The following is a 72,089-nucleotide window of genomic DNA, read 5'->3' on the forward strand; positions in this document are numbered from 1 at the left end:
TTTTTCAGAGTTCCTCTTCATCTTCTAAACTCCTATGGACCATCCATATCGAGTGGATCCATCTTTTGGTGTTAAAGAACTAGCTCCTACTTGCTCCAGTCATGAGATCTTAAGATTTAGAGTGATTTTGGCATGGTTTAAAAGTCCTAACACTTCCACTTGGCATGCAAAATATTTTCATATTGTTACTTATGGGAGACATGATAAAATTACAAATCTATGGGACCCAATGCATAATATTCAAAATAATGACAAAAAGTTATATGGAAGCACATGGTTGTAGATAGAGACAACCTGAAAGTATGAGAGGACTTGAAACTGATGGGAACCCGAAAGCATGAGAGGATTTGAAAGTGATGGGAACCAAAAGGGAGTTCTAGTCAAAACCCAAGAATGGCAAGATGATTTTACAAAAGGCACCGTGCGTGTTGACAAAGACAAAAGAGCTATGTGAAAAATGTTGTCGTGGGTACGAAAACCATGATCGGGTATATGGATAGCTTGAAGAATGTTTTTACTTTGCAGGGAAAACTAAGTGGTCTCAAGACATATGATTGGCACAAAATGATACAAGTAACATTATTTCCACATGAATTGAAAACATTTTTAAACTCTTGTTTCAAATTTAATGATACATTATTGTTACTATAATAAGTCCTTCCAATTGCTTTGTGAGGATGCAGTACTAAAGATGCGTCCAATGCTTGTATGCTGGAGGGTCTATTGTGCATGTCTAATTTCCCTTTTCATTGCAAAAGTGAGTTCCAATGCCTATCTGATGGATATATGCAAGGGGATATCATCAAAAGAGAAAGAAATCATCCAATCAAGAATGAGAATTCTAGCCATTGAGTTGTATGTCTAATTGAAAAGGCATTTCCAACAAATGCTATGGACATCCAATTGCATCTAATTATGGACTGGGCCGATGAAGTTGTCATATGTGGAAAATTTGCATAGCCGGTGGATGTTTTTCCAGGAATTGTTTATGAAGGTGTTGAACAGTAAAGAGCTAGACCAGAGGGTAGGATGGATGACTGGCAATGTTTTACAGTGCGGAGTTTCGTGTCTAACTCAATCTAGACATGCCTCAACTTTTGGATGATAGCAATGATCCTTCAATGATCCGACAAGGGGAGGGAAAGAAAAAGAAAAAGAAATTCTCCTTGCAACTCAAATTTGAGACTTTTGGTCTTTACAATTATGGAGAAATGGATCAAACAATATTAAAAAGAAAGAGCTACAAGCGAGGAAGACAAAAAAGTGTGGTGAAGGACTAATAGAGGTAATATCATCCCTCAGAGTTATCAATAATGCTTGGTAAATGCACTCTGGACTATTTAGAAGATGCTCTCAAAGATGCCACTCGAAGAGGGGAGATTGCGACAGATAGAGAGGATGAATTTGCATGGGGTCATGATCTACAATTATATAATCATATTGCTTTTATTTACATTTGTTTATAACCTTTATGTATATGCAAATGAAAAATTCATCACCTCTACAGTACCATTTAGTAATGTGGGCATACGATAGTCATGTCAGAGTAGAGAAAATCAATGTAAAGCGCAACATATTTAATCAAGGAGTCATGACCAACTTTTCCCAAGACAGTAGAGCTAGTGTGAAGGATACAAACCTCCTTGCAGGAGAAATGGATTGTGTTGGAATCTTATAAGACATTTGGTAAGTGAATTTTAAAAAATTCAAAGTGCTTGTATTTGATGCGAAATGGTTCAAAGTCATTTATAAAGGTGCTCAATCTACAATCAAGAAGGATCCAAGTGCCTTTTTTGCCTTTGACTCAATAAAATTTGGGATGACATTGACACATTTGTTCTACCCACGTAAGCATTTTTCTTATATTGGTGTCTTGCCCTTGGATTTCATCAAAGCTTGCTTGAACATATCATGAAATTTTCCTCAATTATATATATCTTAGGTGGTTTTCCAACCCGATCGAGTGGATGACCAGTGGTGGCTTGTGATTCAAGTTGCTCTTCAAAACTGACATATATTTCAATATGTGGAAGTGGAGCATGAAATGGAAGATCAACAAATAAATGTATTAGAAGCTATCGCTTCCAATATGCCATTTACAAGAGCTTTGAAAAGTGAAATAGTTGGAGTTCCTTAGGGGGTTTCTCAGACATGATTTAGGAGAGCTCAAATTTACATGCTGTAGATGTGTGATGCTTGGCCATAGATGATCGAGAGAGAACTTGCTCCTCTAAATCATGACTCGTATCTCATTTTGAGCAAACTTTCCATCTAGAAGGGGAATATCCAATGTAAAGGGACTTCTATTCTGGTACTGAATAGAGAATTCAGCTGGGTGGGCTTCAATTCTTTCTTCCTATCCCTATAACTCCATCTTGCTCTAAAGAAAAATTTGGGGTCTTAAATGCTAGATGGAAGCTCACTGATAGTAGGGACTGGTGGAAGAATATGTTTACTAGGGTTTGGAATAAGAAAATCCATGAGAAGATGTGCACCCTCCAATGGTTGATTCTTCAAAAGGCTGCTTGGACATATTCCAAGAGCCTATCCACTAGCAAGAGAGATGAAAATTGCAAGAGATGCCCTAGCCATAAGGAGGACATCTTCCTTGATTTGTAGCTTTCTCAAATGCCAGGAGAGTTTGGAAGATAGTTCATTTCAGTGTGTGGAACTTATTAACTATAAGATGCCATCAACGTTAAACATGATATGTGGAATCAACTCATTTCTCGTGCTCTGGTTCATTTAGGTCACTAGAAACGATTTCCAATGGATGGACAAGAAGCAGAGAGATTGGATGAAACTTACTTGAACTTCAACGAAGCTTGTGACCGGCTTGAGAGGGAATTGAGTGCTGATGGATGTGACCCTTGACAACTTTGATGATTTGGGCTTCAACCCTGCTCCTCCAACAAAATCTGCTACTATTACATCAAAACCTCTGCTACTACTTGACTTGGTAGCTTTGCTTTTTAGGAAGTATGAACTCTCAAGAACAGGAAGCTCCTAAACATAATTTTGTTCAAGTTTTCTATGAATTTTTTTATGTAATGCTCACGTTCTATCTTCTCACTGGGAGGATTATGACAAGAAAGACATTGTATAAATCTAATGACATAATATAAAACTATCTTTTTGGGAAAAAACAACAAGGAAATTGACGATCTTCCATCACCCAAAAAGTACTCGGCTTCAACATAAAAACCGACTCGACAAAGTCTAAACCAAATCATGCTCAATCTCATGAGGAAGATTGCACTAAGGCTTCAATTAATTAAAGAATGGAGGGCAACATTGATAGGTTATATTTGGTTGTGAAAACATTTGTATTCAAATTCATTATTGCAACTTGCAGGGTGAAACTCCACACTATTCAAAATTGTTACTGGTTAAGGTGCTTGCATCATCGACGTTCTATTTTTTCTAGAAGCATTATTGACCTAATAATGATGCTTATTGGAGTTTTATTGATGCTAATTTGAACTAATATTGATGTATGGACTTAGAAGAAAAAACTAAGGAAAAAGCATCGATAGTCAATGTCGATACTCGTGTGAATGGCAGTAGTGGATAAGGCTAGGTATCATGTGAATGGAATTTTTTGCTTCACCAGCGACGGTAAGAATTTTCATTGTCATCACCATCAGATACAAGCATCCAAATCCATGGCTAGAGCTAGGGAAATCCATCATTGGGGTCCGAATCTATATCTAGAATGCCAATGGATTATTCCATTGTGCACATAGGTAGGGATTTCACTGTTTCATCCTCCGACAATGCCATAGTCGTTGCTATCGGAGGCCCATCAAGACCGTCTAGCAAAGGGGAATCTATAAAATGGAATAGTTGCCAAGCTTGGAGTGTGATTCGCAAGATAAGAAGATCAAGTACTCAGATGCGAGTGTTCTTGCTGCCATTGTAAACTATAATCTATAGGAGTTTCCAGATTTGAATTTCTTTGTACCAGACACCCATGAGAGAACATGATGTGGCTTGGATGTTCGATGCTAAGAAGGAGAAATCGTCAAGAAAGTATAGAGACTTTATGAGGTTCTCTCTTAGTTTGGATCAATCCGCAAATATATTGTGGTGGACTAATTTAATTGGCATTCAGGTAAGAATACAAAACACATCAAGAAGGGTGGCATTTTTTCTAGAAAGCTTCCCAACCCGAGTTGTTTGATGCTCCACTCAGGAAAATAAAGTAACAGATTGAGGTCATACAATTCGGTGCCTTTGACAGCACCTCCCAAAAGGACTCTTATATATACCCTTAGTACTACATTGCAAAATGGTGAACGATTATCTATGGAGTCTTTGTTGTGCACACGATACCTAAATCAGATGTTTGCTATGGATCTAAATCTTTGTTTCTAATAATTTGAGCCACACTAATGAGGACAGGAACGATTTTAGATCTACTTGCCTTCGTATTTAAAGGAAGTAGCTTCTACAATAGCGCAGCTTCTACAATAGAGAAAACATAGGTCTTGATAGAGTAGAGTCAATGCAATAATAATGACGGAGGCAACGAGATCACTATGAATGAGCTTAGCAACTACACGATCAATCCAATGCAACTTTCAGCATGATGAGAGAACAATCATCTGGAAGCAGCCAAAGACCAACAATAAATTTGAGTAGCCAGAGTTGATTCCTCCCTTCTCTTGCCCTCCCTTTGTCAGGGCTTGTTTGCAGCTCTATACATTGGGTTGTAGACCTCAATGTCTTCCCAAAGTCGAATGCTTTCCTTTTTTCCTATGAATATGCTGGATTTGCAACTGGGCAGAAAGCTTGTCATATGGCAAGGTCGATGGAGAAAATGACAAAGGTTTCTAGAAGAGGCATTTGCCATCATGGCAGCAATCCCGCGAGGGCCTTGGATGGAATATTGTATGGTATACAAGCTTCAAGGTGTGCCAATCCCTGCATACCCATGGTGAGTTCCAACACACCGTCACTTGCTTCATGTAGCCCTTCCAGTCCATTGCCATTTAGCCATTGTTGCCTTGCTTGGTGCATGGATGCTCAAAAGTAGTCTGGATTGCATAGCGTATACTTCTATCATATTAATCGTAGCCTTTTTGGTTAGAGCAAAGCACAAGCACCTCTAAGAGCCAAACACGTATCTTCATGCTAAGATTGGAAAGATTTGCATAATGGACGTGGAAAGCTTGATGACACTTTGAAGCTCATCAATCATTCGGGGCTCTTTTGCATCTTTCAGCTTATCTAGAGATCATTGAACTTTGTCAAATACATTGTGATACATGGTGTGGTGAAGTTGTATTATTTCACCACTCCTATAGAGCTCCACACACCATAACTACATGATCTCTCCCACAACCAGTAGACTACCAAATTGCAGAGTCACACACAATAGTCACAAAGTAGCTCTCGCAAGTAACAGACTACCAGACTATAGAGGGAGGAAGCCTGCTGCATTATTACCGTGCCAAGATGTTACCAAAGCCAAATCTTACATCCTTTAGCCCCACCATTGGCCAACTTACATAGTGTCCACTTCTTTCCCTTGACTCTGTCGATTTATTTTCTAATCCAGGTTTTGATTTGTGTGAGAGATGTAGTAAGTCAACATAGTATGGAAACAGCAGTGGAAATGGAGGTGAGATTTTTGAATATCTTGTTAAACCTATTTAGTTGCTATAGCTCCCAAAAATCGTGTTTCTAAGGTTGCAAGTTCCTTTTACGGGCTAACAGATGTATTTGATTATCCTTGTTGCATTGAAGCCATTTCACGCGTTATTGACTTGTATTAGGGTGCTGTTAGTCTCCCTTCTACTAGGAGATAGTCGAATCTGTAGATGCATATTTGTCTATTGTTTGAAAAAGAAAATGCAATTGTATGGAGCTTGAGTGAGTTACTTTAGGAAATGGCATAGCATTTGGTGAGTTGAGAAGGAAGTGGCAGGGCAACCTCCTACAATCTATGGGTAGTTCATGAAGCTACACAGAACCTCTTAGGGTGGAGAAGCTACCCTTGCATTGCAAAAAAGGAACAACATGAAGATAGGGGATCCGACGAAAGAAAAATCATGGTCAAGGGGAGTGAGCAGAATAGACTACCTTTGGACTCTAAAAGCAAGCAAAAGGGCAAGGGAGATATAATCTAGGGTAGTGGGGCATGAGTTGAGTAGCCATTTTAGCACATGATGTTGCTTTGCACTCTCCAACAATGGACCTCAATTTTGTTTGCGAGTCTACCTCCCCGCCACATCATCTCGAGTCGTTTATCGTGCCATGTCATCGATTCTCTGCCTTGCCACATCTTTCGTTTGTCCCTCCACATAATCTGTCTTGCATCAATGCGCTGTGCCATGTCATCAATCAGTTGCGTTGTCGGGAAGTCGAGCTGCTAGCATAGCAGTACGCTTCAGAACCTCCACGTGTTGGTACCTACGTGGTGTGGGAATGCAAGTTTGGCTCGCTCTTGCTTGCTTGGAAATACTCACCTTTTTAAACTCCCAAAGTGCTCAACATACTTGTGACAAGATGCTAGAAAGAAACCCTTCAAGTGTGATTTATATATTTAATCCTTGTTATGAGAAAAAGATCCTACAAATATGTCTATATATAAAACAAATGGAGCAAATGCCAAATTGATATAAAAAAAGAATCATTAAAATCTCAAGAGCCTCCACCTTGTGTTTTATTTTTTCAAGGAGACTTCCCCATAAAAGGATAGCCAAATCTGGTGCACCCACCCACACACCCCCCTTCCTACCCCTTGGTAGGTTCATATTTTGTCAACCCGGCCCCAAAAGCCACCCTTTTGGGAGAATATTCTCACTTGGAAAAAAATTCAACGATCTAAGATCTTCTTACTATTATTTTTGGATTTCAATCACTTGGAAGGTACAAGGGATTGAGGTAACATTGATGTTATACATGGCACTCTCACATATCTTTAGGGAGTGGGTTGATTATATCCTCTCACAATACAACATCCCGCACAACTGTTGAGCCTTGTCACAAGGTTGAAGCCTCTATTAATTAATGCAAAAAAATGTCATGTGTCCAATGCGAATCGATCATTGGAGTCTTTTGCACCTTTTGGTTCACATGCATAAATTAGGACAGTGCTTCTGAATGTAAGTGCAATGTAAGGTACAATGGGCTAGACCTACAACACTGACTATTGTGGCGATACTGTAACGGTTGTTGAGAAATGTTCTTCAAGCCTTGTACATGAGCCTTCAGATGCTGAGAGTATACCCTTCTAGAGATAAATGAAAACTTATCATTAGTTGGATGGAAAAGCTCCACTTTGGATGTGCTAGCCCTACCGTCAAAATTGAGTTGCAACATAACACTCTGTCTCAAAGCCAAATGACGAGTGAGCAAAATTTTGAACAGCGAGCCATGGGGAATGTGTGCAATGGCTCCTAGAGGCTAGAAAGGGTAATGCATTGCATGTCTAAGCAAGAGCGTTCCCATGGCCAAGTACGAGTCCATACGTCAACCAATAGGTTCCTCGTCTAGGATGCGTGCTACATTTCGCTCGGGTAAATTGCACATTCGACAAATGGGTACACCAAGGGACTACGTTGGGATCGTCAATCCTCAAAATCTCGATACATGAATGGATACGATCGATTCTGCAGACTATCAGATCGTGTCCATGGTGAATTCACTCTCAAACTCCACTGCCCACCTCCGCACAAAATAGGATGATGGATAGAATGTCGATGGAATTGGATCGTTCACCAGTAGGATGGAAATCCAGGATGTGAATGGCAGAAATCTTACACGAAATTGGTTGCTTGCTATGGCACTCAACGGTCCTGCCACTGCCATGTTGAAGCCTTGCATGCCGGCATTAAATGCTCGGCATCCTCACGAGGTTCGTGTGTCTCGAATTTCACTGTACACGGTCGTCGGATTATTCATCCGTTCTCAGGCACAAGCATTAGCAATTTGCGAATAACAACAACGATATCTCCGCCTGTGCAGTAGCTTTCGATCGAGGTAGCTTTTGACTGTCCGGCCAACCTCTGCCAATTCGCGAATGCTGCACTCCAACAAGCATCTAGAGAATTTGCCTTTTGACTTGCGGCCTTGCTTCCACAAGTGCCCCTTCTGCTTTTCCACCTCCTCCCCTCCATTTTCCGTGAACTCCTCGAGGAGGTCGAAAGTGTGGTGTCCTTTTCTCTCCGTTGCTTCTCTGTGATCCGCTATAGGGGTGTATGACTTGAGCTCCTCTTCGACTATGTCTTCCGAACCTTTGCTCCCGAAACGGGGGAAGGATTGGGAGCTTTTCAGGAAATGCTCTTTCGATTTTCACGAAAGGGAAGGAAACATTCTTTCCCCTGAATTGTGCGTGGAGCCAAACAAGGAGCTGATCGTCGTAGAGGAAGGGGGCTGGAGGAGGACATGGATTTTGAAATGGGGTCGACGGAAACTCGTCGACCCATTTATGTTGATTTTGAGAAGGTCCCATTTCTCCTGAGCTACTCTTGGTTTGCTGCTTGTTTTGTCTTCAAAACGGATCACAGAAATTGTTTGGTCCTTGATTGTTGGTATACTCGCTAGCGCAACTGCACTGAAATTGCGTAATTGTTTGATTATCATAGTTGGTGCACAAATGAAACCAGCGGCATGCGAATCACCCATACGTATTGTTGTTTGGGTTGTAAATGGCGCTAGGCCTCACGATTATGAGCGCGCGCAGCTGGCTGCTAGTATTTGTCCAAGGTCGATGTGTAGTATGCTTCTGCCGGTGCTGGTCTATAGTCAAAATCCTATTATTAGCCTCTCAAACCCTCTTCTGTGGTTGCAGGGGTCTAGAGCCAAGACTCATTTCGCTATCAGCGGCCCTGGGTCTTACTTTTGGAGTCTTTCCTGTTTGTGGTAAGAAATCATAGCAGGAATCCACCCTCTGCCTTGCTTTAAAAATAAAGAATTGTTTTGGGCAGGACGCTTTGGGAAAACAATGGTCGCGCTACATTCGTGTGATTGACCATTGCCTCTCAGAAGGATATGTCAAATTTGTCGCTTTGGCCTCCTTATGAAACGACAAAGTTGTGTGAATGCTATGTACACCCTTGGTGCCCTGTTTCTGGATGTGAAAGTATTCAATTTAACCAACGTGGCATTGCGGAGACATTGAAATGATTCTCGACTAGCTGTTTTGCAAAATGTACCTTCCTCAGAATGTGATGGGCAGCTTGAGAAAGCCCCCCCATGGTCGCAGTGAGAGTCAATGCGGTACGTTTTATCTGACATGAGGTATAAGAACTAAGTTGAGCTAAGAACCACAGCAATACAGAAATGCCGAAGGAATACTTGTAGGTTCTAGGCGTCACATGCGTCCACTCATCCATTCTAGGGTTCATGTTGACCTAGGTTGCTGTTCACTTGCATTGAGTTTTAGATATAGGCCCATTTTGCGAGCCCCCATCTGTCAGGGGCAGTAAGGTGCCTTGGGCTCAAAACAAGGGCCCTCTTGGCCCACAAAACTAGGGCATGAGCCCTCATTTCAAGGCAAGGGCCCAGCCCCTAGGTCTGCCCTATATAAGGCCTGGTTGGCTGCCTCCAAGCAGCCCAACCAGCCTCTCTCCTGGCTGACCCATGTGCTGGTCTGTCCCGCCTCTGCTGCACCCTTTCTTGGCTCACTGATCTGCCCACACGTGTACGCCTCAGCTTCGTACTGTTTCGTACTACTGCTGATGTCATCCGTGACCTGCTCCAGCAAGACATTCCTCCATGGATCTGCTCTTGACAGCCAGGTTCTTTTCTTTGGCTTGCTTTGAACAGTGCTGCCCACATGACAGTCTTGCTGCTGTCCATGTGACAACCACTTCTCTCTTTCCTCTCTGGGCATATCTTGCCCTAGGTCTCCCTCCCCCACGCTCTCCTCATATGGGGGCTTACATAAGGGGAGGTGACCTTTGCAACCCTAATAGCCTAAACCTTTCCCAATGGAAGGTAGTTCTCTTAATGCCTCAGTGGCTTTCAGCTGCTTCTCAAACTTAGCCCATTCAAGGATAGGCTCTCTCCACCACATTAAAGCATCCTTCTGCAGCTGCAATGTGACAAGAGCAAGCTTCTCTTGATCGGTCTTGTCTTGATGGGCAAAGTACAACTCAAAATGGTGAATCCAATTAAGGATTTTATCAGTCCCCCCTTGCTCCATCATATTTAGGGAATTCAATTCTCTCTCGTGGTTGGAACTTCACTCTTGTGAAGGAGTACTCATATCTTCATCTCCAAAATTTAGAACTCTCTTAGTCCCTAGTTTTGTCATTATGGACTGCTCATATTGCTAGCCTTTGTCATGGCTGAATCTGCCCTTCACCTCTGGAGTGCCGACAGAAACTTAGTACGAAGACTTTGTATAAATGGATGCCCAAGTATGTGTGAATTTGTTTGTGTGGGAGCATGTGTTTATACTATGGTCTACACCCACTATTGGGCGTTGATGACGTCTGCGGGGATGTCATAGTAGCTAGTCCTTGCTATGTGATGGAGTTTGTGGTTTTCAACCTTATGAGTGACTGTCATGAGATTGAAACTGCACTAAGTTGTGTTTTTAGAGGAATGTTCTAGTGTCTATCAATGACAAAATAGTAATTTCTCTTGTCATAATAGGGGCAGGCCGGATTCTTTCTCCATGAGATTATACCACTCTTGGAACCGTTGGAAAGACAATTCTTTTTGGGCCAACAAATATGCCCAAGTGAGCCTACTGAAATCATCAATCAGCAACATGAATGAAGTAAAGTGCTCTCCTTAGAGTTAGGATCGGTAGAGGGCCAAAGAGATCCGTGTGTATCATCTTTACGGGTTTCGAAGCCCGCCTTTCAGCTTGCTTTCAAAAGGCTTCTCTATGCTGTTTCCTGCAATTACATGAACTGCAATGCCTTTGCTTGCTGCATATCTAGCAAACCAACAACCATTTGCTCCCGGGCAGCTGGCTGTAATGCACCCAGGTTAAGGTGACCATACTTGAAATGCCACAGGTCACCTCGAGGGGCTTTAGTGATGGAAGAGAGCACGAGAGGCTTGTAGAGGCCATTATCGTGCCATCACACACAACTTGGCTGGTTGTTTATCCCTGGCAAACCCTCGGCATCCCTCTACTTCGAAATGAAAAGCGTTTTATCAAGTGGATCTGGCTGTGCAACTCCCACGAGGACGAAGTTTGCCAATTCGTAGGCTGTAGAACTGACTTCATCATCACTTTCCACATGCCATAGTTGTTGCCATCCAACTGCCGGTCCAGTGGAAAGGTGTGCAAGACGGGGGATCTTGACCTGCTTCTCAAGCCATCTCTCGTAGGCCTGACATATCCAAGAAGAAGGTGGCTGTGAAAAGAAGAGGAGATGGAAAAAAACTGAGAGAAGAGAGGAGGCTCAGAGAAGAAGAAGGGAATGGAAGAGAGGAAGTGGCTGCTCCATTGCTTGTGCGTTCAACTCCGTCGATGCAAGAGCTTGCAGTCCTTGCCTCTTGTTCCGTCTCACAAAGTCGCCTTCAGCTCCCAAGCACGCCTTGCCTTGCTACCCATCTTCCCACACCTCTCAGCAACAAAATCTGTCAGTCCCAACTGGATCTTTACACGATATTGTTCAAGACACGGGCAATGGTTTCATCCATACTTGATGCAGTAAGGCTGTCTGTTGCGTGGGATGTGGACGGGAACAATATCCCCACATTAGCCTGAAACGCCCGTGAACTGTCCATGCCTCAAACGCCTGCAAGCAACACTCTCCACCAGTCCCTTGATGACCTCCAAACAACAGGCAATTCCCTTTGTGCTGGTCGCTTGCTTCTGCAGCTTTTTTGGTCCCAGGTTCTACTCGTATTTTTGCTCTGATACCATGTGAAAGTGCAGCGGATTTGTGAACAGCAAATTGAGAGCAGAAACAAACAGGAATATGTGATGGAGGCAGAGACACTTCAACACTCAAGATCTGGAAAAAACTCTGCAATAATGCTGAGAAAAACCCTGGTACAAGATGCTGAAAGAGGGCAGGGGAGGGTCCTCTAAATAGGGCCCCAACCCTATAGTCGGCTCTTATGCAGCCCAACCCAGACTCGTCCTGGCTGGCTCTTGGCCTGATTGTGGGTCAAACGGACCCCTCAAGTACCCCAAAACATCCAGAACGTGGCTGTCAATTGGTCGAGCTCATGCGTGGTATCCTAGTGAGGTAGTTGCCCTGGTAGTACAGGTCCATCTCCCTCTTGTATACACTGATCTATCCTCTCGTTGGCTGGGCACACCCACAAAGCAGCCCTCACTCCTATTGTACGTACACCAGGAGATGTCAAACTCTAACAACCTTTTGGTTTAGTCACTGGAGCTGCCATGGGGCTATGCTCACCATCCGAGTATTATCTTCCCTTGAGGGCAAACATGACACGTCCCAGCACTTCTGAAACCTCTGATCTGCAAACAAACACAAGAACACACACAACGTGAGAAACTGAGCAGGCTGCTCACCACCCAACCGTGACATCTATGGGATGTGATCCCGAATCAGGAGATGTCCCCTCCGAGCCACGAGCTGAGCTACTGGCATGAACTCCCAACCAGATCCAAACCAGCCAGGTGGCGCTGTGTGCAGATACATTAGGTCCTTGAGACGAGGGAATTTTATCACACTGAATACAAAATTGGGTGTCCTTATCCACAAAAGAAAGGGTATGCTCCGTCCATCCAATCCGAATATTGTGGGTTTTAAACCACTCTATTCCGATTAACAAATCCACATGCTCCAAGTGCATAACATAGCACGTAAGAGCCCCTGTGTATTCTTGAATCCGGATAGGAAGCGCTTTAATCTTGCGATCCCAAAACTGCTTCCCAACTGGAAGCTGCACCACATAGGTGTGATCGCTAGGTATCGTGGACAGCCCCATCTTCTGCACAAATTTGTAATTAACAAAGTTGTGAGAGCTGCCCGGGTCAAAGAGAATGTGAACCCTATGGTCCCTAACTTCTCCATAAACTCAGAAAAGATCATGGGAACCAAATAACGAAGTATTGAAAGTGCAATTACAAGAAAGTGGGTAGGTAATGACATTTACAGAAATACCTGTCATCGAAACTTGGTTCGCTTCCTTGGCTTTGGTACCTGGACCCACGTGGAGCTTCGGTCCGAGTGCTAACTTTTGATTCTTGCGCTTTGGACATTCATTCTTGGTGTGGCCCCGCTCCTCGCAGTAGAAGCAACGTCCTTCCTTCTTAAGCTTCAAGGTACGAAGGAAACGGGCTCGACCATTCTTTGCCTGAGTCAAGTGTTTCTTGGAGGCGTTATCTATAGACTTCGTCTCCCCGGTACCAGTCGTAGACTGAAAGAACTTCCGTTTGTTCTTCCACTCGTGTCGGAAACTGTAGTTGCCTTTGCACCGGCCATGGTATCATCATAAATACGCGCGTAATTCATGGCCTCTTGCAACGTTGTTCTTGATTTGCAACTTGTACGAATCTGGCAAACCATCCACAAAGAAACCTAACAAGGTCACTGGATCCATCTTTGTGGCCCTGGTCTGCAGATCTCGAAACCTTTGAAGATAAACTTCAAACGACAAGTTCAGCTTAGACATATCGAGGGCTTTAAGCTTGCCAACGATATCATAGTCGTCCTCCTTCTTCAGGAACTCCTTCCTGAAGATCCCTTCGAAATCTATCCATGTTACCGGCTTAGGTTGGAGTTCCTTCCACCATAACAAAGCCTTTCCTGACATGAAACCGGCTGCAAGCTGTATTTTCTTTTCATCTGGGTACGGGTGGAACTGGAAGTGTACCTGCCACTTGTGCAACCAAGTGTCAACAACCTCCTTGGTTCGAGACTTTTGATCTTCGGGAAAAGGGTCTGGAGTTATGTTTGGACCTAGCACTGAAGCCATGGCATCCACATGCGTGAGTGCCTGCACAGTGCTAGTCAGAAGGGTGAGAGTCGTCTGAATCCCTTGGAGTTGCTGTGTCAACCCCGTTTGATTCGCATTAACCTGCTCGAATTTTCCATCCAGAGTAGTGGCAAATTCACTGAAGGCTTTCTTCGTAATCAGATCGTCGTAAAGACCCTGGTCTTCCTCAGCAGGGTAATCCAAATCCTGATCTCCCATGGCAAACTCAGGATTTACAGAATCAGCCATGTCTGAAATCTGATCTGAAAAGAGTAGTAAACTGAGAGAAATAACTGGGGGAATCGAAGCTGGAAGGAGAGTGGAGCAGAGAAAAACCGTCCCAAGAAGAGGTGACGAAAGAAGAGGAGCTGGTCGAAAGAAGATGCTGGAAACTGACGATGAGCGGGCGTAGATGATCCCGGAGTCTCTCCTTGCTGGTTTCGCTGCAGGCTGCAGTGTACGGAAGTCTGCTGCAGACCGTACTGTACGGAAATCCCCTCCCCCCCCCCCCCGACGCGCGCAGGCTGTACGGAATTTGACGCAGGCTTGTATGAAAGCTGACGCAGTCTGTACCGAATCTGACGCAGGCTGTACGATAGCCTGACGCAGGCTATGGCCGTTCCTAGATGGCGCAATCAAGGAGATGTGCAAGGAGATCTTCTTGCGCACTCTAGCTGAGGCTATGGCTGAGCTTAGGACCCTGCCAGACTATATAGGAGATGGTGCAGCTAATCTAGGAAGCTATGCTTCCCAGAAAAGCTCACCCTCCCCAACTTGGAGGGTGGTGCTTTTTTTGAAAAAAGCAGCTCCTCCCACAGTGTGGCCGCACCCTGCTCCAGCCCCTGGCGCACCTCCCTGCCTGGCCAAATTCCCTTCCAACCATGGCGCACCTCTCAGTCCCTCGCACCTGCGTCACCTACCTCTAATGCAGCCCTGACCAGCAACGGAAACTCCTCGCCTGCCACTCAGCTCTTCTTACGCCTCTCCTACTTGCATCTCCACTCTCTCCTAGCTACGCCTCAACCCTCTCACTATTCCCTTCAGCAATTCCGAAAACATGACTCTCCTTCTCCTACCTTTTCCCTACATCCTGACCACCCCCGATAACCCATGAACCAACAAGATCTTGCAGCAATAGATTTTGAAATTAGGGCATACCTGGAGGAAGTAATCGTCCAAAGTTTTCGCATAAGAAGTTCCTACCTCAGGAGTTGGCTCTGATACCAACTGACACGTCCCAGCACTCCTGAAACCTCTGATCTGCAAACAAACACAAGAACACACACAACGTGAGAAACTGAGCAGACTGCTCACCACCCAACCATGACATCTACGGGATGTGATCTCGAATCAGGAGATGTCCCCTCCGAGCCACGAGCTAAGCTACTGGCACGAACTCCCAACCAGATCCAAACCAGCCTGGTGTCCCATACCACCAGGTGGCGCTGTAAAGTCTGGGATCTGCTACTGGGCCTTGGGCTACGCTAAGATGCAGGCGCGCGTTCGCGACTCAATCCAGGATCAGACCTAGCACCTGGGAATGAAACTTGCTCCCGTCGGCTCTCAGAGAACTGAACCTCTGGGCCCCTTATATAGACTCGGGCCCCAAGCGCCAAAAATAGTGAAGACCTCTAACTGGTTCGTACCCTTGCCACTCAACCCGAGAATCAAGCCTGCCTAGCTCTAAGCCTCCCCAGGCTACCTGAGCTAGTCTTGTGTACCCAGTACACGTCAGATACCAATCCGTGCACACGACAAAACAATAGGTTTCAAGCTAGCTTTGATTTGGTAGGAGACCACTTATAGGATGTCACTATCTGTTGGTGCAAGGTTTATATACTCAGCTCAGCGTGACAAAGACTACACATCACATGCTCCAATAAAGTTAAGGTTATTTGGGCCTAGACTTCGTCCTTATCATTCCTTGGTACCATGGCTTCATAGTAAGTGACATGGAGACCAAGCATAACTTGCCACTCGAGGTTCCTAGGCTTGCTGGGGAGTACAAGGTTATTCCATTGTCTTTAGTCTAGAGAAATACATGGAAAAGGACCAGCGTATCTTGGTTACATGCATGGTAGTTGGTGTGCTTGAACTCTAAACCTGACTGTAAGATGAATCTTGCTTCAAAAAGGAACATCACTTTACCAATAGTGCCGATATGTAGTAAAGGGGGTAGGGGCAGATTGAGAAGGGGGATAGAAGAAAGGGAGAGAGGATGAGGGGAAGCAGGAAGGAGAAGGGGTTGGAGAGAGAGGAAGAGGTGGTAAGGAGGAGGAGGAGGAGAGAGAGAGACAGAGAGAGAGAGAGAGAGAGAGAGAGAGGCTGGAAAGAGGAGGGAGAGTAGATAGGATTAGATGTCACATCAAAAGTGTACAATCAGTGGTGGATGGAGACTTATATAGTCCCTCCACATTTCCCACCAAAAGGGCCACTAAAGTAGCTCTCCCCCCCCCTTCATTACAGCCATCCCAAACCATAGAATTTCGCCCTCAAAATTACATGTGCTGGCTGCTACGCAAGGGTGCTGGGACATCAAGGTGATGCTGGCAAAAGATAGGGGTACTCTTGGACAATACTCTCTGGCTGCCATGACTGTTCATCCTCTGCAAGCCCTTTCCATCTTATGAGGTACTCAATGTATACCTTGTTGCAGAGTACTTGATCTTTGAAAACCATAATGCACTTGGGGAAGTGACCCTCCTCATCCATAGGTGGCAACTCAGGTAGGACATGCACATGTTGTCCCACATGTAGTTTCAGCAAGGATACATGGAAAACATCATGAATCTTGGAGATACTGGGTAGCTCCAATTGATACACTACCTTTCCAACCTTGCAGATGATCTTGTAAGGACCGTAATACCTATGAGCAAGCTTTGTATTGGTATTTCCTTTTAGCGAGGCATAACAGTTCTTATGGAGACACAATTGCACATAATCCCCCTCTTTGAAAGACAGATATCTCCTATGTTGATCTGCACACTTCTTCTGCTTGGCTTGGGCATTCTGCATATTCCTTTTAGCCAACTGTAGAAGGGCATCCATCATTTCCAAATCTTGCTGATTTTTCACGGCCATGTCTGCAATTGAAGAGGGCATTGCAACCTTGCATCCGTACATTGCCTCAAATGGGCTGATGCCAATAGAAAGATGCTTGGTACTATTGTAGCAAAATTCAGCAGGTGCCTACCATCTATCCCAAGACTTTTGAGTATCATGACAAAAGTGCCTCAAGTATTCGTCCACCCACTTGTTCACCCTTTTCGACTGTCCATCAGTCTCAGGATGGTATGCTGTGCTAGGTGTGAACAAAGTACCCATTGCTGTAAATATCTCCTGCCAAAAGTGACTCATAAATTTTGCATCTCTATGACTGACAGTTTCTTGAGGAAAGCCATCCTTTAGTGCTAGCCTTTGTCATGGTTGAGTCTGCCCTTCACCTCCAGATTGCCGGGAGAAACTGAGTACGAAGACTTTGTATAAATGGATGCTCAAGTATGTGTGGGTGTGTGGATTTGTATGTGCGAGAGCATGTGTTTATACTATGGTCTACACCCACTATTGGGCGCTGATGACGTCAATAGGGATGTCATAGTAGCTAGTCCCTGCTATGCGTGATGGAGTTTATGGTTTTTAACCTTATGAGTGACTATCATGAGCAAGTTGTGTTTTTAGAGGATGAGGTTGGGCATGTTCCTAGGCTCATCTAGAAATGTGATGCTTAAACACATGTTCAATGAATTGCCAAGCAACCTGTGATGCTGAATAATGGGTCTTCGTGGGTATGAAGTGGGCCTGTTTTGTCATTCTATCCACCGCAACATAGATGTTGTCCCATCCCCTCTTAATAGAAGGCAATCCTATGATGAAATCCATTGCTAAATATAAAAGGCTTACTCAAGCATGAGAGACACATGAGATTTACCTAACTATAGTACACTACTTTATTTATACATGGTTGCCAAAATCGGCATACAAAACTGTTCAGAGACCACTCCCTTAACTACGACATGCGGGAGACGGAGCTATGCTGCGGAAATAGGACACCCAAACCTTGCACATATGCTGGTTGGAAGCACTGCTGGAGGTTGGAGCTGAGTCTTGAAGTGAGGAATACTGAGTGAGTGAAAGGGGGGCTGAAGGCCCCTTATATAGGGCTGTAAACCAGCCAACCCTAGGACAGCACAACTGATTGGCTGGTCGGTTCTGACCGACTAGGCTGCTGGCCCTTGCCTATAAAACCAGGCCCTTTCGGGCCATTTCAAGCAAGCTAGACAGCCAGTTGTCATTGCCACCTGGGCTTGACGTTGGTGCATGTGACATTCCCCTCTTCTGAACTTGTTGCTAGGTGGATACCTCGCAGCACTTTGCCTTGGCGACCCGAACTGCTCCGCCATGGCTTGTGACTTTGGGAATTGGGAACGGACCCCCGTAGCTCCTACCTGACTCGTCCCTAGACTAGGGCTCACAACGGGGTCACGGCGTATGACAAATGGGTCAGATTGTGTGTCACCATGCTCCTTAGTGTAGGGGTGCACGTGACATTCCCTCCTGTTTAAATTCTTGATGATGATAGCTGTTGAGGGACTGAGTGAATCTGCGAAGCAAATGTGATCATGTTGACCACCAACTGTTGCTCGAAACTTGAATGTCCTTCCAAAAAACTGAGGAATAACAGTTTGGCACTGGGACTGATCTGGTACTGCTCCAAAAGGTTGAGGAACGAATGTTCTATTATGATAACATGGTGGCTCAATAAAAACTCATGAGAACCGGTACTGCTGTGAAGACTACTACTAAGGCTAGGCATCCCACCCTGCAACTATTGCGAACTCCTGATCCTTGGGTGGTATGGCACTTTGATAGGCTCCTGGACATAGGATTTGCCTATGAACTAGTACTAGATCACCTAGTACTACACACCAACACACTCTTTGGCTATGATATCTCCAACACCCCCCTTACGAGCAAAGAGTGTGAGACCCAACACGCAAGAGTAGACCGATCCCCCCTCCACCGCAATACTACAAAGAGCAAGTCCAACTATCCAACACCTCCCGTGTGATAGTGACTTCTCAGTCAGCTTGCAACCGGCAAGGGCAAACCGTCACTCATCACCCCCCCCCCCCGCCCCCCCTCCCCTTACTTTGAACGAGGTGGTCAATACCATCAAACCAAAGTAAAAAACCATATAATCATTTTTGGGGGTACAGCCTAGGGCAAAGTACCTCTTATTGACTCCAAATACATTCACTTTAGAGGGATAACTCAAGGTTGATAACCTTTATTTGACTTAACACAAGCACACATAGAACTAAGCATCATCTTCCTCCTCAGAGAGGAATATATCATGGCAACACAGCAGACGAAGCTTCTTGCTCAGGTCCAGTAGATGTAGCATAAATATTCTTGAGCTTGTCTAGGTTCTTCTTGGCACTTCTACTTCTTGGCTGAAGTAGTGAGGTCAAGTTGATGAAGTAGTTTGTTAGCCAACCTCACACTAATAAATGCCATTGCTTTGTCATTCTGCTCATCCCTAGCTAAGAGTGGTGCTGATGAGTCTTCACCACGAGGACGAGGCTCCATAGTATCAATCTGAGCTAACAAAACTAGCAGGCTGAAATGGATAACCAGCAAATGAAGAGGCTGGTCTAGGGCTCTGAAATGGATTAGCAGCCTTCACAAATGCAAGGCAGTTGAAGAAAGGCTTGAATAAGCGTGCCCAACAATTAGTTGATGACCTTGGAGGCTCCACGTATGCAAGAGGACAGAAATAGAGGCCTATTGGTGCTCCAAATGTGAACCTGAATCAGAAAGCAGTAGGTATATGTCCCGAAATGCAGAAATAAACCTGGAGGTGAGCACTTGTGGGCGTGATAACTGCCCAAGGTGCTGCAGCAGGTCCGAAACCCTCAAGAAGGGAGCTGGAGGGGCGCCAAATGCAATAAGATATATTGAAATTTGTGAAGCGCTTCTGCAAACCAGCTGCAAGCTATACCAAGAGGCTGTAGTAAAGGTATGGGTGGACCAAAATGCACCAGCAGATCACCAGGCCAAGAATCGGCACTAGATGAAATAGAGGCTAGGAACAGCCCCGAAGACTACTCTATTGAAGGCAGTTCTGCAGCAGCAACCGTAGAACACCTTGAAAATGCAAGCAAGAGCTCCAAAACTGGTCGAAAATGCCTCCAAATAGGTCAAAAATATGCAACCAATGCGCGTGGATGGCCTGCTCTACTGCACCAGCCTGGAAACCCTTAAAATGGGAATGAAGATGCTTTGAAACGGCTCAAATTTCCACACGTGCTGCTCCTAACATACCCGAACAAAGGTGGCTCTGAAGGGCAGGCAATGGAGAGGATAGGCATGCAGAAAGGAGAGCAAACAGGCTGCCAAACAGAGGCGGAATGGGCAGCAAAGATGGCAGCTGTGCAGAAACCCTAAATGGGTAGAAAGCAGCTGAAAGGAGACAGAAACGGGGCTGAATTTGAAGCGGAAATGTGCAGGGCTAAGGCGACTGCAGGAAGAAAGGTTTGAGCAAAATTAGGGTTAGGTCTACGATGACGTGGCAGCTATGGCAGGGCGAACCTAGCTTTGATATCGTGTTAGAAACATGGTGAGAGAGTGAGGGAGAGAAGGTTAGGGCGTGATGAAATGATACATGAATGAAAACATAATGAAAGGCTATCTTATTCATAATCATGAGAAGTGCAAGCTGTATATAGGCTACTCACTCACACACTAGCACCTAGTGCATATGGGATAAGTTCCATAATGACACGTGGCACTCACACATGAACTAGTACTAGATCACCTAGTACTACACACCAACATACTCTTTGGCTATGACATCTCCAACAAGATACATCGACATAGAAATGCTAGTGCTACTCCAGGAATTGCTGGGGTGATGAGAAAGCCATTGAAGCTAGGCAACCAAAATTGAAAACCTGGGAACTCCATAATACTCACATGCACTCCTGGAAAGTGTGGAACTACTGTTTGCATGATTGCAATGAGGGAAAGCTAGAATGAACTTGCCTCCTCTGTTGGCGTGATAACTGCTGAGGGTAAAAATTTTGCCATCCTTCTAGAATCTAGAACTGTCGATGGAAATGTCTCCCAAAGAACTTGCGTGATACCGGGAGCTGTGGAAACTATAGTTGTCTCTCTAAGAAACTCCAAGATAGATGGAACTGTGGCTGTCTCTCCAAGGAGCTGAGCGGTGAGTGGCACTGCAAAGTACCCCTCCAAGGAGGAGACTGTACTGGATGCTCTCTGAAGGAATAGAGGAATTGCTGTGTGGCGAGGGAGAGAGAGTGAGAAAAAAGGAGAGAGAGAGCACACCGACACACAAGCAGGATGGACACAAGAGTGTGGGGATAAGAAGTATGTGTGTGTACCTCCCCTAGCACACAGTCAACCTTTTATATGAAAGGATAAGGTTACAACACTAAGTACACCGTACTTAGTGTACTTAACAAATAAAAGTACTAATTGTACTTAAGTGTACTAACTGTACTTGGGTGGCCATAGTGCCTTTACCCCAACAACCTCCCACTTAAAGGCAATATGCCCTCAAGTAAAAATAAATGAGGCTCAACCTATACCCATCAACTGTCGGCAATGTGCAAACCGCTCTGCAGGCAAGCCTTTTGTCAATAAATCTGCTGGATTATCATTTGTGTGAATCTTGACAAGCCGAATCAGCTTATCATCTATTACCTCCCTGATGAAGTGATACTTCACATCAATGTGCTTAGTCTTTGCATGAAAGACAGGATTGTGTGCCAACTGAATAGCACTCTGACTGTCACAATGCAACAATGGAATATCTCCTGTAATGCCCAAGTCTCCCACTAGCCGAGATAACCATAAGGCCTCCTTGCATGCCTCTGTGGCTGCAATATATTCAGCTTCCGTGGTAGACAAGGCTATGCACTGCTGCATCCTTGACATCCATGACACGGCACCTCCAGTGAATGTATAAACATAACCGGTAGTAGACTTCCGGTTATCTGGATGACCAGCAAAATCTGAATCCACATAACCATGCACCTTTGCATCTCGCTTGCCAAAGCATATGCACAACTCCTGTGTGCCCTTCAGGTATCTCATGATACCTTTCACTGCATTCCAATGCTTCTTGCCTGGATTTGCCATATATCTGCTAACCACTCCCACTGCAAACGCAATATCAGGTCTGGTAGCAACCATGGCATAGATGAGATTGCCACAAGCTGAAGCATACAGAATCTTGGCCATTTCAGCCCTATCATCATCTGAGTGTGGGCTGTCCATTGCACTGAGTTTCACATATGGAGGCAATGGAGAACTAAGGGTCTTCCCCCCCTCCATATGAAACCTGTGCAATACTTTGCCAATATATTCGGTCTGAGACAAATACAACAAACGCTGTCCCCTGTCTCTCCGTATCCGCATTCCGAGTATGTGATTTGCATCACCAAGGTCCTTCATATCAAAGGCCTCATGCAATCTTTTCTTAAGGTCATCAAGCTCCTCACGAGCTTTACCAGCAATAAGCATGTCATCCACATATAAAATGAGAATGATTAAGCTGCCATTTGCAGCCCTTTTGGTATATAAGGAGTGATCGTCATCACTTCTCCTGAAACCTTGGGACTTCATGAAGGTATCAAATTTCTTATACCATTCCCTTGGTGCCTGTTTCAGCCCGTAAAGGCTCTTCTTAAGCTTGCATACAAGTGACTCCTTCCCCTTGACTGCAAATCCTTCTGGCTGCTGCATGTAGATCTCCTCATGAAGATCACCGTGAAGAAAGGCGGTCTTCACATCCATTTGGCATAATTCCAAATTCTCACATGCAACCAAAGCAAGTACAATCCTGAGTGTGGTCATCTTAACCACTGGAGAAAAGATCTCATCAAAATCGACGCCATACTCCTGCTTAAAGCCCTTGGCAACCAACCTGGCTTTATACCTTGGGCTTAGCTCCAAGTGTGACTTTCAATCTATACACCCACTTGCATGGCAGTACTTTCATGCCCTAAGGCAACTGCACCAATTCCCAAGTACCATTTTTATGGAGACTGTCCATTTCAGACTTCATGGCTAGTTCCCATAGCCTTTTATCATGCATTTGCACGGCTTCCTTGTAACAGGAAGGTTCTCCACAGTCTGTAAGCATAATAAAATCTGCTCCTGGAACAAATCTGTCTGGCGGTTTTATTTGTCGAGTGGATCTTCGGACCCATTGGTCTTGCTGTCCAACTTGCTGCTCACCTAAAACAGGTGGCTGTTCCAGTAAATCAGGCTGCAGAATTATGCTTGGGAGGTCTTCCAAAGGTGGCATGTCCCGTAGTACATCTTTTGCCACTGCGGGCTGTCCATTTGGACCTGCTGCAGCATCATGTATTGGCTGATTACGCTGCTGTTGTGGCTGATTTGCAGCCTGCCTGAATTGTACAGGATGTCCCGAGTCATCAACGTCAACCTCTGTAGCATCAGAAGGCTTATCTACTGCCTTAAACATACATGACTCATCAAATAAGACATCATTGCTGCGAATTAGCTTTTTATTCACAGGATCCCATAGGCGGTAACCCATCTCACCACTGTCACCATATCCAAGAAAAATGCATTTAAGAGACTTAGGATCAAGCTTGCTGCGATCTTCTCTGCGTATATGCACATACGCAGTGCAGCCAAAGACCCTCAAGTGCTTATAGGAAGGAGGTTTTCCTGTCCAAAGCTCCTCTGGTACTCTGCCATCTAGTCTTTTATTTGGTGACCTATTGATGAGGTGTACTGCTGTTTTTACAGCCTCAGCCCAAAATCCATGAGGTAAAGCAGCATGTGACATCATAGAGCGGGACTTTTCCTGTATGGTTCTATTCATACGCTCTGCAGTGCCGTTTTGCGCTGGACTGTAAGGAGCAGTGAGTTCTCTTTTAATACCTCTAGCATCACAAAATGCATTGAATGCATTAGACATATACTCCCCACCGTTATCTGACCGCAAAGCCTTTAGTGTTCTGCCTGTTTGGTTCTCAACCATAGCAAGCCATTTCTGGAACACTGGAAAGACATCACTCTTCAATCGAAGAGGATACACCCACACCTTCCTTCTGGAATCATCTATAAATGTGACAAAGTACCGTGCACCTCCAAGTGAAGGACTAGGCATCTCACACACGTCTGTATGCACAAGCTCAAGTTGAGCATCTTTATGTCCTAATCTCCTTTTATGAGGACACTGTAACTGTCTATCATATATGCAGTGCTCACAAAACTTTAAATCAGAAAATTTAAGAGACAGTAAGTGGCCAAGGCGAGCCTGCTCATATGTCCCATCCGGCTATGCCACATAGAAATATTCGGCAGCTCGGTGGCATGAATATCAGCATGATTACATACTTTAGCATGAAGAGTATACATTGTGTCAACCTTAGAGCCTCTGGCAACAACCAGGGCACCTTTGGTGACCTTCCAGAAACCATGACCAAAGCTGGTCACAAAACCTTCGTCATCCAACATGCCAGTAGAAATCAGATTTTTCTTGACTTCGGGTACATGCCTGACATTGTGAAGCATAAGCTGAGTACCATCAGCAAATACAAGCCTGACATCTCCAACACCGACAATACTGCATGCATGATTATCCCCTAGAAAAACGACTCCATTACTGCCTGCTGCATACCTTACAAACAATTCTCTGTAAGGTGTAACATGGAATGAGGCACCTGAGTCAATGATCCAAGAGTGCATGTCTGCAAAATCTCCTGCATGGAGAGAATGAGCATCCAAAGTAGAGAGAAATAGAACCTCTCCCTCACTGTCATAACCGTGTGTAGAATGAAGCTCTTCAATCTTCACACTGCTCTTGCCATTGCTTACTGGTACAATTGCCTTTGCATCTGACGCATCAGTGTTTTTGGCTTTGTCTCTCTTATCATTTTTCAGTTTAAAGCACTGCTTTTTGGTATGTCCCTTTTTGCCACAGTAGTAGCACTCAACATCTTTGTTGGAGCGGGACTTGCTCCTCCCTTTTCCCCTTTCCTGGGATTTGCCTCTTTGCTGACTTCTCCCCCTTGCATTTAAGGCATTGTTAGGCTTTACTGCATCTTGAGCTTTCAGCTTCTGCTCTTCTTGCAAAATCAGCCCTGTGATATCTGAAAAACTTATGAAAGTGTTTGCATTTGTTACAGCGGTGGTGAATGTATCCCAACTTTTCCCAACTTTTAGGAAGAGAGATCAAGAGTGCCATACCCTTGGTTTCCTCATCCACCACATACTTTTGATTTGCAAGTTGAGTGACAATTGAATTAAACTCATTGAGATGTGCATCCATGGAGGTCCCTTCCTTCATCTTCAGATTGAAGAACTTGCGCAACCAATATATCTTTGTGGCTACACTTTGCCGCTCATATGTGTCCTGTAGCTTTTTCCACACACCCCAGGCTGTTTTTTCACCATCCACATTCCAAACAACACTCTCATGGAGTGACAATTCAATTATGGACTTTGCTGACAGATCAGCTAGTGCCCAAGCATCATCAGATGTGCCAGTGGGCTTCACACCTTTGTGTATAATAGGAGCATGATACTGCCTGAGAATTAGCACATTCAGGACCATCTTTTTCCACATCGGGTAGTTAGCAGCACCCTGCAACTTTTTAATATTGAGAAGAGAAGATTCCGAGGATGAAGCCATTACAATCAGCAAGAAATATAACCCACACTTGGGTGCCTGACTCCCTGCAAAAAACCAAGTGCACACAGGCACTTGAACTGTGCTCAAAAAATTTAATTCCTGCAGCGGAACAACAGGAACTGCACGTGCAAATATTTCTCCCAATTAAACAGAAAATTATAACTGTTTACTGCTTGCTGCAGTATCCGAACAGCAACTGTGTTTGCATCATTAAATGCACTGTTGTACAATCAGCAATACTCTGATATTAAAGCAGCATCTGCCCTGCAATTACAGTGAAAAAACAGCAGTGTATTTTGCACTCTGTACTTCTGTACAATGACTGTAATCAGCCCCACAGTTGACACAGAATAGTACCTGACTGTACCAAAAAGTACAGAATCAGTAAATGGCTGTTTGACTGTTCAAACCTGTCAACTTCAAGCTTCAAGATACCATTAAAATTGTATAACACAGTTTAGAGTAGGATTTAGGCAAAAGCCCCTTGACTGGAGGCAAAATTCTCAGAATTTTGAGTGCATTTACTGCTTCACTGACCACTGTAAGGCATTTAAATTGCTTCCCCCAGCACTGATATGCATCCAATTGCAAAACCCCCAATTTGACTGGCACATTCAGTGCTCAAGTCTACAATGTAGTACTCAATGTAGCTTCTGCTGTCCCGTGGATCAACAAATGCATACGAATCCTGCAAGAATCAACTCCAAATAGGAGGATAAACGCAGTAGTCAACCTTTTATATGAAAGGATAAGGTTACAACACTAAGTACACCGTACTTAGTGTACTAACTGTACTTAATTGTACTAACTGTACTTGGGTGGCCATAGTGCCTTTACCCCAACATGCTGGGCACCTCTCTAATGACTCAACTGAATGGGATGCTACTTGAAAGAACTGTGAGATGTGCAGAACTGCCGAGTACCTCTCGTCTACCATGAATGACTGGTATGCCTCTCGTCTACCAGAACTGTTGAGTACCTCTCGTCTATCATGAATGACTGGTATGCCTCTCGAAAGAACTGAGAGATGGCTTGGGTAGCTTCGTCTCGAATGGAATACTAGGACTAAGCATGTTCCCCTGAGGTACTGTGGAAGTACTAATGCTATTGAGCACACCTTTGATGAATCGACCGAACTGCTGTCATCACCAAGGCAACTGTCGGTGTCGACACTGGTCACTGCTACTGCTGGTGGCTCGCAATCTGATGGAGAGGACAATGTATGGCTAACCTCCTGGAGTGCAAGACACAATAATGGGACAGCCTCGTCAACCTCTCTGCTGACTGATATTGCAACTGCTGTTTCCCTAATACTGCAACTGCTGCTTCCCTAATACTGCAACTGCTGCTTCCCTGAAGTGCTGAGGAAGGGGAGTTGAGGAGGGAATTGCATGACTATCCTCACCAATTGCCGAGGAATCATGAACCTCCGTACTGGTGATAGCTATACCTGCGACTCCAGTTATGAGGGTACTCCCTCCTGCTAGGCCTGACACTAGTCTAGCAAACTCCTGAGACACCCTCTCTTGCTGAGCATCACGGCCAGTGGGACTGGAATCTGAGCCCCCTCGTCTTGAACACTCCTGATGAGAAGGTGAAATGTGAGTCATGCTGACTAAAACTGATGTGGTTGACTGAGTTGCAAGGGCAGAAGCCCTATAGGAACTGACTGGAGCTAATGAAGAGGTCTAATGGGTGGAAGACCCATTACACCTATCTGTTGCATTTGGGGTATCCCCTTGTGTGGAATCCTCAAGACTACTCCTTCGGGTGATGGACCCAAGACTCAAGAGGCTCATCTATGGCAAATGCTGATGGGTCTGAGATATCTCCAAGGGTGGAAGACCCCCCTTATAGTTGTGAAAACCATGTGTTCCCCTGCTAAAGCTGATCCAGCTGACTAAGTTATCTGGGAGACCCAGAGGAACTAACTGGACATGATAAAGCTATTGGATGAGTAAAAGACCCATCCAACGTAAGTGCATGAACTGATCGATCCTCTCGGGTGGAATCTCCAAGAGAATAGGCTGCGGAAGCTGGATGACCCCTGTGGGTGGTAGACCCAAGAGTCTCATCATCTGGGTGTGCAGAATGAGCTAAGCTCGACCCAAGAATGGAAGACCTGTGAGAGCACGCTGTGGAAATGGCTGCACTACCCCCAAGGCTGCTGGAGGCTGGGAGCTGAGTCCTGAACTGAGGAACACTGAGTGAGTGAAAGGGGGGGCTGCATGCCCCTTATATAGGGCTGGAAACCAGCCAACCCAACCGATTGGCTGGTCAGTTTTGGCCGACCAGGCTGGTGGCCCTTGCCTATAAAACCAGGCCCCTTTGGGCCATTTCAGGCAAGCTAGACAGCCAGTTGTCACTGCCACCTAGGCTTGACCCTAGTGCATGTGACATAGTGACATCCGCATGTCCCGCCATGGGAGAGGAGTGCATTTTTGCAAAACCAAGTGTTTATATCGTGAGTCTGGCACTAAATAAATCCTGTCCTTGCTGGTACCAGAACAGCCCATTATGCAATTTGAATTTCGGATGACCCTTGCTAGAAGACTTTTGCAAATCTGAAAATATGGGAGCTACCTTAGAATTCCGCATATACTATTCTTGAACACCATGAATCCACTTCTGGTGTATTGTAGAGATAGCAGACGAATTACAAGCCCACATCCTGGACAAGGCATTTGCAACCACATTTAACTTCCCCTTTCTGTACTCAATGTCAAAATCATAGGATTGAAATGAGGGCAACCACCTCTTTTGCTTGTATAACAAATTTGGCTGAGTGAGGAAGAATCTGAGTGTTGTGTGATTTGATTTCACCTTAATTTTGCTCTAGAGTCCCCTATAGATAGTGGTGCCATTTCTTGAAAGCATGCAAGATAGCCAACATAAACTTAGTATGAAGACTTTGTATAAATGGATGCTCAAGTATGTGTGGGTGTGTGGATTTGTATGTGAGAGCATATGTTTATACTATGGTCTACACCCACTACTGGGTGCTGATGACGTCAGTGGGGATGTAATAGTAGCTAGTCCCTGCTATGCGTGATGGAGTTTATGGTTTTCAACCTTATGAGTGACTATCATGAGATTGTAACTTTCCATTTTGTTATTGTTGGGAAGTTTGTTGTGCATTTTGTTGGTCGAAGTTTCCCCTTTGGCCTTTCAGGCTGTGGACAGACATCGAGTTATAGAGCGTGTGCCTAGATTTATGCCAGAGGGGCAGTGTGTGGATTTTTTCCTGCTTTGAGGTCACGTGTGCAGTTTGAGATCTGTGTTGATGCAATGTCGACCTGAGAGGCTAGACACTGACTTGTGGCACTGCCAAGCCCTGTGAAGCAAGCTGGATGCCTTGTGGAATGCCTGGACAGCTTTGCAGTGGACACAAACAGTGGGGAGATGGCTTAGCCTTGCCCTGGCAGTTGGGAGCTCGTGTGTGTACTTGGGAATTGGATGCAAGTTGAGGCCAAGCATTGGCTCAGACAGTGGAGTTGCCATAAACACAGTACAAGGGCGAGCCCTTGTTGTAAGGCAGATTCCATTTTTGAAGAATTAAATAAATACTGAAAGGGGCGCCAAAGCATTTGGGGCCAGTGGGTGTCTTGAGTCTGATTACTGAGTAGGGTTACTCTAGCTTCCCTTAAAGTGTTCTCAAGAATTTTTTATCAGTGGCATTTAACTAATGGAAGTGACTGGAAATGATGCAATGTGGCTCTGAATGGTGTGAATGCTAAGTTAGTTACAGTTTACTGCCCTGTACTTAACTGAAGGCCGGTTTCACTATTACCTTAGCAACGTGTTGGAGATGCTCCTCCTTGCTCTTGCTGTATATAAGTATGTCATCAAAAAACATCAAAACAAACTTGAAAACATAGGGGCCAAGAATCTGATTCATCAAGTATTGAAAAGTTGCAGGAGCATTAGTGAGTCCAAAGGACGTCATCTTGTATTGATAGTGCCCTCTCTCAGTCCTAAAGGCATTCTTAAACTCATCTCCTTGATCCTTATTTCGTGGTACCCCGACCTAAGGTCAATCTTGGAAAAGTACCTGGACCCTTTGAGTTCATCAAGCAAATCATCAACCCTTGGGATTGGAAATCTGTTTTTGACAGTACTCTTTCTTCAACTCCCTATAATCAATGCATAGCCTGAAAGTACTATCTTTCTTCTTGACCAATAAAACTGGACATGCAAAAGGTGATTGACTAGAGGTAATGAATCCCTTGTCCAAAAGCTCCTGGATCTGCCTGGCCATCTCCTCTTTTTCCCACTTTGGACAACCTATATGGAGCCTTCTTGAAAGGTCTAGTATCAAAAACTCTATCTCTAATGTACGAAGCTCTATTCCATACGTGGATACAACTCACGGGCGATGGCAGTCGATTTTTCCACCCAGCCAAATTCTCAAGGATAGTAAATCGTCAGATACATATATTCCTTCGTTATTTTCCTTGATACTTATCCATGAGACCCTCAATTCCCTAGATAGTTCTCCTTGCCAAATGTCATCATTATAGCCTCTCCACTTGGTGCACCTTTTTTTTACCCCTCTCTTGGGGCACATTAAAAACCACTTGCCCCTTGGCATTATTGCACATTTAGGTGCACCTAGGCCTTAGCACTCAGAACTATCTAGTCAATGCCATTCCGCCCTCACCTAGGACCTTGGCAATTACTTCTCTTGACCATTTCAATTACGCACATTAACTATTACAAAAGTTGGTCATCCAAGAGAAAATGCCCACCGATCTATCCGAGGTCATGCTATCCCGGCTAGAGCATAACATTTCTTCCCTCTTCAAGCATCAACGTCCTCGATGATGAAATCTGGGAACGCTCTCCGTAACTGGTATACGGATTCCCAGGTAGCTTCCGATAGAGGCTGACCATGCCATGCAACCAACACCGTGGGTATCTTCCGATTTCGTATTTGCATTGTTCCTCGGTCCAGGATTCTTGTTGGCTGGCGCCTTGCAATATCCTCTGTCTCCTGAAACAAAACCACACCTTCGATTAGTGAGTCACCTGTATGCAAAAATTTCTTTAAGCGTGAAACATGAAAAACCGGGTGCACCTTACACCCCTGTGGCAATTCTAATTTATAGGCTACACTGCCTATCCTCTTTAGAATTAACCACGGTCCACAGTATCGAGGTGATAACTTAGCACACTCTACTGAAGTCAACGACTTCGAGTGCGAAGGAACTCTGAGAAAAACTTTTTCTCCTTCTTTAAATACTCTTATAGACCGATTTTCATCCGCATATACCTTGGCCCTATCCATAGCCTGGCGGATATTAGCTCTCGCAAGTGCTAGCATCTCCCGCATCTGAACTACAAAGTTCGCGGCACTAGGCACTTTCTGAGGTACTCCAACTATAGTTGGATTGGCTGGTCTATAACCATAGTTCAGTTCAAACGGACTGAACCCGGTAGAGGAATGTTTCCTATCATTGTAGGCAAACTCCAACAATGGCAACCACTTGTCCCATGTATGTTGCCTCAATGACACATATGCCCTCAGCATGTCCTCTAAAGTCTGGTTGACTCTCTCCGTCTGACCATCCGTCTCAGGATGATCCCCACTACTCATTCCCAACTCAGTCCTTAGTGTCTCAAATACCGCTGTCCAAAAATGACCAGTAAATCTGACATCTCTGTCTGACACTATGGATCTAGGCAATCCATGCAGACGAAATATATGTCTAATGAACAAATCCGCCACTTGCGGGGCACTAAGAGACTCTCTAGTCGGAATGAAGTGAGCCATCTTGGTTAGACGATCAACCACCACAAGGATAGAATTATATCCTCCTTGTGTTGCAGGTAGTCCTACAATAAAGTCCATGGAAATGCTCTCCCACTTACTTAGTGGTATCTCCAAGGGCTGTAAAAGTCCGGGTGGCTTCACCCGCTCGGCCTTACTTACCTGACACGAGAAACACCGTGTCACATATTCATGAATATGCTTTTTCATCTTTGGCCAAAAGAAATCTCGCTTCACGAGATCATAGGTCTTCTCGACACCTGGATGTCCCGCACACGGGCTATCATGGCACTGTCGAATGACTCTCTGCCTGAAATCATTCTGACCAGGTACTACAACCTTGCCATTTCTAACTAGCATACCATCCCTTATGGTATATCTTGCATAAGTTTGGTCTTTTCTGGATGCCAGGTCATCCTTTTCACTTTCCCCGGGTTTTAACACATGAGCCTTAGGCCATAAGCTCTGGACAAACTCGTCCACCTTTTGAGTTTTTCTGATCTCGGTCATTAGAGCACTCTCTAATACCGTGAAACTCAGGTTGTGCATAATGCGAGACAACGCATCAGCTACCTTATTGTCTTTTCCTCTTCGGTACCGAATCGTCAAATTAAACTCCTGCATGAGCTCTGCCCACCTAGCTTGGTGGCCCGTCAAGTCAGGTTGTTTACAAAAATGTTTTAGAGTATCATGATCTACATCCACATAAAACTCTGAACCATACAGATAATGCCTCCATGTTTTCAAAGCATGGATAACAGCATACAACTCCAATTCATGAGTTGGCCTATTCCTTTGAGAGGGAGAAAGCTTCTTGCTTTCAAAGGCTACTGGCCTTCCCTCTTGAAGGAGGACTGCTCCTACCACAATGCCACTTGCATCGGTTTCTAGGAACAACGGTTTCTGGGGATCAACTATTTTTAACACCGGTCCTGAGACCACAGCTTGTTTTATGGTATTAAAACTTTCCTGTTGATTCTGTCCCCTAATAAAAGGTACTTTATCTGAGGTCAGATCGGTCAATGGCGATACTATTCCGGAATATCCTTTGATATGCTTTCTATAAAACTGGACAAATCCCAAGAATGATCGCAACACGCGGTCAGACTCTGAGGGATTGGCCAAGTTAGTATCGCAGCCACTTTCTTCGGATCCATTTCTACCCCCTGTGGAGTAATTATGAACCCTAAGTATTCAAGCCTAACCATACACAGTATAGTTTTCTTTTTATTTACATAGAGACTGGCTTTCCTCAAAATACTGAACACTACTCTTAAGTGTTCACGATGTTCAGTAATACTTTTATTGAATATCAGGATATCGTCAATGAAATGTACTACGAACTTTCCGATATACGGACGTAGTAAATTGTTCATAAGCATGACGAAGGTCGCTGGAGCATTGGTAAGTCCGAAGGGCATTACCAAAAACTCATAATGACCAAACCTGCTTCTAAAAGCGGTTTTATGCACATCCTCGGCTCTAATCCGGATTTGATGGTAGCCACACTTAAGATCTATCTTACTGAAAATCATGGCTCCATGTAATGCATCTAGCAAATCATCAATCCGAGCCATCGGATACCTGTGCTTAACAGTGATATTATTCAATGCTCTGTAATCTATACAGAGGCGAAACGTATCATCCTTTTTCTTCTTTAATATCACTGGCGAAGAAAAAGGTGAGAAACTTGGTTGAATCTGCCCCAACTTGAGGTATTTTTCCAGTTGTCTACGCACCTCCGCCTCTTCAGCAAAACTCATTCTATAGGGAGGTCTATTTACAGGTTCTGCCCCCAGGATCAGTTCAATCTTATGTTGAACTTTCCGCTCTGGAGGTAACCCATAAGGTAGTTCATCCCTAAAACATTCAGAGAACTCCTCTGTTATAAGATTAGCCAGCTTGGCCATCTCACCACTTTGCGTAACATCAGTGCTAGCCGAAGACTCATCCACCGGCTCTACCGATGCTGTGCAAAGGAATAAAAACTCTACTTGCGCCTTTTTGATTTCCATCACGGAAACCAACGGTCCCTGAGGTATATCTTTTTCACCTCGCAATACATAAAGCACATCATTCATCTTGAACTGATATACGTGCTTTTTCCAATCAATGGCTGGATTCTTCTTAGAATGCCATGCCATACCCAGGGCTATATCTGCATGAGCAAGCTTGGTCATTTCAAAATCAAGCTTCTCAGCATAGTCCTGAATCCGAAGCTCCAACTGGGTAACCCTTTGGTCCCATACTTCAGTTGAACTTCCATCGGCCATCCTGACTGTATACGCATAGTCAGATGGACTTGTCTTTAATTTCAGCCTCTTCACGAGCTTGGAGTTAATCACATTGTGAGTTGACGCCGAGTCAAACAACACAATGACATCATGACTGGCCACTTGCCCTTTCATTTTAATTAACCCCGTATCATTAAAGGCCGTATACCCCGTTGCTGCGGGCTTAGATAGGATGTTATCAGGTGCACTCGTCACTAACTTAGCAACAGACACACATAACAAACAAGGTACTAACCTCTGAGAAGGTCCCGCCAGTTGCATCTGCATATGTTCCGCATTGGGACTCTCCTGCATTTCTACATCGCATTCAGATATTATCATATTAGCCGTGCGACGGTCTTTATTCAGTGGACAATCCTTCCACTGATGTCGCTGAAGGCAGCCGAAGCACAATCCTTCTTTTCTAGCTTTCTCTTTTTGTTCAGGGGTCAACGAGGACTTTGACCAAGCCCGGGCTGCCATTGGAGTTATTTTCCTTTTCATCCCAACGGTGGTACTTGTTTTTACTGGTCCCTCAACCGGCTTCACCTGCTTGGTTTGGCCACTTGGCTGCTAGACACTTGTCTTTGAAATCCATTTCCTCTGAAATCCCCCTTTTCTCGGGTGCTCATATTGAGTCCCTGCCTGCACAAATCCACCAGATCTGCCTCTGGCATCCTCATAGTTCAGGGCTACTGCTATAGATTCATCTAGTGTAGTCACATATTTAGCCCGAACTTCCATTTTGATCTTGTCGTTCAGTCCATAGATATAGTCCTTTAACTGAACCGACATAGGGAGAGGGTCTGTTATTTTCATGACACATTCCCTGAATTTGTCAGTGTACTCTGCCACTGACAAGCTCCTCTGACGAAGATTTCTATAAGCATCCCAAGCTCGGGATTCTTCATCAGGTGGGAGAAAGTGTTTCTTGAATTCAGCTTTAAACCCTTCCCAGGTGGTTGGAGCAACTTGATCCTTCTGTTGCTTTATCCACCATCTGTCCGCTGCCTCAATAAACAGGTGTGTGGCCTCGCGGATTTTCTTTAGATGGGATCTAATCTCACAAATGGCGAAGGCTTCTTCCCACTTGTGTAACCAAACCTCGATCACATCAGAGCTGCGCTCGGTCATCCGACCAGCGTACTTCTCCGGTCTATAATTAGCGATATTGGGCACTTTGACCCTTGCGCGCTCTAAGGAATGTATACTGGGCTCTGGCTCTGCTGGAGCTTTGCCCTTATCAGTTCTAGACGGTCTAGCCGACAAGGCTTGCACCATCTCCCTGATCTCATTTTGACCAGCATTCACTTGAAGCTGCTGGTTCATAATCTGCTGTAAAGCATCCTCTAATATCGAAATCCTACCAATCAATGTAGGTGCTGCATGATGTGACATCTGTTGTGTAGACTGCACTCTAGACTCACTAGGATTCACCCTTGAATTCTGCCCTTCTGCCTCCATATTTTCACAATGGAAGATGGGATTTTATTTATTTTTTTTCAGTCTTATCTAAAACCCAAATAACCAATATATACACCCTTCACTTCTGTTCTGCTTTCCTGGGTTTTTTTCTTTTCTTTTCGACGGTGCAGAAATAAACAGGACATATGAAAAACAGAAAAAACTACATGGAAAGAAAGGGCTCCCTGATTTCTCCTCTTCAAACGATTCGACGGATCACGTGACCTCTGCGCTGTCTTACGTGATACCAAAGGTTAGGCCCAGCCTAAGCTTTTCTCTCTCCTATGCTCTCAGCAAAGTCACACAGGTGCTGGCATCACTTTGAATTATGCACGTCGCAATTCTGCTCAGTGGTTGATCTCTTCAATAGCGGTTACTGCAGCACAAAGCTCACGATGAAGTAATCAGACGTTGCGGAGCCAAGGCTGGCGTTGCCTCACGAGAGAAACTGGGCAGCCCAGTTGGTGGAGGTCCAAGCCCGAAACGATGGCTCAGCAATAGACCTGCATCTCCAGAGTCGCCCTTTATTTGCACATGCAGGGGTGCCGGCTGTTGCTCCGAGCCTGCTTTCTTTTACCCCTCTCTTGGACGGCTTATCCCCCTCGACCAGTCGCGAGATATCTTCGCCGCCTGCTGTCCGTCCACCTAGTCCCTTCACGCACAGGCTTCGTAGGCCATGGTGGCCATTTTCCCATTCAGCACGTCAGCTTTCCGTCGATCTCTACGTAGCCTCACCTAGCGCCGATCAGTTCTGTCCATCTTTGATGCCATGTCAAGTCTGGAATTTGCGACGGCTCTTTAGTTCTTCTGTGACCTCCCAATATCAGAGCCTGTTCTCAGAAAGGGCACGGCTTTCGTCGCCTGCAAACGCCTCATGACCACGCTTTGTGACCTTCACGGAGCTCGTCGCTGGTCGCAGGATTCTCCGTCTTGCCCGTCAACCTAGTGATCATCTTGCGTAGCACTTCCCGGACAATTGAAAACAACGCACACCTTCCAAGACTAGGCTTTGTCCTGGATTGTCAGCCCCTTAAGAAAGGGCCTGATCCTGAGCTCTGATACCAATTATCAAAAACTCTATCTCTAATGTACGAAGCTCTATTCCATACGTGGATACAACTCACGGGCGATGGCAGTCGATTTTTCCACCCAGCCAAATTCTCAAGGATAGTAAATCGTCAGATACATATATTCCTTCGTTATTTTCCTTGATACTTATCCATGAGACCCTCAATTCCCTAGATAGTTCTCCTTGCCAAATGTCATCATTATAGCCTCTCCACTTGGTGCACCTTTTTTTTACCCCTCTCTTGGGGCACATTAATAACCACTTGCCCCTTGGCATTATTGCACATTTAGGTGCACCTAGGCCTTAGCACTCAGAACTATCTAGTCAATGCCATTCCGCCCTCACCTAGGACCTTGGCAGTTACTTCTCTTGACCATTTCAATTACGCACATTAACTATTACAAAAGTTGGTCATCTAAGAGAAAATGCCCACCGATCTATCCGAGGTCATGCTATCCCGGCTAGAGCATAACATCTAGATCCCTAATGCATAGCATGGTCCACATCTCTTTTTGGGGGAAGACCTGGTGGAAGGTCTCTGAATATGCTCTGATATTGCATCAACAATTCCAGCATGTCTTCATCCTCCACCTTGAACATCTTACCAGGTTTGTGAGTGTTCTCTTCCTCAAGCTTCAGGGCAAATATACCAACTTCCTTTTTGAGTTGCTTGGCTAATATCATCTGTAATTTCTGAGATGGAATTCCAGGTAGACGAACCTCCTCGCCCATTTCTAGGAAGGTCATAGTCATATTCATTGTGTAAACCTTCCTAGGGTCCTGAGCCAATCACAGCCAAGTATTATGTCTATAGGCCCCAAATCCAAAGCAAAGAGATCAATGGTACATGAGTATTATGAAGAGAGCTTAATAGTAACATTAGGACAGATCGTTTTACTTGTGGTAAAGGTGCCACTGGCCAGTTCTATCTTTAGGCTGTGAGGTAAGTCATCCACTGGCAGCCTCAAGGAATGGGAGATTATGAAGCTATGAGAGCTTCCACTATCCAAGACATCTCTGCTCTATACCTGGCCCTTAATCCTGAAGATTGTAGGGCTGCTCATCCCTTCAATGCATGGGTGGATATGGAATACAACTCTGGCTAGGTGTCCCGCAAAACTTCCTCATCACTCACAGTTCCATTGCCATTAGCATCCCTGCAAGGCTCACAGCAATCAAAAGAGGCCTCAAGATGGTAGGAATTAGGATGACATGCTATTGCAGAGGAGCTGTGTATGTGCTGTGAGGAATTAGGCATCAAATTCCAGAATCTAGAGCCATTTAAGGCTCCCAGCTGCCATGGAAATGCCTACCCAGATTGAAGACATGATTCTCATCCGATACTTCATCATCCCTTTGAACCTCCTGCCCGAGAGTAGGAGAATTGCTTATGAGCCTCCTTCCTCTCCTTATCGTTTTCTGGAAGTCTATCTGCAGATTTAGGTTCCTTGCCCAAGGTATTAGCCTTTGAAACCTTAATTGTAGTAGTAGTTACATGAGGTCCGATAAATTGGTGGAGAGGCCTTAGTACCCAAATGAAATTTCTACTCAGCCATAGTCTTCCTCCCACTATAATTCATAGTAGATGGCTTTTGGAAGGTCCCAATTCCAATAGACTTCTCCCTAGGGTTGTACTTGGGTTCATATAGCTCAGCAAGGTGCGTTGCCTCATCCAAGACTTGGGTCTAGATGCCAAAACATCTGAGGCAAGTGATGACTGCAACCCATGTATAAATCTGATCATCCTTTGCTTCTCATCTACCCCCTTCACAAACAAGGAAAGCTTCCAAAACTGTTTGATGTAGTGTCTAACTGAACCAGTTTGGACTAGGTCATGCCACTGACACACAAACTGATCAACAATTAGAGGGGAGAGGAATGTACTCACCATTTCATGTTTGAATTCTTCCCATGTGGCCATAGCTGGTCTAAGTCCACTGTCCACCTCCTAAAGATAATGCCTCCACCATGTGTGGGCATAATCCTCCAAATGTAGTACAACAAACTGAATTTTGGCAACCTCACTTCTTGGGCTATTTTAAAAGTAGTCTTCCAGCTTATCCATTCTTGCAGCTCATTGGGGGAGTTGGACTCTCCTTTGAACTTCTGCAGCACAATCTTGTCCTTGTAGTCCTTGCCTAATCCAGACCCTTGTCAAGTGTCCTTTTGAACATCACCTTGTGTAGCCTTCAAAAATTGAGTAAAGGTCATGGCTTCTCTCACCTCAGGGTCTAATTGGTTGTAGGCCAACAGTTCATGAATCAAGTATTCACCTCTCTTCAGGGAGGCTTGATATACTTTGGATGAGTTGGGCACATCATCAAGACCTGTCCCACGGGATGGACTGGGTACAGATTTTGGAGATTGTTGTGGGTGTGACTTTCTAGCATCGGCCATGAATTCACTCCTACTTGGGCTAATTCCAGCCTGTCCCTGTTCCATAGGCTTCTTAGGGGGATCATCCCTGGCAATCTCCTTGCCCTTTGGCTCAAACCTACTCCTCGATTCACATCACTTCTCATGGTCCTCAACTGAGTGAAAGCATTGTCAAACTTGACCTTGGAGTCTCTTTACACCCCTTCAACCCTTTGTTCCAGCACTGAGGTGAGTTGCCCTAGCTGGCCAAAGAACTTTTGCTGTTGGGCAACAAGCTGCTGCCTCAGTTTGCTCTGTTTGTCCATCATTTGTCCATGCTGCTCCAACATGACTGCCATAAGACCTTCAAAATCCAACTTGTCCCTGTGGTGAGGGGACTTGGTAGGTGAATGGTTAGGGGATCTTGAAGATGGATCTTGCTCCTGGTCACTGGTCTGAGCATCCTCCATAGGTGCCATTGCTTCAACTTGTCCCATTTGTTGGGCTTCTTCATACTCAGCCTCAGGTCTGAAGTCCCTTGTAGCCTTGCCCTTCCTGGAGTTAGAACCAGACCTCCTTGGGGCCATAGAATCTAGATGATCCAAGTCAATTGGCACTCAAAAACACAGTCTGAGAGTGTTTGGAGAGTAAAATCTCTGTCTGGGCCTGACTTTGAACAGAAACACACTGAGCTGTTTAGTCCCTGTTTATGACCGTGTGCAAAGAAATTAATTATATGCACTGTTTGGGCTCAGATGCACTATTTGAACAGGGAATATTCTACCATGGTACTGTATAGGAGATAATCACTCGCCAAAGTAGAAAAATTGACTGCCACATGGCAAATGCACAACAGTTTGCCCTAATTCCGAGATTTTGAGGGCTCCATTGCCACTGATTGCTGCAATTTAGGCATAGACAGAATAGAATAGAGTAATATAACACAGAGATCTGAAAAGCCCCAATCTTCTAGGGTCTTTTGGCATAGAAAACCCTAAATTGTACCTGCTGGAACGGATTCCAAGGCAAATGATAGGGCAAATGAAATCCAATCACTCCTAAACCTGGTACACATGTTCTCCCAGCTGAGGCGACTTAGTACATGCCATCAAAAGCTATATTTGAGCAGATCGCAGCAGACAAAGGCCTCTGGCAGCGTACTGCTTTCCTGTCAATTTCTGGCTTGAAACTGTGAATTTCTCTGAGATTGTTGAGGGCTAATGATCAGGAGATCATACTGAACACACTAATATCAAAATCATTCAATTCTGAACACATTGGTATTTAGGGCTGATCAGAGGCTGAGATGTGGCAGAACAGAATCTAGAGCACTTCCCACGATGACATTTTGCACAGAGGTAGCTCTTGGGCTCAAGATAGAATGCTCCAATTTTCAAGACAAGATAATGAATATTTACCTACAAAATTGTTAGAAACATGGTGGAGAGAGGGAGAGGCTAGGGTGTGAGGAAATGATACATAAATGAAGACATAATGAAAGGCTAACTTATTCATAATCATGAGAAGTACAAGCCTTATATAGGCTACTCAGTCACACACTAGCCCCTAGTGCATATGGGATGAGTCCCATAATGACACGTGGCACTCACACATGACTCACCCACATAAACTACCTAGTACTACACACTAACGCATCACACCAACACACTCTTTGGCTATGATATCTCCAACATCCCCCTTTAGAGCAAAGAGTGTGAGACCCAACACGCAAAGAGTAGACCAATCCCCCCTCCACTGCAATACTACAAAGAGCAAGTCCAATTGTCTAGTGGCCATGAGTTCCATGTAACCTTTTGAGGTGAATCCCTCATATACCGCCACCATGTGTGAGCATAATCCTACATATCTATGCCAGCAAAAATGATGCGATCCTCATCAGACTTGGGGTAGAAGCGGAAGTAATCTTCCAACTTCGTGAGCCACTCTTCCAACTCATTTAGAGTGTGCGTGCCACCCTTCACAGTGAGCTTATCCTTGACATCTTTTGCTGCATAGTTCCTGCTCTTGCCACTCCCAAATGAACAGGCAGACTTGGGGTAGAAGAGGAAGTAATCTTCCAACTTCGTGAGCCACTCTTCCAACTCATTTAGAGTGTGCGTGCCACCCTTCACAGTGAGCTTATTGTTGACATCTTTTGCTGCATAGTTCCTGCGTTTGCCACTCCCAAATGAACGGGCATCGTCAAATTAAGGTTCACGTAATGCTGGAATGGCATCTCCTCGTGGATGGACATAGGTAAAGCACAATAAGAGCGCAATGCCTCAGGGACAGCATATCATTGATCCTGGGCTGCTGTCCGTAATCAACACTCTGAGAGGTAGGGCCAAAACTCTGATGCATGGGCTGTGTATGACTATAATTACTCATCGGTAGTGGAATGGGAGATGAATTCCTGGCCGTGTATACCCGTCAAATGCATCTCACTGCAAGCATGCCAAAAGGCTGAGAGGAGGATTGACCTCTCCCACTGCTGTGCATTTCCAAGTGAACCCAAAAGGAATCCCCGCATGTTGATTGTCTTCAAGGGCCTGATGCTCAAGACTGCTCACGTATCCCATGTGCATTCAGAGCACAGGCCAATCTTTCACTTGAGCCTGGTAGCCCCCAATCTTGGTACCTTGGCTTAAAGTTTTCAAAGGCCCTTTGTAGCTCTCTACTCTCATCTGGGTGTGGTATTTTTTTCCCTTTTGGGAGCCCTTGCTTTTGGCTTGGAACAATTTTCTAGCCTAAGCTGATGGCTGCCCTTTTCTTTTCCCTTTACTTTGCCTCCCCGTCTCCTTTTGGCAGCGATGGTTTTTGCGTTGCCTTGGTGAAGTTGTTCTCGATAGTGATTCTTGGTTTGGCTAGAGAGGCCCATATGGCAACACCCTTGAATCCGCATGCCTTTAAGTTCCTTCTCTCTCTTGAAGACGAGCAAAAAGTGAAACAAGCAGTTCAATCACTACACTACAAAGCAGTGATAGGCAAGATTGTGGGTCTCATGCCTACGAGGGGCACGGTGCATGATTGAATCAAGGCAAGCTTAGCACTAGAAGGTGACCACCTTCAGGATGCCACCACCTATGAGAGAGGAGACTTTCTCCTCTAGTTGCACTCATCAGACACTACCCTAACCCTTTTTAGAGCAGACCCCAATTTTCCTCGGCCCGAACGTGGTGTCTCTCTTTCCTTGGTACCATGGCCTCATCGTAGAGGACATGGACACAACACATCATGTACCTTGCTTTTCAATGACTCCACTTCTCAGGGCTCTGTGGCAATAGAGGGCCATCCTTCTGTCCATTGGTTGTGCTTTTAGCACAGTGCTGGATTCTCCACCACTGGACACAACAGCTTCCGTTGTAGTGGACGATGGGTTTGTAGACTCAAACTAGTGGTCAAGAGTCCAAAGTACCTCCTAGAGGGGATTTACCTTGATGCCCTATAGGAGAGAGAGATTCGTTAGAGGATTGAGATCTCAGGGCTACTTGGACAGTGCCTTAAGTGTTGGCAGATGAACTTTTTGAAGATGCGAACTCGTGTACCATCCATGCAAAGCGGGCCACAACTATGGGTGGTAAAAGGGCTAACTGTGCTCGTAGAAGCACTCATCGAATGCACACCAGTAGGTCGGCCCAAAATAGATTGCTCCATCTGCAGAGGTGCAAAGAGCTGTAAACTGTAGGATGGCCTCAATCCAATAATATGGTCGGTGCTACAGAGAATGCATCCTCAATGCCTCTATAATCCCCATACCGTGGAGCAAGCTGCTCAAACTGAGGCTGACTAAAAGGCTGAAATCCTGTGCGCGTCGGGCATCTGCCATATCCTAGCTCTCAAATTGATTCCCATGCTAAGGCATAGGCTGCTTCCCCTTGTCAGATAATGCGGCGAGCTGTTAGCCAATCCACTGAGAGATTTGTGCACCAATCTGCTGCCCCAACTGCAGAAATGTATCATGGAGCTTGAAGGATAATGCTTCCAGAAACTGTGTCTGTGCATCTCGAGATGCAGGAGAGAGGCGCTGAGTGATAGAAACTTCTGCACCACCAGTCGGTGCACCCTTTATGGTAGGCACATGCTCATGCTGAGCGGTGTCATCACTGTCATGTAGAGATCCCTCTATACGAGCGGCATGCTTGGTGCCATGGTGACTGCCACGGAAGAGGGGAATTGGAATGCACCAAATGTCCTGCAAGAAGACCTCAGTGAGGTAGACAGAAGTAAATGCTGTTGTAATAGCACTCGATGCGGTGTACAATGACACAGGAAATGTCGAAGTTGAAGATTGAGTGGAAGCTCGATGAAGAGACTTCGAAATGGAGACGTAATGAGCCCAAACGGGGCTGTGGAAGGCCTTGAAAAGAGGCTGGATCTTTTCTTTCTTTTAAAAAGGGTTTTTTTGAGGGTCCTAAGTCACTTAAGACAATTAGGACAGCCCTAACCTAAGACCCTTAGGATTGCTAGACGTTTAGTTAGCTTAACCTAACCATGATTGAGCCTAACACCGAATTGTTTGACCTAACCTAACCCCAACCTAACTAATCCTAACCCATTGACCTAACCCAATCCAACTAAATTAACCCGAGTTAAATTTAACCTAATCTAAGTTCTAGGGGAGGCATTGCATGTCGGCGTCGGCGCTGAAATCCATGGCACAAGCGGATATCAACGGTAGTGTGGGCGTACGGGCGCGGGAGTGGCGGCGAATCAGGGCGAGTGACGTTCGTCACGGTTCAACTCCCATGGCACAGATCGCGCGGGTCCCGATGGAGGGGCACAGAGCCATGGCGGGGATTGCAAGCAACCTTAGGGCTGTTTGTATAGTTCGTCCGATTCGGGAAGGACTAGTTCGTCTGCTTTGGGCCCTCGTTCGTTAGCGGCAGATCGGAGTTTGGTAGGTTGGTTTGGAGTAACTAGCTGGTGTGTCTCGATGGCTTATGGAGTTTCTGCAGATAGAGTCTGCCGTAGCTGCAACACTCGTAGAAAGATGGCACTATGGAGATGGCTGGTGAGCGGAAGGGCTGATGCGTGGTGCTGACCGATAGATGGAGAACGTTGGGCTCCCTTTGTTGCATAACATGTTGCAACTCTGCTGAATTTCTGCTGCGCTATTGCTTTACTCTCAGCTCTTTTTCTCTCTGCAAACAATCTCTCTCTCTCTCTTTTTCTCACTCTGCACGGCCCAGGACAAACGTCGGGCTGGACCCCTCTCGAAGGTCTTTATTTCTTGAGGGAATTCTGAGTACATGAGTTCAGCGTACAGCTGCTGTTACAAATTTCAAAACGTGAAAAATATACAAGAGCTCTCAGGCTCATTCTTTTGGCAATAGCCACTTGTCGACTTTCTAACTAGTTCCTAACTAGGTCCTAGTTACATGCCTCAAGGGGGCAAAACTTTAGAGTCTTCTTAGCAACTGAATGCTTGCTCGGCTCGTGTTGCTTGGGCGTCAACCCCTCTTAGCATCTGTAACAATTAATTAAAGCGCACATAACCATGGCGCCCACTAATCATTAGCTCTTTTGCATGCAAATAAATTCTAGGCTAATCCTAGTCTCTGTGGGAGTCCCCACTAAGCAAACATGTGCACATAAAATAAACTCACGCTGTGGTTGACTGAAGCCAACCCTTTCTAGCCGTAATTAAGGACTTTGACCAGGGGTCAAGGTGCCTTAATGAATGCTGTGGTTGACTGAAGCCAACCCTTTCTAGGACTTTGACCAGGGGTCAAGGCGCCTTAATGAATGCTAGAACTCTCCGACCGAAGTCGGTAATGAGCTAGGTTGACCAAAGTCAGCTTGCTTTGGCCGAAGCCAAGTGTTGTTGACCGAAGTCAACTGCAGTCAATACTCAAGGTGCCTTAATGAATGCTGTGGTTGACTGAAGCCAACCCTTTCTAGGACTTTGACCAGGGGTCAAGGCGCCTTAATGAATGCTAGAACTCTCCGACCGAAGTCGGTAATGAGCTAGGTTGACCAAAGTCAGCTTGCTTTGGCTGAAGCCAAGTGTTGTTGACCGAAGTCAACTGCAGTCAATACTTTGACCAAATAAATATAACTTTTTGAACATAATTAAATCTCATTGATTATGATCAATAAATGGTCAACTAGAACTTTGAATTTGGAGTATTTATAGCTTGGTGACATCCCCTCGGCTTCTATTCAGTTGACCTCAACTGAAAAGCTTCCTTGTAAATATCCAAAAGTCAAATTTGCAGCTCGACTAGTGCTCTTAAGATACAATAGTTTTCACTCACGATGTGGTCGAGGAGGCAATCTTGAAATTGCAATATGGGAGGGTGGATGAGGGGACAGCAGGGAGATAGAAGAATATTTCATGCATGGAAAATATGTAGGGTGCACCTTCATGGCTAATGTTCCCCTATGCCTGGTGCTTGGCAGTCAATGCTATGTAACTAATACAGGAGTGGGGATTACAAGGATCCCTCCTGACTGTTGGACCATAATAATTGGACATACTATGGACAAACTATATGGGGAAAAAGTGGAGGGGAGATATATGGAGCAGGAGTTGGGATGGAGGCGGACTCAAGAACAAATTCACTCCACTATTGTTTTCTTGATGCCAGACATACGCTTTTCAGGTGATCGTTTCTCCACATTCTAGGGTAAGTTCAGATAGTCCTGGAGTTGAGAAGGTATTTTGATGTGGGCTGAATCAAATCATTAGGCAGATCCCCCTGCCATTCCCTTGCTTTGGACATGACACCTTTTTTCTTCTTCGTGCCTGAATCAAGGGCAGCAATGGTTGAAGTTTCCAAAGTTGTACCCAGATGCAGCTTCAGGAAATGATTCTGCTTGAAAACTCAAGTGGCAGAAAACATGACAAGTATAACAGAAGATGGGGCCGATGGGTGGGATTATTTGACAATATATCAAACTGAAGAAAGTTTTGATTTGCAAGGAAAATCTTAGAGGGCTCATCTGGTGCCCGCATTGATAACCAAGAGGTCAAGAAATAAAAATGCATCTAAAAGATATATGGAAGGGTGTTATTTTCTTGACACTTGATCTTTATGAAAATCTATGTGCCAGCTTGAGGTTGCAGATTACCCGGCTTTTTACTTCCACCTGTATTCTGGTCTCTTCCTGGAAAATGACTGTAAGCATCATCTTTACAACGTTTTCATACCTCAGTGACATCAATTAGTCACTCTTAAAAGACGTTAGTTTATTAATCAAATGTCTAGGGTACCTTTTATCTTAATGGTTACAACCAATTTTAGTCAGAATAAAATTGTTATCTGAGTCTGGTTTACTCTCAGCATTTCATAGGAGTCTAGCAGTAAGTACACTATCAACCTAGAGCCAAGTATATATATTGGGGAGCTTTTCTAAGAGAATTTTAGCTGCGCTCATACCGGGGAAAAATATGGGAGGGTTGTCAGGGAGGGCGCATGCATGGGTGGGGGGAAACTATCACCAGACATAAAATTGGGCTAGCACCCATAATTATAGCTACCAGGGGAGACCGCTTCCCCTTCCTGAAACCGGGGAACTTATTCCAGATGCTCAGGCCTGCCACCCTATGGAAACGGAACATGGGGGAAACGGCAATTTGGCAGACTGAATGGGGTAACGTGGGGGAACACCATTCTAGGCATTCCTTGAATGCCTTGAAATGGCATTATGGTCTCTCCTGGGTGGTTACCTTTGCACTTCCCTTCACATTCCATTACCTCACCCTGCCTCTCTCTCTCTCTCTCTCTCTCTCTCCCCCCCCTCCCAAGCCTCTCCAAGCTCCTTTTCATCCACTCCTCTCTTTCCACCACATTCTCCACTCCACAAATCCGTGAATTTCCACGTCATAAGATGTGAAGAACCAGCCTTCTCAAGAATGCAAATGTGTGCAATGCATGCAGAATTTGAATGTCGATTGGCCTTCCAATGGGGAAGAGCACCCTCGTGAGAGTATTCGACCTACATGCAAGGTGTGTGTGAGAGATGGCGGATGAATGCAAGGTGAATAAAGAATGCTATGTGAGATTTACAATGAAAGGGTGATACCCTTTCATTAATGTCCCTTGAGATCACTCAAGTTCCATCTTCCCATGAAAGGGTGATACCCTTAGCCTATGACCCATGCATCTACCATTCAATGCACCTTAATGCACCCTTCCCTTCCTATTGCCCCTAGGACCTAGACACGTGTGTGCATATTCTTATTAATTAAATGAGTGTCACATGTCCAAATTCGATGCCGTCTGAAGCAGTGGCTCCAGCTCGACTAGTTTTATCTACTGAGATGATCCACCGCCATAACAAATCGGTCGGTGTCCATCATAAATACATATACATGTTACACCATTGGCGTATAATATATAATAATGTTTTAATGTCTACTAATCACAGATTAGTGATTTCTCTTGTCATGACATTAAGACATGGCATTGCAGTTCTGGGTCAATGTTCCCCTTTCCCATATCATTTTCCCATTCCTTGGTAACTATGACCATAACTCAAAACCATCTTTATTTCCCATGATCCCATTAGAAAGACATTCCCTCTTGTTTTATATTGTTCTTTGCAATTTCAGGCTTTCGCCTTAAGGCAGGTAGTATATATTTTTGTTTGTGGACATTTTCATGTGCATACACACCTATTGGAAGGGGTTTGTTGGAGTAATACATGTCATAGTTGTCTTTAAAATACAGTGCACCAAAATAGCTGCACTAAATATTTATGCTGATATGCATCAAAAGTGTGGTACGATTGACAAGTCCTTTTTGTTTTCAGGAGTACCTCTCTTATTATGTGCATTAACTGCTGTAGTTTTGGGCTCAAACTGCCATATGCCTACCCTTATGCTGGCCAATTTCGTGGTATCACCTTTTGAGCTAGGGTATGTTTCACGGTGGTCTGCCTTTTCTTTTACCTTTCACTGTTATTTGCCTTTATTGAAATGCAGTCGATTTTATGTCTTGCTTTTACAAATAGGCTTGTTGTGCCCTTTTTGCGTGTTGGGGAGTTGGTGACTGGTGGGCAGCGTTTCACACTGCCTTCTGGTGGATTATGGGAAGCCCTAACAAGGCAGAAGCCTCAAGCTGTGATGTTTGGACTCCTGCATGCGGTAAGTTTCCTGAATAAGCTTGTCATTACACAAGATTTATTTAAGTTAGCACATATTTAGATGCAGCTGTGTGCTCTATGAGTAGACTCATCTTTACCTCTCTCACATCTGCCTTTAATACAGATCATAGGCTGGTCTATCTTGGCTCCTGGTCTGGTAGCCATCTTTTATGTCATGTTTCTTCCAGTATTTCGGTATTTGATATTGAGGTTTGGGACACATCCTTTACTTCAGCATCAGTTATCAGTCAATGACCATGTTACGGTTAAGCAGGAGGACACATGTCCAGATAAACATGCCATTGTGTAATTATATTCGGTGGTCACCTGTAATAGGGCTAAAGAACTATCTGTCATAAGAACCATACCATTTTTTGTCTTAGAAAACTTGTCTTCTTCAACTGTGTATAAGCTGCCTTGCATATTGTCACTCTTGCTGAAGTGTAAATATCTGGTGTACAGAATATAGGCCTATTTTTTGCAATAATGACATTGGAACTATAATGAATAATCAATTTACAGAAAGTAATATGGCCACTTTTCTCGTTCTATGTCTCATTTTTCAGTGAGTGGGTAATCATTACCAAACTCAGAAACAAGTAAATTGTATGACAATTGGACTTGTGTAAGTTGGAGCTTGAAGCTATGAGCATGCTCCCACATCATTTGGAGGCTCATGAGTCTTACAATTTTTATTATAATATGTCAAAAGCTACTCTAAAATTCACCTTGTCTTCCCCACACTATCAACCACAATGCTACCTTCATGATCAATAGCAAAAGCTCAGTACAAAAGTAGTGGATTCCCCTATTCAACAGAAAATGGTTATAACATTTTGGGGGCAATTTAGTTTTTTTTTTTTGGGGGGGAGTTGTGGACATGAATTATGGGGGGTGGATGTCATGCTTTCTTTTTCAATGATAAGTCTGTTTGGTTCTTTGAAAGAATAGCATAATGCTGTTAGAGAAGATGAATGCTTGCTATAGCCAACCCTAACGTAGCAGAATAAAGAAAGGTCTTGAGCTCTCTCAACAAAAGATTTAATTTTGACTCACTGCATGTGCATATAGAGAGAGCACTTTAGATATGGAGAGAATATACACAGATATTCAGCCAAACAAGTCTCATAAATAGAGGTAATGTTCAATTACAAAATATATCCAGAACTATGACAACACCTGAAGTAAACATGCACTACGGTAAGCCACCAAGAACAGGCTCTGTTTGTTGATCCTTACCCCTCCTAGATCACAGTGTCGTTGATGGACTTCAGTAGCTCCTCTAGGTTGAGCACTCCTGCAAGAGCATGCTATGATGTGTGCTACAGACAAACACTCCCTTTCATGCAGCCGTTATGCTCTCCTACCCTTGGTAAGTGTGCACGTAGGTCTGTTGCAACTATCACCAACTAATGAACACAAGGTCGTGCTAACAGGCAAAAGAAATAGAAAAGACAAAGAAGCTGGATGAACAGATATCCACAAAAATGTCCTTAAGGTCATTCTAACAAGAAATGCAAATCGCGAAGGCAAGAATGCACACATCTTTGCCTCACCATTTCTCACCTAGTTGCTATCTCGCCATACCTCCTTGCCTTGCCCACCTTTTCCATTCTTGCTACTTTGTCATTTCTTTCATCCTCCCTCCTTTTTATCGTCCTTCATTCTTGCCTCACTATCCTCACTTCCTTGTGCTTTGATTCACCCCTCCTCTTCCCACTTGCTTTGCCGTCACTTGGTCTCCTCCCTCCTTTGCTTTAGCACTCCTAACGCTGTCAATTCTCCTCCTCCCTCTTGTTTTTGCTTCAATGCTTCTCCTCCCTCTTGCTTTTCCTTCACAAGAGTCTCTTGCCTCCTACTTAGTGCTCCTCCCTTCTCCTTTATTATCCCCTCTTGCCTCTCCTTATATCCTCTGACCGTTTCGCCTCATGTATCAAAGAAATGTTGTTCAACTAAGAGGATTTTGTGTCCTATAAGAAAGCTATTTGGTTGATACTAGTGTGGACACAACTTTTGGTCCTATAAGAGGATTTTGTGTCTATAAGAATGCTATTTGGTTGATACTAGTGTGGACACAACTTTTGGAAAGTTGGATTAAGGTGAGGAAGCAAGGAGAAGCCGATAGAGTTGGGACATAAACAACTAGGAATCATGTGAATTTGCGATGGAGGAGGATTGTTGATGGGTTTGTATCTTGCATGGAAAGGAGGTTGTTTGGGACTCCACTCAACAATGCATAGCACAAAAAGCTTTCTCCACCACAAATGTATGACCTGAACAAAGTTTTGAAAATATAAAAAAGCATCAAATTCTCTTCCATCGTTATCCTAGATCCTTGTCCTATCATTTTCCATCGCGTCACATCTAATAATTCCCCTTGTTTGCAAACAAAACTTTTTACTAGTACTAGATAATCTATCACCTAGTTCCAACATTGTGCTAAACAGGTTTCAGATTGTTCATTTCGATCAAGTGGTTGAGGATTTGATCTGTCTATGCAAGATTAGGGATTAAAGGAAATGAGATTGCTGTGAACCCAAAGCGAAAAGAGGAGATGAGAAACGTTGCAAGTTTGAAGTGCAACAAGCAAGAGGACCAATCGTTAATGTCCTTTTTTGAATTTTGAACAGGCTCTCTCAAGTAGAAATCTATCTCTATAGTAGCAATAGGATCCAAGTCATGAAAATTTCCATTGTTTGAGTATTCTTTCCACTAGCAAAGGCTCCTAGGAGAAGTTTGCCATCACTCCATTACCAATTTTGTTAAGTTCATATCAACCTTCTCTATGTAAAAGTGACGCCCATATGACCACATTGCATTGAACAAAATATATTGTCCATGAAATAATAAAAGAAAGTAGTATTTTCTAATGATAAATGCTATGTCCAACTTCTCATCATGAGAACCATAATAGAGGGCTCAATGTATATTGTATCATGCTTTTTTTAAATATTAGTGAAATTGTGCATTGGTATTAGATAGATGTGCCTTCTTCCTTCGACACAAGCACTATTTGCTACTTTAAACAATATTTACAAGCAGTTGAAAATTCAACGCTGGTCCGAAGAGGTACATCTGTATGGGACATTTTAAAAGTTGAATATCAAGATTTTCCACCTCACTAACTTCATTGGGCCACATTGTCAATTTGATATAGTAGCTAGTTAGCATAAGTTTTTGGGACAGTGATACCAACATGGTCATTTTTTAATCTCCTCATACTAGGGGTATATGCCAATAAGATGTATCTCTTAGCAAAAACTTGGGTATGAATCCAATTAAAGTACTAAAGAAGAACCTTTTGATTAACCAATCATCATGTGTTTTGCTTGTATTTTCAAGTTTCCCTTGATCCATATGCTTCCTATAAGCACTGCTGATGTCCCACATGGTGAAAGATGTAGTTGCTCTAAGAATAAAGTCATCTATAGGGGTAAGAAGGCATGGCATCCGTAACTATTTCCTTTTAAATAATGAGATAAACTTTGCTCTACTCAAGCATTATAAAATTACAAATGGTAGTAAGGTCATTCGAATGGCAATAGGGTTATTCGAATGGATAATTGGGTAAGGAAGCATGGCATCCTTAACTATTTCCTTTTAAATAATGAATGAATTGTGCTCTACTCAAGCATTACAAAGTTACAAATGGTAGTAAAGTCTTTTGAATGGATAGATCCCTCTTGAACAAATTTGCCATCATTGTTGCAATTTCTCTTTTTTGCATCCCAATCCTTTTCGAAATGCATACAATACACAATTTTAGAACAAATAAAATAAAATAAAATTGTAAAGTGAAATTAAACAAAAAATGCATATTTAAAATGATTTTTAAATAAAAAAGTTTATACAAGAAAATGAGGAATAAAAAGGGGAACCATTGGATTCCAAAAAATGTGTATTAAATGTTAACTTTGTTTTTTAAAAATTTTAAAAAGAAAATTAGGAATATAAATGGGAACCTTTTTACCCCAACATTAGGGATTATTCGATCTCATAGAGCCCTTAAAATTTTGTTCTTAGTCTCATCATACTATCTGTGTGTAGCAAGTACGATGTCAAGTCCTGGAATGGGTGGCAGACGAGCCCCCTTTGATGAAGACAGTGGAGCAAGAAATGGCGACCAACATGCCACACAAGGTGTAGTTTGCAGATCCGGTTGCACAATCGGAGCCGGAGATTGTCCACGAAAAGTTCAAGCTTCATCTACCTGGCAATGGTCTAAATGTGGTCGAAGCAGCTCCACTTTTAGTGGCAAATCAAGCCAAGAGGCGGGAGATTCTCCCACAGTGGGACCTTGACGTGGAATACCATTTGGAGGCACCTATACAGATTCTGCTTGGTAGGCTGCTCAATTTGGTACCCAGGTTCCATCGGACAATTGCTACAATCCCTCAACAAGGAGTCCGAGCCAGAAGAGGTCAATGTATGCCAAACTAATTCTTTGCTTGTGCTGCAGTCCCACTCACGGAATGCGGAGTCCTATCATTACAGTAAAAGCACAAGGCCGCACTTTCAAGCGAGTTCTAGTTAACAGGGGTTCCAGAGTCAACATCGTCACATGCTGGGATTTTTTTAGTATGTTTTTTTAAAGAAAAGAACATGTTTTTCAAATTAAAAACGCATGTGGATGTTTAAAACACAAAAAATGCATTTTTTACAACTAGTCAACGTGCACCAATTGAGCAACTATATACCGACTGGTAAATCCCAACACCGACTGATATCTTTCCAAAAATACTGACCAATGTTGGGATTTACCAATGGATGGCTGTTGTGGGAACTAGCGTCGTTCCTAGTTTGCATGACAGATAAATGGTGGTGACTTCGGCCATTAGGGATTTTATGAGCAGTCATCTTGGAGGTGGCTAGAATCTCATTCGTAGTCTCCTTTGTGGTGCTGAATATGGAGGCTCCGACCCTGGAATACATTGTGCTACTGGGTAGGTCCTGGCTGTGCCAAGCGAAGGTCAAACAAATTTGGGAGCACACTGTCATTTCTATGCGATGAGGCAAGAAAAAGGTATAGGTCGCAATGGGTGTAGCGGCTCCCTTGTCAGATGTAGTGCGATCGGTGCTGACAGAAACGGTGAATATGGTGGATGGCTTGGACGATGATGAAGAAGAGGCATTCCTCAAGGACAACTTAGATTTGGTACCACTATTTATGGTCGATGTGGAAGAAAATCTTCACCATAACCTTTTCGTAGGCTCCATCAGCGTAGTCCAGGATGAGGTGCCCAAACAGCAGCAAGCGGCGGCCAACATGGATCTATGGGATCTTTTGGAGCAGGAGCGAGAATTTAGAGGAATGGATGGGTCAAATCACAAGGGTGCAGGAAGATGTGCTTGACACATTATTTTTGGGGGAATATGGCACATCAAAATAAGTGAAAATCAGCACTCTCCTGGTAGCAGAATTTTGGACCGCGCTAGTGGCACTGGTGCTGTTGACTGACTTCTCTGACGTGTTCACCTGGGACTATGCCGATATGAAGGGATTGGATCCGAAGTTCTACCAACATCAGGTAAACTTGAAGCTGGATGCGTCTCCGACCAAGACACAGACTCATCGAATGGACCCACACGTGGCTAAATAGGTGTGGGAGGAGTTGGAGCTCCTAATGAGGGTGGGATTCATAGCACCAATTGAGAATCCAGAGTTGAATCTCGCCAATTATCATTGTGCCCAAGAAGAATAAAAAGCTGCGGATTTGTGTGGACTACCGCAATCTAAATGTTGCAACTATACCAGATCCATTCCCTCTGCCTTATATGGACTCAATGCTAGATGAAGTAGCGAGGCATGAGGTGTATTTTTGGATGAGTACAGTGGGTACAACCAAATCTGGATGGCTCTGCAAGATCAACCAAAGACAATGTTCATAACGTCTTGGGGAGTGTGTGCGCACAGTGATGTGGTTTGGACTTCGGAACACTCCATCCACTTTTCAGCGAGCCATGCAAGAAATGTTTGGCCCATATTTGACTGAGTTCATGAGGATCTTTCTGGACGAGCTCAGTGTGTTCAAGACATTCACCAAGCACTTGGAGCATCTGCGAAAGTGCTTCCAACGTTATCAGGAAGTGTATTTCAGTATGAATCCCATGAAATGTGTATTCGCAGTGAGGAGCTGGCGACCCCTGTGTCATGTCATCTCAGGAGAAGAAACTGTGGTTGATTCGGACAAAGTGGCCATGATCATGCAAGAACCTGCACTTCGTGGCTCACATGGCCATCCCCCTAAATGTGCTAGCTCATCTGGAGCCGAAGGCGTTTTTTTGGAGGGTAGAGTGAGACAGAGCATACATGCAACTCAAGATTCATCTCTCGCGTGCACTGGTGTTGATGTTTCCCGACTGGGCAAAAAGTTTTCATGTGTTTGTTGATGCTTCAGACCGAGCCATTGATAGTGTGCTGATGCAAGAGGATGTTGACAGATGGTATCACCCGATCTATTATGCGAGCAAACGGCTTTCGGTAGCTGAGAAGAACTATTCTGTCACTGAACAAGAAGGACTAGGAATGATCTATTCTATCAAGAAATTTTGGCATTACCTATTGGGACGGCCCTTTGTGTTTCATGTTGACCACTCTGCGTTGTTGTATCTAGTGAAGCAACAAAATTTTATGGGTCGACTGGCACGCTGGGTGTTGTTTTTGTTATAGGAATATGATTTCAAAGTCATCAATCATCCAAGATCCTAGCATCATGCAGTGGCCAATTACTTATCCTGATTGGAGTCTAGGGAGATGCCAATTGGAGTGGAAGACAAGTTTGTTGATGCTGAGCTAGCAGTAATCTTTCGAACGGATCCAATCAAAGTTGAGCTCGAGGTGGTTCCGGAAAGCCCGTGGTCTTGGTATGATGATATGGTGTCATTCCTAACCACTGGATTGATGCCTAAGTACCTGAATCAAGATCAAAGGAAGAGATTGGCATTGCGAAGTCGATTCTTTGAAGCGGTGCTAAGCCAACTATACTGCAAGGATTTAATGGAGGCCCTGCTACAATGCGTTCCACCTCATGAGCAACATGTGATTCTGATGGAGGCATATTGTGGTGTTTCAGGTGGGCACTTTGCGGGTTCGATCACTGCAAAGAAGATTCTACAAGCGGACCTATGGTGGCTAACCATGTAGAAAGATGCCCGATGGTCCGCAAAGAGCTACGATCTCTGTCAGAGGTTGGGTCAACACACAGGCTGCCATCGGATGCCCCTACACCCCCTTTTTCCACTTAAACCATTTTAGAAATGGGGGCTGGACTTCATGAGTCCATTTTGGCCGGCACGCGGAACTGCTATGCGCTTGTGGTAATTGACTATTACACTAAGTGGATAGAGGCACGGGCACTGCAAGATAACACCACAAATTTGGTTGCAAAATGCCTCTATTGGGATGTGTTCGTGTGGTTTGGTTGTCCTATTGAGTTGGTCAGTGACAGGGGTACTCACTTCATCAACAAGTTCATTAAGCGAATGAATTCACTTTACATGGTGATTCACAAGAAGTCCTCTCCCTATTACCCCCGCAGGCCAATGGATTGGCTGAATTGACAAATCATACATTCAAGTGGATCATCTCGCTGCTATAGTCAATGAGCACCGCACAGATTGGGACGAAAAGTTGTTGGCCGCACTGTGGGCCTACCACACATCATTCAAGGTGGCAACCGGACTGACTCCTTTCAAGGCTACATTTGGGATGCATGCAATCACACTGATCGAGCATGTGGTTCTAAGCTTGCGGATTACGATGGAGGACATGCTTCTTCTGTAGGAGTCTATGGTGTTCCGTCTGGATGTGCTAGATTAGTTGGATGACATACGGATGGAAAGCTATTATCTTACCATGGAGGTTCAAGCAAGGCAGAAGCGGAGGGTGGATTTGGCTTCGAAAAAGAAGCTGTTCAAGCATGGAAAGTTGGTGTTGTTGTTCAACAATGTCTTAGGGAGAATGCCGGGGAAATTGAAGTTGTGGTGGTTGGGACCTTTCTGGATCTTTCGTGAGTGTAGGTCTACTTTGTTCTCTCTTGCAGATCTGCAAGGGTGTGTTATCCCACATCCGGTCAATGGGTTTTGGCTGCATCCTTATCATGTTGTTGATGGGAGTCTTTAGTGTCCATTTTCGGTATCTAATGATGCACAGATTCCCTGGGTTGAGGTGGAGGCGATGGAGCATTCACAGTAGGACATGTGGCTATGTGATAAGATGCATGATGATAGATGTGTTCTGCAAGGTCCTGTCCCAACCGCCATGTAATGCCCTATCGTCAAGGAGGGGTATTAGCAATCAGGAATGCAGTCTTTTGTCACTATTTTGCATGTACTCATAGCATTCCTTGTCTTCTTCATCACTCTATCAGTTGTTTCGGTGTCCTTCACCTTCCTTTCTCTCCTTGCATTTAGTTCACAGCTTCTACTAATCACTAAGGTGATGGCGCACGCACAATTTCATCCTTCCTACCACTGGTCTACATTGATTCACTATTGATCGACGCGCGGTTGCAAAGCTTGAGGATTAGGAGCTTCAGTAGAGAGAAGGAGTCAGTGAGCAAAGGGGAAAGGGGAATATGGAATTCACAAGAGGCAACAGAAGAAAACAAGGTCACACAACTCATGGAAGAAGACAAAAGCTTGTATTCCTCAAACCTTGCAAACAACAGGTGAAGAGCAAAGTCAATGGTCTATCCTTTTATATGAAGGGAGGGACCCCTAGGATCTCTTCCTACTTTCTACATTCCTACTTCTAGTTTCACAATCTTCTTGGGCCTAATTGTCTCCTAGGAAAAATCCTAATGCTAACTATGCTACTCAAATACATCAGAATGTCAAAATGTGATGGTGCTAACCAATTTGGTTAACAACATAATTTTTTTGAGGATCTCACCTAAGAAGAACAACATATGATTTGGTCAAGATAAAAGACTCTCATATAGATATGGGGAGCATACAAGGTTTTGAAATAGTATGGAAACTTGGCTTACAAATTAGAACATCAAAAAGATATAAAAATTCACCTTGTATTTCATATTTGTTACGAAATCTGAAATTAGACATGCTCACAAATTCATTATTTACCAAAACCATAGAAACCAAGAACACGAAAACAAGGAAGAGAGAAGAGAGACGATGCCGCATGGGGTCCAATCTACACCCTCTAGCTCTTGCTTCACATCTAGAGTATTTATAATTGCATGTTCCAAGGCAAAGAGCAAAAAGTGGTACATTCAAAAGCATCTTTTTTCCCAAAGTAGGGGATTACTTTTATGAAGCCACTTTGGGCTCAATTTAACCACAAAGAATCATGTCCCATACTTTTTATAAAGCCACTTTGGGCTTGCTTTATTACAAATATTGCCCAAGGCTTACAATATCAATGAAATACAAAATTAACCCATGGCCATATGCTATGCACCATGCGACACCTCAACCGATACCCTCACACTAATTCCAATCCTCATCATTTGTTCCACCACTTATACTCAAGTTGCCAATTATATTAGTTGTTACCAAATCAATCAATCCCAACATAATTGCACTCAAAGTATAATAATCAAACATAATACCAATAACAGTAGCAACATTAGTATTAACATGGAATCACCCACACTACTGACCATCTAGCATGCAAATCACATGTTAGTTAGGCGTCCCCGAGTAAACAACACAATGCATTCACTAGGATCCTCACCGCATCCGATGCGCTCCTATGGAATACTTTCCCATAGTTGCAATTGACTAAAAATAAAATAATATCCATAGCAAGAAATATCAAAATTTTAATTTTTGTAACATTCCTCTTGCTTGCAACCGGCCTCAATTGCATGTTTGATTATAGGAATGAGATTTAGAAAAGCTTGAAAGAACGGCTCAGGCATCCAATTAGCATCATCTCTCGAATGATTGTTAAACTTGAGCAAATATTTATCATAAACATTTTCTTTTCAAATTGTGATCAATGATGCATTCAATTTTAGGAATCATCATTGAGATGGTTTAAAAAAAGGTTATCTTTAAAAGATCTTAAACTTTCATTAACCAAGATATACTAAAAGAAATAACTATATTGCATTCATTCATGTTACTTGAGGTATAGGCCCAATAATTACATTTTTTATATTCCACAATATCTATACCATCCTATACCAGTATGATATTGAGAAATAATAACAAACAGAATGCTTCCTTATGATGCAAGTAGCAATAAGTGACATATAGTATTCTATGGCTAGTAGAAGAGTATATGTACCTCATTGTCTAATCACACTTCAAAATTAATTGATTTAACTTGGTAGCTAGTAATGATCCTGCATGTATTTTCTTCTGTAGCTAGAAAGTACATACAAGACATTATCTAGCATCACAACATTGCAAAGAAATTATCAAAGCTTAAAGCTATAGTTCTAGCTAACATTCATGTATCGGGCCTCTTGCTTAGCAAGAATGTCATCATGTCATCTAAGCCAACCGTATGGTTTTTCTTCTTTTTACTTTTCTCCAATTTAGTTCAATTTAGTTGAACAATTTCATCAAAGCATACTGCTCCAGGCACTTTCTCAATGCAAAGGCACCATTCGAACCAGTCCTCCTCTGTGATTGAACCAATTGCAAATGTTTCCTCAACAATTTCTAGAATTTCTCCTACCAACCGTTTATTTGAGGAGGGCTCTAGCAAAGGACCTTGAATCCATAGCACTGTTCTTGCAATCAAGGATGGATTCAAATTGGAGTTTCTTGGAGATCGGTCTGACTTTGAAGTACTGCTTGGGATGTCTATCCACATGTTAGTGTGACAAGTACCCAAACAAATAGCTCTTTAGCCTGGATACTAGAGAGCTCCAAGATGTTGCCATAGGCTACCTTCCCTGTGATAGTTAGTGCATAGTAAACCTCATAATTAAACTTAGTGTAGCAGGCACTATCATGGTGGACCTCAAATTGCCCATCATCGGGTACAGAGAAATTCTGCACAGAGGCAAGCAAGAGACCAATGGGAAGGCCGTTATCTTCAAGAATTGAAATAATGGAGCTTTGGGCAATTTTCATGATTGCTATTGCAATTCGAGGAGGAAGAAATACTCCTGGGAATTATGAAGTATCCCTCCAAGGAATCATTCTCAAAAACATGTGGGCAACTCTTTCTCTTGTCTCCCTCAAACATGCCTATTCAGCTTGTGCATGGTTTCTGTGGTGGTGGAGATATTCAGCACTTCTATGAGTGCATCACAGTTGCATAAATCATGCTTGAGGATCTAGTGTGCCAATCCTGCTCCCTAAGCTCCCAGTAATGTTTCCATGCTTTATCGGCGGTAGACCAAAGGCTGAAGAAGAGTGAGTTATAATTACTTCTCCCCATGCACAAGATTCATAAGCGTGGGTCAATGAAAGAAATTGATTTCTTTGGCCACTTGGCATCTAAATGTAGGGAAGCTAAAGCTCACAATGCTGCTCATAGAAAGGAATCACCCATGACTCTTGGACTAGGGTGAGTAGCCCTCCATTCCACTAGGAGGTAAATTCCACGGGGGTAGAAAGTCTTGCTGAGTTTTGAATTTTTTTAACAATTTGAAAGATGTTAAAGTGTACTTTATAAATTGAATGTTGAAATCATACAAGGTTGTTAACCACATGGCCTATTTCCTAAATTAATGTCTGTTTTCAAACCATATGATTTCAAATCATACTTTTTTAAAAAGCTTATTTATTTCCTATAGTAATGCATGTATAATTTGGAGAACAGAGATAGAATTGACAAAGGTAGTCGTCAAAACTAGCAACAGGGGTGTGCTCATAAGAATAGAGGACATAGAGCACTAATTTAAAACATTGAAATTTTACCTTTAAAGTCGAGGTAGTTCACTAAGTCATATGTAAGATTATAGATAGTAATTGAGTTCAACTTCATTTTCTTATGGAGTTATAGAAATTATATATGCGTAAGGTATATAAGGGGTAGCCTTTGGATTTACGCTCATGATGCAAGATGCAAACACACAATGTACTTTGCCAAACTGGTATAGGTTAAAGTTTTAAAAAATATAAGGGAGTAGTGGAGGAATTCTAAATAGTAAAGACCATGATAAATTTAAGTTTCAATGCAAATATCAATGCTTACTTCTATGAGAGGTTTGACCCTTATACAAACAACACCATTGCCGATTGTTTGGGTAATATTTACACCTTAGGAGAAACATTTACAATCCTTTGAAAGATATTGCACAAAAAAGGGGCCTTTTTAAAAGTTTAGGCAAGTCATGAGCAAAAGATTTTCTAAAATGAGCCAAAAAATCCAAACACACATTAAAAAAAAGTCCCAAGAAATGACATAATTTTCAAAAGAAACTAAGTTCAAACATAATCATGGATCTCAAATGGAAAAGTATTTGTGCTATTATTAGAAGTAAAGACCATAGACTATATTTTATACTCAAACAAACCATTGAAAAGTGATAATGAATACGTTCAACAAAATTTCTTCCAATACCTCTTCAAAATTGACTACTCCATCAATTTCTAGAGAATTGCTAACATCGGTTACTAGTTTTGTCCCTCGATGAAGTGGAAGAAGCATCTTGCTCTTCACTCATTTATTCATTCCTTAAATGATTCCTTAAAGAGTTCATTTTTTAAAATAGATATCCATGATAATAAGTTATTATTTAACTAATATTTAGTATTAAACTATCATTTGCATAATTGTGAAATATTAAGAGCTCATAACCTCTAGGCTAACTTGATGTCAAACCTCTTGTTGAACCTTAAACTTGATATTAGACATCAAGTTGAAGGTTCAACTTGATGCTCGCATAAAGTTGGACCGTCAACTTGATGTTGACATTGAGTTTAGGCTTCAAATTGATGTTAAACATCAAGTTCAAGCTTTAACTTGATGTTGACATCAAATTTAAGCTTGAACTTGATGTTCAACATCAATTTAAAGCTTCAAATTGATGCAAACAACATCAAATTCAAGCTTCAGCATGATGTTGAACATCAAATTCTTGTTTGTATACACTTTTAAACATTACACAATAGAAAATGAAGTGGGATTTATAAATATTTACCTTTGATTAAGATAGCTCAGTGCCTTTGAAAACTATATGCCTAGATTATATATCCAATGAAAACTAGAGCATGGAGGATATAGGGCTAAAGGATATCCTTAAGGGGGCTAGGGGATGTTGTGAAGTGAAAGCCTAGTGTGAAAGCACCTTATTTTCCACTTTTGCATTGAGTTAACCTCCAAGTCGACATGATTGTGGATTATTTAGGCAACATACTTGCTTAGGAGAAACATTTGAAATCTTTGAAAGACTCTAAAAGATAGTAAAGGAAGTGTCCTTAAATTTTTTCCCAAAAAGGAGAGATTTTATATTGAAAAGGGGTGGTCAGCCATTCTAAGCCAGCCACAAACCATGGGCCTATGCTAAAGAGCGGGGATATTTCTCCCCTAGTTAGGGAAGGAGGTGGCTACCTCCATTAACAAGGTACTTATCAATGGGTCCACCTTACGAGTAACCCAGTGAAAGTCATTCAATTGTTTTTAACTTGATGAAGGGCCACTGACTCCCTAAACCCCAGCTAAATGGTCTTAACAAAAACTGACTTGTTCTTGGAGTCGCATATTGCCAAGACAACTGAGGCTTTGGTATAAGGCCAACATGCTACCAAAGTTGATGGCATCCCCAAAGGCATCAAGAAATCAGGCTTCATGGCCAAATTAAATTTGGTAGCAGGATAGAGGATGGCTTCCCCATACAAAGCTTGCACGAACAAGCAAGAAAATTGTTTATTTCCAAACTCTTTTGAAGGATGCAATGAAGAAATTAAAGATAACTACTGGAAGAAGAGTTGTGGCCATTTTTGGAAAGCGCAAAGGTAGCTTGTATTCTCCAAAGGCTATGTGGAACAAAATTACATAGGGCAAGCACCACTTGACAATGATCATTACTTGTATGGGTACCTAAAGGAAGTTATTGAAGATCCAAGGGATCTATGTTTACCTCCCACTCCAAAAAAGCAGCCCTCTACTGACGATGAAGTGATGCAAGCGACCTTTTGCTTTATACATAGTGAATCTTTCCTTCTTTAAGTCAAGATGGATAGACAAGGACATTCTTTCCACCTTGCTCCAAATTTTGGGCATCCCCACATCAGGTGGCGCACGAGATCTGGTGATCTGCCACATAGCAAGTACTACAGACTAATCCATATTATCCCCAAATGGTGTTTATTAACACCACCAACTACATGATTTTCAAACTCTTCCAAATGCTACGTTCTAGTTCCTACTATAACCAATGAGATTTTTCACAACCAATAAAGTTTCCCCTAATCATTGGAATTTCCCAAAATTAATAAAAATTTCAAAATTATCATAATTTTGATAATTATTAGAATTTCCCATAATTAACAAAATTTTTCTCGAATGTAATGAAATCCAACCGATTTCAAAATTCCCAAAATTTGATATTTTACCCACTTTATCTGCATGTGTGTGTGTGTATGTATCCAATGGATGTGAGTTAAGTGTATGGCACTAGCCCACAACCAAAGGCTAGTTGGGAAATCAAAGTGTGTGTTTAGATTAAAAAGTCAGGGTGTCGCCATCTGTAAAGTCCTTGAGGAGTCTTGGCCACCCTTCACACAAGGTCTATTGTCTTCCCTGCTGACAGTATTATCGTCCCAGTGACTATCGATGCCACCATCATGTATGGGAGGTGGCTATGATCAAGGCATTGTTTACGTTAAAAAAAATCATCGCACAGTCCAATACTTTACCATAGTAGTGACTGCCTATACTATGATCACATATGGGAGGCAACAGTGGCAAGGGAGGCTTAACCGAATTGCGCGAGTAGCTATTTAGCTCAGGAAGCCAATAGTCACGTATGAGATAGTAGTGCTTTTATAGATAGTCCATGACTAAACCGACCCAATCAGTTCACCTTCAAGCATATAATCTGATTCACTCAAGAATTTTAATCACGTATACCTCTCATATGTAGTCGTATGATTCCCATGTCATTTTTTCCATTAAAATTATGCATCCCTATGAGCTCATGAGCACTCTTATGGTCATCATGCATCCAAGTTATAGTATACGTGTTACGAGGCTCAATCTATTAAAAACTTCATGCTACATGCTTTCAATCTCCATCACGAGTTTTTACCGATGGTCTGTAGTTGTAAAAAGTAGTTGATAAGGTCCAATCATAAGCCTATCTCAATCTATATAGCCGCAAATGTAAGTTTAGTATGGGCCATAAACCTTGCCTTAATCTATAAAAGTTATTCGTGATGTACACCCATGTCATACCAGGAATCAATGCTCTCTTAGCTGTACATCATGAAGAAAAAACCATCAAGGTCCATTAAAGATAGTCTCGCCAACCCAAATCATGTATACACAGGCGTAAGAGTGTGTGTGTGTGTGTGTGTGGTCCCTTTCTTTGAGAGTGTTTCTTGTAATATAATGACACTTGGATTTCACCCCCCCCAAAAAAAAGAGTATGTGTGTTTATACATACATACAAATATATGTACATATATACATATGCATACATACATGTATACGTACATAGATATACATACATACATACATACATACATGCACATACAATATATATATAGCATATACATTATATGTTTATAGCATATAATATACATTACATATGTATGCTATGTAACGTAATGTATATTATAAACTATATAAAATATAGTATACTAGCATGGCAAAACACAATTTAGTTAGGCATCCCCAACTAAACCACACAAAGCATCCGCTAGGACCCCCGCATATTCAGTGCGCTCCTATGGAATACTTTGCCATAGTCACACTTGACTAAAATAAAATAATATCCAAAGCAGAAAATATCAGAAATACAATTTCCATAACATCCCTCTTGCTTGGATTGCAATAACTGACCTCAGTTGCATATTTGATTATAGGAACTGATGAGGTCTAGAAAAGCTCAAATGAACCGCTCTGGCATCCACTGAGCACCATCTCTCAGATGATTCTTAATTTGAGCAAATATTTGGTATAGACATTTCTTTACGGGTTGAGGTTTGTTGTGAGCAACAATGCATTCAGGTTCTAATATCTCTTCCTCATCAACAATCAATGGAGCCTCTTTTTAAGAGGTTGATATGAAAAGCATTATGTATTTTCTAATTATCTGGTAATTTAAGCATATATACTCGATCATTGATTTTTTGAATCACCTTGAAAGGTCCATAAAAACATGGGGACATTTTGATTACCGACCATTTCTCAATGCTCTTTAATCTTCTTTTCTCAGGAGTACATAATCACCTTCTTTAAAAATCATGTGTTTTCATTTTTTATCAGCTTGTTTTGTGTACTCTTGAGCGATTGCAATGTCTTCTCTAACCTCTTTGAGAATATTTTGACAGGTTTGGGTAAATGCATCTACGGCTTCAACTCTATGGGTCAATTGAGCGATAGGTATAGGTAGGACTGGTGCTCTTCCACTTGTGGAATGAGGTGTATTATTGTAGGTAAACTATAAGAGGTGAAGATATTTGTCCCAAGTCTTTGGTTGACTTCCCACATAAGCTTTTAACATATCTACTAGAATAGTACTATTAGTGACTTCAGTTTGTCCATTGGATTCTGGATGGAGGAGAAATGTAACTTAGTGCCTAGATTATGAAATAATGCAGTCCAAAAATTACTACAAAACTTTGAATCTCAATCAGACACTATGATCTTTGGCAAGACATGATGGACAAAGATGTGCTTAATGAATATATGTGCATCTTGCTGAGCTATTAGACTCTTCTTGCATGGGATAAAATAGGCTTGCTTACTAAAGTGATCCACTATAGTCCATATCATATCATTTTGATTTGCCGTAGTAGGAAAACTTGTTATGAAGTCCATGGATATTTGTTCTTAGGATTGCATAGGAATGGACAAAGGCATTAGCAATCTAGGAGTCTTTCCCTTATAACTCTTAATCTTCTAAGAAGTGATACATTTGGCTACGAACTTAGCCCCATCTTTTCTTATAGTAGGCCAGTGAAATTCTCTTGCTATCACTTATAAAGTGGCAGTCGCTCCTCTATGTCCCATATATGGTGATTGGTGCATTTCTTCCATTACAATTTGTCTAAAGGGGTGAGTGATGCATATTTTCTTTTGATAAAAGAGGTATCCTTCATTGCAAGAATATTCCAACATAGGATTCCAATTATTATTCTCTAATTTGTTCCATATATCAGAAAAGTCTGGATCCCTTTGATAAGAACTTCGAAAGGCTGAAATTCCACAGTAGTGATGTGATAAATACTTGGCTTTCTATTGAGAGCATCAACAACTACATTGTCTTTACCAAGCTAATACCGAATCATGGGTTGGAAACTTTGTATAAATGATGCCCATTTGATGTGCATATCGGATATTAGTGGTGGCTGAATCAACAAATGCTTGATACTTTGTTGATTGGTTTTGATAAGAAACTTAACTCCCATCAAATAATGTTTTCACATTCGTAAGGCATGCACAATAACGGTTAATTCTTTATCATATATAGTATAATTTCATTTTGTTGGTTTTCATTTTCGGCTCTCGTATTCTATAGGATGTCCATCTTGCATAAGAACGGCTTGTCTTTGAATTTTTGTTTATCATCACTTGGTCAAATTTTGAGGTTTTTTGCCTGGAGTAGTACTCCAAAAAGAATAGTTTTAGGTTTTATGTACGATTTTCTTTCAAGAGCAAAAAGACTAACTTCAGATGTTCCTTATGCTCCTCAATGTCTTTGCTAAACACCAGAATATCCTTGAAGAATACTACCACACAGCCGTAGTGTGTATGGAAGATCTAATTCATCATTCTACTGAAAGTAGCTAGAGCATTAGTTAGCCCAAAAGGCATATCTAAGAATTCATAATGTCCCATTTGAGTTCAAAAGGCTAGATTGCAAGGTTTCACAAGCTACACAAATCAGAATAGTCTTATATATATCCTCTTCTACCATATGGATTTAAGATCGATCTTATTGAAGACCTTGGCCCCTTTCAATTTGTCTAAAAGATCATCAATCCTAGGGATTGGGTAGTTGTTCTTCACTATGATTTTGTTTAGTGCAGGGTAGTCTATGCACATTCGATTAGCTCCATTTTTCTTTTTGACCAAGAATACAGGTGCTCCATAAGGAGAACTACTAGGTCTTATCAATCCTCTATGTATTAATTCCTCCACTTGCTTTTGAATTTCCTTTTGTTCAAATCAGTTGACTTTATAAAGTGCAAGGTGGAGTATTGTCCCCGGTAGGACTTCTATCCTATGATCTTTAGGTCAAGAATATGGTAATCCAGGTGGTAAATCCTCTAAGAAATTATGAGATTATTGAGAAAGAAACTTTTGGCATGTAGGCTTAGTATTTGGTTGAGTAGAATATTTGGCATACTCAATCGCAAGCAAAGCATTAGAGGTATTGTCCTTCTCAATCCACATTTGATGTGAGGCATAATCTATCTTAGGATTATATGGATGTCTCCATGGCATTCCTAAGATGATATCAACTCCTCGTAGGGGTGCTACTAGGAAGTCTCATCTATCTTTTTAAGGTTTGATTGAAATCTCTAGATCCTTGACTTCTCTAGTGCAGTTATACTTCATCTTGGTGAAAGCAGCTTGAACTTTAGAATGAGATGGGGATGACTCTAGGTTTAGCTTTGGCAAAGCTCTTTTTGAGATGAAGTCATGCGTACTACCATCATCATGTAAAATAACAACTTCTTTAATAAGACCTTTCATTTTCAAAAGAGCATGGCAATTATACTTACCTCCACCTTCAGAGTGACTTGGCATCATGTCTCCGTCTTACTTGGCTGCTTTGTTCTCGATCATATGTACTTTTGCCGTTGGAGCCTTCTTTCTCTCGGGACATTCAATTGCTATATGTCCCACCTTTTTGCACTTGTAGCACCTTATTTCCTTCTTCTAGAAATTTCGACGATCCTTCGAAGGAGAATCAGTTTTCTGTGGGACAAAACTAGATTTAGATTTGAAGAAATACTTTTTGATAAATCTCTTCCTTTTACGAAAGGGTACAGGTTGATCCAAGCTCTTCCCTTCTTTTGGCATTCCATTCTTCCTCTCGCAATTTATTGCAAGTGAAATGGCAGAGTTTAGTGAACGAGGATGGAACATATTGATCTCAGCTCTCAATTTGGATTTTAAACATGCCATCCAAATCCCCTTCTTGATTCAAGCTTTTGGATTTTAAACATGCTCATTACCTTTGTTGAGAAAAAAGTTTGTTGATGGAGTGGCCTCGTACCGCGCTGAGTCTTCTTAGAGGAAATTTTTTTTAAAGGGGCCTTTTTAAAAAACCTTTAGGCTTAAAAAACCCTTCTTTATAGTCAAAGATATCTTTGACTTGGCAGCATGACGTGGATGAACAATATGCTCATTGTTTTGTGATGATCTCGCTCCCCCGAACGTTCAATAGGCAAGGCATAGCACATTGCACGCGACGAGACAAAGGCTCTACTGGCAGACTGTAGTATAGAGAAGGGCCAGCAGGGCTGCGAGCGGGCAAACAAATTTTGATGGGCTGACTCCTAAGTATGCATGCAACAACTGCTTAGAGCTGCAGAGAGTTATGGGAGATGGTAGAGATTGCGAGGGTGGGCTGGTGTTGTCGACGTCGCTTGCTACGCAGATTTTTAGAGAAGATGCGTGAGTAGGACTCACTGACTCAAGCAGGCCAAGATGTAGAGAGAGAGAGCTCTGAAAGGCGGTTGAGTATTAAAGGGCAGTGGCTACGCACGGGGGTAGAGACTGTAGACTGCACAGGCCGACGATTGTTAGTAGAGTTGATGGTCGATTGCTTCCTGCAGGTAAAATGGCCTATCAAGATTGATGCACTAGACAAAGATAGCGCATCACACACGTCGGCGCAGGTTGGCGGACTATGCTGTCTGCCGATCCAAATTGGTGACTGCATGCTTGAGGCTTCTTGGTCGCTACTAGCAGAGCTCTTTTGAGCTTTTGCTTCAAAAACTTTCTTGATTCTCCTTTGAATTGACCCTTCTTCTTCCCCTCCAAGGTAGACCACAAGTACCACTGAAAATCCTCACGAGTCATGAGGGAGCTTTCTTCTTCAACAAATCCTAAACGTAGCCATAGCTTTGATACCACTAAAACCAAAAGGGGAGCTCTTCCACACAAATTGCCACTTAATCAATTGGAGAAGAAGAAGATAACCACAAAATGATAGCAACAAGCAGACTAGGTACAATCTCTGCCCCCCCCCCCCCCCCCCCCCATATGAGAGGCTCATGCTTCCTCATGTAGAGTATTTATAATATTTCATTAAAGCTTAGGAGCCAAAATTATCCTTCTCTTCCAAAATAAGAGATTTGCTTTACATAGCCTCTTTGGGCCCAAATTGATTTATGTCCTCTCCAAAATTATATTACCCAAACTTAACAATATTAAGGAAATAAAAAAGTGGCCCATGGCCATATAAGATGCGCCATGCGACACCTCGATCGGTACCCTTGCACTAACTCCAATCCTTGCCATTAGTTCCATCACTTGTACTCAAGCCACCAATTACATTAGCTATTAACAATCAATTGAACGAATCACCAAATCAATCGATCCCAATATAATTGCGCTCAAAGTACAATAATCAAGCACAACTAGTGGCATTAGTATTAACATGGATATTCCCACAATACCAACCATCTAGCATGGCAAAACACAAGTTAGCTAGGTTTCCCCAACTAAACCACACAAAGCATCCACTAGGACCCCCGTCGTGTCCGGTGCGCTCTTATGGAATACTTTGCCATAGTCACACTTGACTAAAAAAATAAAATATCCAAAGAAAGAAATATCAAAAATACAATTTTCATGACAATACGTAACATTTTAAAGTCATTTAAAACACTAATGAACTCCTTAGCAGGGAGAGCTTGACCAAATACAAACAAAATACGTGGAAGGCCCTTTGGACCAAAAAACCAACTATCTCCCCATAGTCCCTTAGTAGGGCCAATAAAGGCCTTTTTAATTAGGTTTCCCCTTAGGTCAGGTTATATGTATGGAGTAATTTGTTGAGATTAGGGCCCTTAGAATAGGTAGATGGGAAGTATACATCAATAAACTAATGGAGAAAAAGGCGAGAGTTTTAAATTTTAAATTTTAAATTAAGGGTCGCTACTTTTGGCCACCCTTTCATGCTTCCTACCGAAAATGGAGAAAGGACATCCTAAAAAAGTTGCTCAATGAAGTAACGTAGTCTCTAAAGGGGGCCCACCTAGGCTACCCTATCGATGGTCTTAAAAGGGGGTTTTAGGTTGCCCTCTTAGACCTTAAATCTTATTGCGGGAGTTGCAAAGTGAGGGAATTGGACCATCAAACTATAGTTTGACTGCGTTGTGTGGTGGTTTTCTCTTGTAATCCTACTGGTGAGGTTGCAACATGTATGTCTAGTGACACTATGTCAATATGAGATACCATAGACGTTAAGGTTGGTATTCTAACCATAATTTGGAACATATTTTTCTTCTAGGCAGTACAAGGGCCTTAAAGATGTCACATGCTTCATCAAGCGTTTTAGATCTCATGCTACTTAGCATCCGTTGTTCCCATTAGGCATCAAAAGCATGTTCCTAGACCTTTTGAGCACCTAGTGCTTTGGCATTCCAGAGATCAAGGATGTCGATAATCTAAATTTGACCATTTGATTAGCACACCATAGGTTTTTATGTAAGGTATACTTATATAATTCTAGAAATGAGTGCAAAAGTTTTATTGATTAAAAAAAAAAAGCTTTGTTGTTTTCCTTTCCAAATTTGGTAACAAAGTTGCTAAACTTGGTAAAGTGATTAACATTTCAAAATAGGTTTCAATAATGGGGAATGGTGTAGACTTCTATTTCTTTTTCGGCATACAAGCTTCCACCAAGCTTATCAAATTTATGCTTCTTAATGAACCTCGCATCGAATAACCATTCATGATTAGCACAACATACGTTCATCTCAACAAGCCATTTACATTCAACAAGACGTATAAATAAATCATCATCATCATCATCATCATCACAAATAGTGAAATGAACAGGAAAATGCAGGTGTGGAACGTGGCAAGATGTTGAGGATGGCACGTAGGTCTAGGCATGCGTTGGATATCAGCGACGTTTGAGATGACGGCGGAAGACGTTAAAGATAACGAAGGGCCAGATTAGGGTAAGACTTATTATCACTCTCTTCACATAGCTCAGGGACCTCACCTCATAGTCTTTCTCGAGTCAGAGCTTTCTAAGCACCGAGCTCACACGACATCCAGGAGCATCCATGGCGGGCGCGGATGATGCTAGTAACCAGCCTGGATTGACCCATCAAGATGAGGAGAAAAAGCCCCTCGACCAGCACCTCAACCTGAAAGTAAAAGGCCAGGTTTTTCCCTTGCACCTTCTAGCTCCAACGGCCTCCGCTGGTAATCTGTTTCGATGATTGGCATCCGCTATTTCTAATATGCATTGCACGCATGTTCTATATTTTAGAGCCGCACGCCCCATACTGGGTATTCTGTGAAAGAGCGGGTTGGGAGGAAAGTTTAGGAGTTGATATTGTCGAAGGATTGTGCTTCTATCAGAAATACTTTCAGTCGTTAGGGAATTGTTCTTTTCTGTCATGAGGCAGAATCTGTCATTGTCAGGCAGGTATCTTTGCTTACTGCGTCGCTGCTTTTTCTTTAGAGGGCCTTACAGTTTTGGTGGCAAGGTAAAGTATCCTTATTTTCTTTTCTTTTCCTGGGACGCCTTCTGTACTACCGTGATTTGGGTTGCAGCCCCGTATCTGTGGAACGTAGGGTGCGTAGGTGATTCGGCTACGTGGTGGGTTCCCGAGAGGATGCTATTGCATCCATATAACCTAGGTCCCGTAGGAGTCTGTATATGTAAGATCAGGGAAACATGTGCTCATGGCAGTGCACATGGCAGAAATATGTGCTACGTACTCCTCAGGGCTTCCTTAGACGAAGTGTCTAGGACAAAGGAATTTTCATAAGGAACGCCTGTAGTTAAATTGTGATCTTGAGAAGCACTTTTTGAACACTTCATTTCCTACATCTTTGTGAGATAGACGCAGTATGGAGTCTCGCGCAAGTAACTAAATCCCAAAATTGACATGAAGTTTAATTCTCTTATTTTCATTTTGACCTAAATTCAACTTTATTAGCACTGCCTTCCAGGCAGCGCTCTACTTACACTTTTGTTAAAAAGTGTCCCACACACTTTTTTGCCAAGTGGCCCCTTTTTATTTTTGGTTCTATCTCTCACTCACACACACTCACTCACACACACTTTCTTTTTCGGCCTGTCCTGCGAGGGTAGGCTTTAGTAGAGTGATCTTTCCTTTCCAAACGAAAAATTCGTCGTTTTGAGGTTTAAATTTTTTCTTTTTTATGATTGGTCCAAGTTTCACTTGCTATTTTCATCCCTTAAATTTCTCCATTTTTTTCTCTATTTCTCAGTGTCCTCTCTTTCTCTCTCTCACACACACTTTTTTGGTGAAAATCTGTCTCTCTCTCTCTCTCACACACACACACAGCTTTTCGCTCTCTTTTCCATGCTGCACATCCAATTCATTTTCTTTTCCCATATCTTGGATCTTGGGCAGGCCTTATGAATGATTTTCATCATTTATCCTATTAAGAACTCTCTCTCTCTCTCTCTCTCACACACACACACACACACACACACACACACACAGACTTTGTAAATCTCTTTGCATCTGCAAGCGGTTGCATCGTCCATTCATCTTGATAATCGTTTGCATCTTATAGAACTTAAGGCAATGCTCACGAGTACTTGTACTCACTTGTTCCTTTATTTCATTGATCCTTGTTCCATTGACTCACTTCAACCACAAAATTGTGTGGCTAGAGAGCTGATGCAATTTCTTTGCACTATACTTAAAGGAATTTGTGCTCTTGGGACTGGTTTAGTATATAGAAGTGTACTGGCACGATTTCTCTTACTCCCTTGTAGAGGCATGGGAGGAGAATATTATATATTAGTGGGATAACTCTAACATCAGTTTATAAGAATTATGTGCTTTAATTATGGTTAAAGTCACTAGTGTCTCCTTTGCGAAACCTAAAGCAAAAAATTGATTTATCAAAGAAGAGAGAGAGAGAGAGAGTGTCTATGAAGGATAGAATGGTCTATGAGACTAAAGAAATCTAAATCATGAGAGAGAGAGAGAGAGAGAGAGAGAGAGAGAGAGAGAGAGAGAGTCTATGAAAGATAGAATGGTCTATGAGACTAAAGAAACCTAAATCATTCTAGGATTGAGAGTCCAAAACCAAAATGCAAGTTAAGAATAGAGAGCCCATCTTAGTATCTTCGACGACTTATGTATTACATCAGTTATAGATTGAGTGTCTCCATATCTATGTTGAGAGAGAGAGAGAGAGAGAGAGAGAGAGAGAGAGAGAGA

The 72,089-nt window shown here is 43.0% G+C and overlaps 2 protein-coding genes across 2 annotated transcripts in view; both read left to right on the top strand.

The window, feature by feature from the left end:
- The first annotated feature begins 7,661 nt into the window (after window positions 1–7,661).
- LOC147899027 (uncharacterized) lies at window positions 7,662–48,264 on the top strand. The gene is made up of 5 exons (XM_087378313.1): window positions 7,662–8,454; window positions 8,801–8,871; window positions 47,259–47,364; window positions 47,460–47,592; window positions 47,716–48,264. The coding sequence occupies exons 1-5, from the start codon at window positions 8,231–8,233 to the stop codon at window positions 47,899–47,901; spliced, it is 720 nt and encodes a 239-aa protein (XP_087234439.1). The 5' UTR covers window positions 7,662–8,230; the 3' UTR covers window positions 47,902–48,264.
- Window positions 48,265–69,804: 21,540 nt separating this feature from the next.
- LOC147899028 (small ubiquitin-related modifier 1-like) overlaps window positions 69,805–72,089 on the top strand; it is an 11,149-nt gene continuing 8,864 nt past the window's right edge. The window contains exon 1 of the mRNA XM_087378263.1: window positions 69,805–70,043. Coding sequence (XP_087234389.1) covers window positions 69,942–70,043 — 102 coding nt within the window. The 5' untranslated portion in view covers window positions 69,805–69,941. The remainder of the gene's footprint in view (window positions 70,044–72,089) is intronic.

Source organism: Dipteris shenzhenensis, chromosome 8 (genome assembly GCF_047967505.1).
Source record: "Dipteris shenzhenensis isolate YYH24624 ecotype China chromosome 8, Dip_SZ_1.0, whole genome shotgun sequence".
NCBI classification, from domain to species: Eukaryota; Viridiplantae; Streptophyta; class Polypodiopsida; order Gleicheniales; family Dipteridaceae; genus Dipteris; species Dipteris shenzhenensis.

Excerpts from the sequence above, each read along its gene's own strand:
- LOC147899027 (XM_087378313.1), top strand. The coding sequence starts at position 8,231 with ATGTCTTCCGAACCTTTGCTCCCGAAACGGGGGAAGGATTGGGAGCTT. Across the intron at positions 8,455-8,800 it reads TTTATGTTGATTTTGAGAAG|GGGTCTAGAGCCAAGACTCA; the intron begins GTCCCATTTCTC and ends CTGTGGTTGCAG. Across the intron at positions 47,365-47,459 it reads GTATCACCTTTTGAGCTAGG|GCTTGTTGTGCCCTTTTTGC; the intron begins GTATGTTTCACG and ends TTTTACAAATAG.